We start from the raw sequence: 71,664 nt of genomic DNA, 5'->3' as shown, positions 1-71,664 counted from the left end.
GTACAGTGCAAATACAAGGTTTAGAAATACCATATATGATGCTTTGCACCACCGAAGATATTTGTATTTACACTCTTCCCAAACTGAGTCTAGATGTGTATATTAAGGTTGAGTTATTAAACAGAGAAAGAGGCAAGTAGAAGATTGCATCCTATTAAACATAATATAAATATTAATTAGGGTAAATTATTCATACCTCCCTTAGGGTTTCATTAATATGCTTACACCAGCCCTTAGGTTTACCTAATAGCATGCCCCCTTTCATCATGGAACTATAGGAGTTTGTTTATGAAGGAGATATAGTAAAGTAAAAAGTGGGTATTTTACAAAAATTTACCCATAACAATAAAAGTATATTACTTTTGTCTCCAATATATATATAAATATCATGAAATTGACAAAGTATCATTATTTATAAACACTAAATATAGTTTTACCTTCTCAAGTTCTTATTTCATTCACTCTAATTTTTTGGAACCCATTTTCAACTTTTCATTCTTACAATTTTAAGACTTGTTTTGTAATTTTCTAAATCATTATAGACCCCTACTTGACGACCCAAGCAGTAAAAAAACTCCTTGAATTCCACTTAGATCAATCTTTATGTACGAGAAGTGAGTCAATTTTGTATGATCCATACGAATTTTTTGTTCATTGATAAAATGAATTTTTCTTTTCCATTTCAAATCCATGACTATGAAATCAAATAAATGAGAAATGAATCATCAAAAAATGAAAAGAAAATAGAAAAACAGACAATTTCTAGTTACATGCCCGGATTGAGGATAGAATTAGATAGTTCCAATTGTTCTATTCCGAGAGAACTTAAACTACGTGAAAAGATCCTTTTTTGGCTCTCTCTTCAGCCCTATGTCTCTTATCCCTATGAGGTCTTCCTCCACGAGCAGGTTTTTTCGGAAACCTCCATCTATTATGGTGTGGATGGCAGGCATGCCTATATTTCTTGGTTTCAATAGGACTCCTTACAAGCGTTGTTTCTATTTACTATTATCTAAAAATAATCAAGTTATTAATGATTGGATGAAACCAAGAAATAACCCCTCACGTGCGAAATTATAGAAGATATCCTTTAAGATCAAATAATTCCATCGAATTGAGTATGATTGTATGTGTGATAGCATCTACTATACCAGGAATATTTTTGCAAATTTGTACTCAATTTCATATGTGGCAATTCTACTAAGGTCTCTTCATTAGTTGGGGGAAGAATCCACACGAATCAAGTTTTTTGAGGAATGTATCGAAAGAAAATTGGATTTGGTTAAACAATGTGTGATTGATAAACAAGGATCAGTTTTTTAGCAAGGTACGAAATGTATCGTCAAATATTCAATATGATTCCATAAGATCTGTTTTCGTTCTAAATAACGGTAACATTTTTTACTTTAATTGGTTAGATTCAGTAGTAGGTTCATTAATTGCACATAAGATCTCGAATGAGAAGAAAAAAAAAAAAAGTAAAATATCGTACGGTCGATCGAAGAAAAAAAAACTTTTATTTCGGTCCAACTCGATTCTAAGACTATTAGCTTTTTAAGTTCTACATTCTGTCTTTCTATATTGTGGAGTCCCACCCTTCTAGTTAGGTTAAGAAGGGACTTTGGATCTAATGCAACAATGGGTGCATCACGAATATTGATTGTTCCAATTGTTATATTATTTGTTCTGTTTCTTTCATTGAATACTATCTACTACTACTGTTACTTGTTACTGTACGACCAACCATTTCTTTGAAATGAAACTTTTATTTCGCTACTAATTCTTCCTCTGCTTCTGATGAATTAAAAGGCAATCTCACATTCTGTTAGGGAAGAAAATAGAAAAATGACTGCCGCCACAAATTCCAACCCCAAAAACCATATTTTGATTGTACCTCAACTATATCAACTATACTTAACTGTTAGATAATTATAGTCGGTGATAACATCACTGTTCTCATCACTATTACAGAACTGTACATGAGACTTCAGCCTCATACGACTACTCAAAGGCCACAAATAAATCTAGGGACCACTTCAATATTATCTCGATATATTTGAAGAGTAGAAAGAATAAAGATACATCGGAGAGTCCTGAATTAGACGAATGGAATTTTGTCTGCTATAATAACAAATAAAATAAAGTGATTCTGAATTGATCTCTTCCTTTATTATTTCAATTTTTCTTTTTTGTTCAGTAATAACTTAACCATTCAATAAAATACCTGTTGTATCTATTGACATTATGAAAGGAAAATTGTCTCTTCAAGAAGTATAAGTAGTGACATTTTTGTCCACATAAAATTGACAACATCTTAATTGAATATTGGAATAAGGTAAAATCTAAGGGAAGTTTTCTTAGGGTGGCAATTCATATTCTCGTGTCGTGTTTGTTTCGTGTCGAGACAAGAGTATTTGGATATATGGGTTAATATGAACATCATATCATTAATTAATTGTGTCAAATTTGCAAACACGAACACGACCTATTTATTACACATGTATACATGACATGATCCGCATAATACAAATTAATACGGTTAACCTATTAAATCCTTTAATGAATGACATGTACAATTCGGATTAATATGAAACCAACACGATTAAGCTATTTAAATTAAATAATAAAATAAAAATTTAATATTTCATTATTTAAATAAATTCATAAATAACACTGAGGTTCAGTTTGGAAAGAGTACAAATACAAATATATACAATGCAGATACATACAAAATAATATAAAAGACTATCTTGCGCTCTACATATCTGTATTTGTACCCTTTCAAACTAGGTCTAAATGTCATACTTACATACCATAATAATATGAGAGAATGGAGATTCAGCCCGGGGTCAGAATTTGTAGGCTCAAAGTGCATTTGGGGTAAGTGGCAGCTTGGAATTGATGCTAATTCACAGGCGGATATGAGTGCATAGAATGTGGATTTTTGACATTTTGAATGTTTATAATTCTATAGTAGAAATCAGAAATCTACATTAGGCCTGCCCATACTTCTTCTTAATAATATTTCATATTAGAAACTTCTATTCATATATATAAAGGCCATTTCTTGAGTTAAGTGAACCAACTAAAATTGACACATTTATTAATCATGTCAAACTGCACTAAAAATCAATCTGACCGTTGCACTAAAAGGCCTCGTGTTCCTGATTTTCACAATCTAACCGTTCGGTCCGGGCCAAGTCTTAAAACAATGCTATTAATTAATTAGAACTCAATCTCCTCAAAAAGTATATTTTAAAGGCTTTATAAAAGGAAAAATATGATTTTGAATTGCTAATTAACAAATTTTTTTAGGAAAATGTCTGAAAACATAAAATAAAACTATGGTGATTTATATTGCATACAATACATCAAAACAAAATCATGAATTTTAGCCAAAACCACTAAACTTTTCCAAAATAAATAGAGCGAATTTATTTATTTTTATATCTGAATTTCCAATGAGAGATGATCGCATCTTTATAAAATATTAACCAACATAGGTGCAAAACTGCAAATTATTTTAGGGCCCATTTCTTACTTTTGTTTCCGGGGCGTATCAATCTTCAACCAAACAGACCTCATATACTAGAGTAGAGAAGGCCTGTTGACATGGAAGGTTGAGAACTTGTACTCATGGTGGATCCAGTGACTAGTGAGGTTATACTTATGACTATATGGGCTTTAAATCTAAATAGCCAGGGTGATTTGGCTAACAAGCACTTCTAAAAAAACTTGCCACGTGTTCCATATCCAGAGGACTGGGACCCACCCCACCACTTTTAAAACTGTGTTTTCCTAATGGAAACATATATATCAGCAGATAGTCTGGACTCTATGTCGACTCTGCAGATTTCTGTTGTGAGCACTCTCTTACATGGACCCACCATTATTCCTACTTAGCTAGGGCTGCTACTGATAACATATGAGAACAGGGGGTAAAAACTAAAAACTAACCTGTAACTGTACATAAATTGTCTGTAACGATTGAGTTACAGAACATTCTCTATCAAAACCTCTCCTATCTTCCAGCCACTACCTTTGTAATTTCAGCCGACAGAAGAATAAGCTCTTATCGTAACAAATAACTGGCAGAGACTGATCCACGTCTCATCTTCTGCACTGCTGCTCACTCTCTCCCGCTGCTCTTTGAGTTCCCAAACTCAACAACCAAAGGGCAAGGGAGCCAAGTAGAGAGAAGAAAGATGTCTAAGTCGAACAATCCAATCCGTTTCGGAATTATAGGATGTGCAGTGATAGCAAGGAAGGTCTCTAGAGCCATAAATCTAGCTCCCAATGCAACCCTCTACGCTATTGGCAGCCGTTCTATTGAAAAGGCGAAGAAATTTGCAGCCGATAATGGCTTCTGTGAAACTGTCAAGATGTATGGGAGCTACAACGAAGTTCTTGATGACCCATGTGTGGATGCTGTGTATGTGCCACTCCCCACAAGTCTGCATGTGCAATGGGCAGTCATGGCTGCTGAGAAGAAGAAGCATGTGCTTCTGGAGAAGCCCACGGCACTCAATCTGGCCGACTTGGAGCATATATTGAAGGCCTGTGATTCGAATGGTGTGCAGTTCATGGATGGTACAATGTGGCTGCATCACCCCAGGACTGCCAAGATGAGGGAGATGCTATCGGATGCTCAGCTCTTTGGACAGCTCAAATCGGTAAACATCAAAGACCCTTGGTGGTATTTATGATCATAAAAAGCTGTGTCTGATTGTTACTGTGTCTAGATCATGAGGAATTCAAATTAGATTCCACTGCTATCCGATCAATCCCGTGAGCTTGTTTGGTAGCTTCAAGTCTGCCAAAAACACAGAATTGATGAGGGCTTAAAATCTGCTTGCTAATTTGCCTCAAAAACAAATCCAAACAATAGAATTCAGAGACATTGCAGACTTTATTCTCTATAATTATGTGCCCAGTTTTTCGCAAATGCAATTCCACCCTGATCTTGGTTTGATAGAAAAATAAGAGAAACAGAAAATTGGGGGGTAGTTCTTAACAAAATTTATAAAATTCCTTAAAGAGTTTTTGGTTTATCTCTTATTTTCTATCAAACCAAACACAGCCTAAATTAAAGTTTACAATTTTTTTTGTCATTAATTTCCTATTAAGCTTTTAGACCCACCATTCTTTATCTAGATGGGTGAGCTCCTGGGTCAATTATCAATCTATGCAGATTAATCCAGCCATATATATATATATATATATATCATGAATAGCCTCATTTTGGGATTATTGGATAAATTTCTAAAAAAGCCTTAACACAGCCTTTGATATAGACTAGTTAGGAGGATCAATTGTTATTTTGGCATCACAGCCTTCCTTGAGTTAGACCCATTTGATATTGAGACATAATCTGTCTGCACGTCACTTAATTTGGTCTAGTAAATGCTTGCAGTTGTGCTTCTATTACTATTGATTTATTCATATTTTTAACTTCATTATTCTTCTTGGTATAGATGTATAGCTCATCTACATTCTCTGAAACACTAGAGTTCTTTGAGAACAACATAAGAGTAAAGCCAGACTTGGACGCCCTCGGTGCACTAGGAGACACAGGTTGGTACTGCATTGGAGCCATCTTGTGGGCAGCCAACTACAAACTGCCCAATACAGTAATGGCTCTGCCAGCTGCAAATCTAAATGCTGCTGGAGTCATCTTGGCCTGTGGCTGTTCCTTCCACTGGGCAGGAGAAGATAGCAAGGTTGCAACTTTCCACTGTTCTTTCCTCTCTCATGAGTCCATGGATCTCGCACTGTATGGTTCTAATGGATCCCTCCATTTGAAAGACTTCATCATCCCTTACCAGGAGAGCTCTGCATCATTTGACTTTGTTTCTGGTGCAAAGTTTAAGGAGCTCCACATTGGGTGGAATTTGAAGCCAACCAAGGTTCAGGTGTTTCTGGAACTTCCTCAAGAAACCTTAATGGTCCAGGAGTTTGCAAGACTGGTAAATATTATTAAAAACTCTGCAGGTCACCCAGATAGTAAATGGCCTGAGATTAGCAGAAAGACTCAACTTGTCATGGATGCTGTCAAGAAATCCATTGAGCTTGGTTTTAAGCCCATCGATCTGTGACCATTGGCATCATGGAATAATACTTTGTACTGGAACTACAGCATTCTAATAATTAAAAGAAAGGATGATAAAATGCACGAGTCCCAGATACTCCATATATGTAGGGTGTATATGCGTCATAATTGAACTGTTTTGCTTTCTTTTCTTGTATCAAAACTACACTTCAGCTTTGGCTGTATGAGACTGAGCTGTTAAGTCAGAAATATATGAAGTTATAAACTCACATATCTATATATGAACCCACATATCTATATCTATGTATCTGCATCTGTACCATTTATAAAAATGAAAATGGTTATCCTCAAAAGACCCTGAATTTTCTATTTCCACTATTGCCCCTAGTCATTATATCCTGATTTTTATGACACAACAATTCAAGTGAGGAATACAGATAAGATATTTATATTTATTTCTATTAAAATGAGAATGGTAGATGGGTAATCGATTATCTATTTTCATTATTACCCCCTTTAGTCATTGTTATTCCAATTATATTTTATAATATTATATATAGTATTTTATATTTTCATTATTGTCCTTCCTTAGCCATTATACCCTAATTTCTCTATAACTATTATATATTTCTATAATTTTCTATTATAAAAATGAGTATGTGGTAACAATGTTTTGTCAAAAAGCCTGATTATACTTCCCTTTTTATAGGGATGCAAATGGATCGGTCGTATTCAAATAAGGGTAATCCGAATCTGATCCGATAAATTATAGGTCCAGTCCAACTCGATCGGATCTCACAAATATTGATTTAGATTCAAATTTGATAAGGATGTTGGATATTGGGATCTGATCCAATCAGATTTATTTATTTTTAAATAATAATTATTAAAAAAGAAAATATAACAATTTAAATAAAGAAAAACAAAAAAAAATGAAAGTATTTTTCAACTATTTTCATCGTATATACATGTTTTTTATAAAAATAAATAATATAAAAACTTATAAAAATATAATATAAATGACATATTGGATCCTTTTGAATTGGATAGGGGTGATCTGAATTTGATTCAGTTTTTAATCGGATCTAATTATCCAATCTGATCTGAAAATCCGTAATGAAGATATCCAAATCCGATTAAATAGGATCAGACTTTGGATCGTACCGAATCATGATCCCTTTTTACCCTCTATGTTTTTTGTTATTCCGATATTTATTTAACCTATCATTAAAAGGGATGTAACTATGAAACAAAGTTTTTTCCAATAAAAATGAATGCTAACGGTTAACATATTGACTATCAACCAAAGTTGCAACCTTTCATTTTTACCTTCATCATTTTTTGCTATTCCAATCAAGGTTCAAAGTATCGGAAACGCTAAATGTATCAGAAAAGCAATTTTAAGAGACGTATCGGGATGTGCCTTGGATACGCATGCACATCGGAGAAAAACTAAGATACACATAGATACGCTTGGAAACACTATAAATACTTTAATAAATCATAAAAATACATCAATAACACTAAATATAAGACCTCAATGAGGTGTATATACATTAAATTAATATATTTTAATGGTTTTATGAATAAATATATTGGTAATTATAATTTCATTACAAATCCTATGCTTAACTATAATTTATAAATTATAATTCTTAAGTTTTAATGTTTTATGGGATGGGAAAAACCCAACTATCCTATCCAACCATAAAACATGCATTGGCACAAATTCTAAGTGAAAATATAATTATTAATCATTTATTATTTATTTTCAAAAGTTATAAAAAATAAATAAACATTATATAATATATTCAAAAATAGTTATTAAAGAAGAAACTTCAATTTCTTTGTGGATATGATAGATCTTCCATAGAATTATAATATATTTAATCATTGTGATCAAATGATAAAATATAATAAATTAATTATTTATTTTTTAATTCTAAAAATATTAAAATAAAAAAATATTAAATAAGAAATTTCAATTGGTCTGTGGATATGAAAGATCACCCATAGAATTAAAATGTATTCAATTTTTGTGATCAAATGATAAAATATAATTAATTATTATTTATTTTTTAATTCTAAAAATACAAAAATAAAAAAAATACTAAAAGAAGAAATTTCAATTGCCTTGTGGATATGATAGATAAATCCATAGATCTAAAACATACAGAGAAAAATTACATTTTCAAATTTTTTATTAATCTATATTTTCTCCAAATATCTTCAAGAAATTTTCATAAATTTATTAATAACACAAAAAATTATGATTTTGAATGTAAGAAATGTAGATCAACATAAATTTAAACATTTAAGAAAAAATTAAATCACAAGATATTATAAAAAAATTGAAAAAAGTTACCTATTTTTGCCATATTTTTTCAAAATTCAAAAATTTTCCAAAAATAAATTAACGATTCACACTTGTTTCTTGCAATTTATTTTGCAAATCTAGCACTCTAGGAATGAGGTTTGGAGTTTTAGAGTCATTTGGGGGTGGAAGAAGGCTTATTTCAAGGAAAAAGAAGCTTGTTTTCCCCTTTATTTTTTTTTTCAATTTTTGGTCGTATCTTTTTCATCGATACGCTCCGATACACCCCTGATACGCCTCGATACGCCTTGATACGATCCGATACGGGTCTGATATGCATGAAAAAAAGATGAGACGTCTGATTTCCATGCGTATCATGTATCTGTTTTTAAAAAATACGATACGATACGCCCCATATCGAACGTATCGTATTGAAATTTTAAACCTTGATTCCAATGTTTTATCTCTCATAAATGTGAAACTATAAAGTTGGTTATGCCCAACATAGTCACTGTAGCAATTGGGCTAGCTCATACCTCTGAGTTGTGTTGGGCTTGGGTTTTGAGGCCCGTGCATCAACACGATATAGAACAAAAAAGTGGACCATGCTGGTATATTCAATTTTATTATACTATTTTATTCAAATTATATTATAATTTTTTTTATTTCATATATAAACAATTGTATACATCAAAATTCATATAGAATAAAATTTTAAGATTTTTTTTCAATTTCTTGTTTATTTTGTTAATTTATTTAACTTCTCATTATTTTTTTTTCAATTTTTAATAAAAAATCATGCCTCTCACACCTCGGCCTATGGCTAAGCCCGTCTAGGCTTGTGCTATAGGCCTAACTTTGAAGAATTTCAGGTAGGGCACGACCCACCCAGGACCACGTATCGGCATGGCACGGCCTGTCAAAGCATAGACAACCCACTTTATATTTTCTAATCAAGTACTGAAAAGTGCAAATTAGAGGCAATGCAAAAAAGGGCACGAAAGATAGTAGATAACACATATACAAACAGATGGATATTCGAATTTGATCTAATTATATTTAATTTTTTTAAATAATAAATTATTAAAAAAAGAAAATATAACAATTTAAATAAAGAAAAACAAAAATGAAAGTATTTTTCTACTATTTTTAACATATATACATGTTTTTCTATAAAAAATAAATAACATAAAAATTTATAAAGATATAATATAAATAACATATTGGATCCTTTTGAATCGGATAGAGGTGATCCGAATCCGATTCGGTTTTTTAACTGGATCTGATTATCCAATCCGATCCGAAAATCCATAATGAAGATATCCAAATCCGATAAAACCGTATCAGGCTTTGGATCGGATCGAATATTGATCATTTTTTACCCTCTATGCTTTTTGTTATTCCAATATTTATTTAACCTATCATTAAATGGGATGTACACTATGAAACAAAGTTTTTTCCAATAAAAATGAATGCTAACCGTTAACATACTGACTATCAACCAAAGTTGCATCCTTTCATTTTAACCTTCATCATTTTTTGTCATTCCAATGTTTGATCTCTCATAAATGTGAAACTATAAAGTGGGTTATACCCAACACAGCCCAATCACTGTAGCTATTGGGCCAGCCCATACCTCCGAGTTGTGTTGGGCTTGGGTTTTGAGGCTCGTGCATCAACACGATATAGAACAGATTCTATATCTATCTATCTATCTATCTATCTATCTATCTATATATATATATATATATATTCAATTTTATTATACTATTTTATTCAAATTATATCATAATTTTTTTTAATTTCGTATATAAACAATTGTATACATCAAAATTCATATAGAATAAAATTTTAAGATTTTTTTTTTCAATTTTTTGTCTATTTGGTTAACTTGTTTAACTTTTCATTATTTTTTCAAATTTTTAATAAAAAATCATGCCTCTCACACCCTGGCCTATGGATGAGCCTACCTGAGCTTGTGTTGCAGGCCTAACCTTTAAAGAGTTTCAAGTAGGGAACGACCCACCCAAGACCACGTGTCAGCATGGCCTATTATATTAAAGCATAGACAACCCGCAAAATTGTGTCATGTTGGCACGACACAACCCATTTTATATTTTATGATGAAGTAGTGAAAAGTGCAAATTTAAGACAATACAAAAAAAGGGCACGAAAAATAGTAGATAACACGTGTACAAATAGATGAGAAAGTAATAGCAAAGAAATAATCATAAATTATCAAACATCAATCGAACCACTTTATAATGGCCTATATCCAAGTTCTTCCAAACTTGGGGTCAAGTCGATATTTTCATCCCAAATTGTATTTTCTTTATCATACTTGATTTACACTAATGAATTTAGTTATAGTTTTATCTACTATTTTTTCATTCATTTTCACCGGTGCATGCACGGGCTTCTCCACTAGTATTCTCTAAAATTTAAGCTCATATTAACCTGAGAAGCAAAAAAAAGAGCAAATAATTGTATACCACCTAAGATGTGGTAAACAGTGTTGCATAGACTCCCATTGAATGCAGCGCTGTTGGCTTCGGTCACTTTTACATGACATTTCCTTTATAACTCAAGGCTTATTTGACATGATCAAGGTTTTAAAATTTGGACCAGACGTGGAACCGTTTTGTGAACCAGTTCTCAGATAGAATTGTTCGACCATTTGGTTCAAATGAATGACCTATTCTGATTTAAAAAATAAAAAATAATAATTAAAATAAAAAAATGGCCAAAAATCATTGGCTGGGTCGATGGTCCAACTGTCTGGGCTAGCAGTTCGTTGAGCAAGAGGGTGTTTGGAACCATGGTTATTTATTAAATAAACATTGTTACGTAGGTGTCACTTCAGCATTTCCCCCATTATGTGAATCCGTACACATAGGGACTTGCAAAAGTAGGATTCGGTTTATGTGTATGCCCACCATTGGCAAAGCTTCATTTTAGCACTTCCCCCAACTGATAGGCATTTATTCAATATTTTGATGATGTGATACCTAATGGTGCCCAAGTATCAATAAGTGAATTCATTATTGTTTTTTTAGTTGTCCAAACAAATCAAGTACAAAACGTTTAGTCAATAAATGTCCACGGCTCCAAATACATACCAAATCAACGGTTTTTGAACCCAGGAACAGTTGTAGGGTAAAACGGAACCGATTGCCTAACCCGTTCCCAGGTCAACCTGTCTGACCATCCGGTTCGGTCCAATTTTCAAAACAGTGGACATGATAAACAGCTAATGTTTGAGAAAAATGCCAGCCTTCATATGAAAACTACTAACAAAGGCATGCAACCCCCTTTTTGCAGGTGTACAATATTAAAATTTTAAAAAATGAACTGTTTTAATGGTATATACTTTTCCATAGACATGTGTCCACAAGTGTCCATGTTTTCTCAAATTGCTGAGTCAGACTCGTGAGCACAAGTCTATTTTCGACTCTTGTGTTCATGTCCATGTGGCACTGGTTGTAAATTAGTAAAAGAAATTTACAAAAGGAAAAGTCGGAATTACCTCCCATAGGGCTGGGGATTCAACCTTAATTGTCAACATTCTGAAGTGACTAAGAACCAGAGTTTCTCAATTAGGTAATCAACAATGTCAACGAGCTTAGTTAGACATTAAAAAAATATAGTGTAGAAGACATAAACACATCCTTGAGTTTTTATAAATTAACTTAAACGTACCTGAGATTTTCAAAAAATACTTAAATATACTTTGTGACCCTTTTGTCCTTCATTCTCTTTTAAATTTTCAAAATATACTTTGAATTTTTTAAACTCATCTAAACAATGGGCATATGGGTAATAAAGTAAAAAATGCTAATACATAACAGGTCTCCAACCCCCAATTATAGGATGAAAAAAAAGTATAAAAATAAACAAAGAAACATGGTGGTGCTCGCAAAAGGAGAAAACGCTTGAAATTTTGTTCATTTCTATCAATTACTCCATCTTTATATCAAAAACTCTGGCTTTTTTTTCTTGTTCTTCTAAATATTCATGTATCAAGGATTCCTAAAACCAGGGAAATGGTTTAGACCTCACTATTCCTATTTTTTCACCGGTATTCAGTATTCTTTTTCCATCTCACTTCTCATGTTTCCTCCTAAAGTGGCATAATAAGATTTAGAATTTTTTAAACGAATTCATATGTGATTTTTCATTGATGTAAGATGCAAGTCCAATGGGGTCACAAGTTATATTCAAATCTTTTTGAAAAACTTAGGGTGCGTTTAAGTCAACTTATGAAAACTTTGAGTCTTTTACCAAAAGTATATTTGCATGGCCAGAAAATCCTCGACCGCATAGAACTCTAAACCCTGAGGATTGATCAATCCAGATTCCAGAGGCATTGCTGTACAAGCTGCTAGAAGCCTTCAACTTACCCAAGCACGTCACTCTTCTCAACCCCGAGGGTTGAATAATCCAGACTCCAGGGGCATTGCTGTACAAGCCACAAGCCTTCAACTTATCCAACCACATCAGATAGTGTTTCCAGTTCTGCTTGTCAATTGTTTCTTTGGCCCTGTTTGGTTCGTGAGAATAGGGTTCTGAAATTGGAATCGGAATAGGCTATTTCAATTCTAACTGTTTGGTTGGATAGAATCGGAATCTCGTTTCCTTTCCTGCTGGAATGGCATTCCCCCCATTTGAGGGAATGGTCATTCCTTGCCCTTCCTTTGGGAATGAAATCCCATTTTTGCTTATTCTCATTCCTGTCTGAACCAAACAAACTATGGGAATGGACCATTCCAATTCCGATTCCAACTGCAAACCAAATGAACCCTAGATAGTTCAGTACTTGTCACCCCATTAATCGTATTGAACTTGTTTTAGGCTTTTAGCGAGTATCATTGACCTTCCCAGAAACTGTATTAAGAACAAACATGAATAGCATGAAGATAGATTGGGAAAATTCCCAATTAGTAACCTGTACTTTGGAATGCCACGTTGGTCCCCGAACTTTAGAACGCAACATTCAGTACCTGAACTTTCAAAATGTGCCAATTTATTATCTACCGTCAACCAGCCGTTAAGTGACATTTGAAAAAACACAAATGCCCTTTTGAGTGTCATACTTTTCTTTATCATCCAAATATTGACAAGAAATGAACAATCCCAAATCCTTGCCTCTTCTATTCAAAAAAGTTAGTCACCATAATGTCCACCGAGACTTCCTTGAATAGAAGAAAACAGGATTTGGGATTATTTATTTTTTGTCAACATTTGGATGGTTAATAAAGAAAATAAGATGACACCTGAAAGGGCATTTGTGTCTTTTCAAATACCACTTAACGGCTGGTTAACGACAGGTATTGGACTGATGTTTTGAAAATTCAGATGCTGAATTGTTACATTTTAAAGTTCAGGAATCAAAATAAATTAGGCCCAAAGTACAAGATACTAATTGAGAATTTTCCCTTAAAATTTATATCAAGAACTGGGTTGCACTTGGGACCTGAAAAAAAAAAATCAAAACGGTGATTATTGGTGGGTTAGACACAATTGCCAAGGATATAAGAAATATGATCTAACATCCAACCTGTGGCTAGTAAGAGGCGTCATTCCTGAAGAATTATCATTGGCATAGATTCCTTAAAGGGGAAATTCACCATTACTTTGCAAGCATCCAATCTCCATAAGCAAGTACGTGAATGTTAGCGAACTAATGGCATGGTCCGATGGTCGCAGACAACTGGATATTCAGTGTGCGAAGAACTGCCAAGTTCAACAGACTATTTAGGTCCTCTGAAGCCCAACCCAGTCGACTCCTGGTTTTGGGAGGAGAGTGGGTAGTTTTATGATGGGATTTGACTGAAACTCCTTTGTCCCAACCCTTTTGTTATGACAAAACAAAACAAAACAAAACAAAACAAAACTAAGAGTTGCTCAGGAAATGTGATAAACAAACAAGTAAGCAAAATATACAGTAGCATAGAAACAATATTCTTAATTTAAAATACCAGAAGTCATAAAATTTTACATATAAATACATCATCTCAAGTTTGAACTTTGTAAGTTCCTTCACATTAGAAAATTAGAAAGATTGATGATACTGCAGTTTAAATTTACATTTGATTAGTCGGTCAGTTTGGTCCTTGCTAGCAAGCTTGGCAGATATCAATTTGCTACGAAGTGGTACCTTAAATCCACATAGCTCTCAACATCCCAGAGGAAAGACCCAAAAGTCACTGCCTCCAAAACAAGCCTCTTCAATCCCCCAAAGCTTATTCTGATTTGTTCATCTTTGGAAGAATCAACAGTCCCCTGAGGTGTGATCACAATCTCAGGCCTTCCAAACAATGCCTCTGTGTGCTTCTCAATGATACTAACACCCTCCTTGGATCTTATTGTTGCATACCTCTGTAATGTATCTGCATCAAAGGACATCACATAGGTTCGAAGTCTTGATGACTTAACCCCATATCCAAACCCACCGGAGCTGAAGTTCCCAGGCGATGATGAAACTTCAGGGTGTGTTTGCTCTGCATGGGATGACGCTTCACTGCTCTTGTTGCCACTGGGATTCATCTGCCCTGCCACAGCTTGCTCAGTGTCACTCTCCTCATCTGATGCATATGGAAGAATCTTCATTGTCTTCTCAAGCTGGAACCTTTGGTCAACCCGCTTGAGGAAATATCCATACATCACCGATGCAGCATAGACCTGCCCAACCCTGAGCTTGCTTATCTGTGCAATGGTGCTAGAATCTGCTACTCTGTTTCCCAATATAAGAGCCAGGTGATTCTGGATCATCTCATAGGCTTCCGTGGAGTGGAGCTGCTCAAGCTTCTTCTCCTGATCTGGCCATGTGTCTACTGGGCCAGAAGGATCAGATGACAGTATTGTAGGTATCAACGAAACATTTGCATCCATGAATTTCTGAACTATTAATGCATATAAAATCTCTTCTAGAGCCTTTCTCCTCTCATTGGCCTTAACCTCAGCTATTCTCCTAATAATATATTAAAAAGTCAATTAGTTTCTCACTTGAAGCCTACGCAACATGTTCTAAATCGGTCTATAAAATTTTCTACCAAGCACTAACCTGTACAAGACAAGGTCGGTCCCTGAAGAAGCAGGCTCCTCCTTTTGTTTCTCAGCATCGCGAGAAGTTTGAAGCTGTTCGAGATGTTGGTCCACAGCAGCAGGCACTAGATGAGGATGGCTTCTCAGAATCTGAGCCAGGAATTGCCCAACAGGAGACTCCAACTGAAGAGGCGCAATCGGAGCAGCTGACTCAGTAGAGTCCTGAGATGCTGATGCCCTCACAATGGTGCTCTTCCTGCTTCTTGAAACTGATCTACTTTGTCGTTGCTTAGAGAGATAAGTTGACGGAGAATGCTGCCAAACATTAAATGAAAGAAGAAAGGTTAACATTAATTACTGGTAATAAATAAACAAGTTCAGAGAAACAGAAGAATTCTCCAATCAACTGTTTTATACCAAACAAATTACCTAATCCAGTAAAATATTTTTTTAATCAGTAGAGCAGAATTACAGAAAGAAATCCTCAGCGAAACTTCAGATTCTCTTGGTAGAAGGGAAAAATAAAAAAGAACCAAACTTTAATTAAATAGAAAATTTTAAGTTTTGGGAATCTAAACTTGAAAATTCCGAGTTTAATTCTACAACCATAATCTAATTCAGTTGATTGATGGATACAACTAATGATCAAATTCCTAAATTTTATCCAATACATGAAAACCACAAGCTTCAAAGAGCTGAAACATCTCAGATCAGAACCAACAAAGCCCTCGAAAGACCACACTGATCCATCATTCAAAAACCACGCATAAACCCTAAATTTAGAAAACCAAGAAGATCTCATAGGCAAACAGTAACAAACGTTTCCCTTACCTTAATCCACACGTTCGAAAAACGAAGCTTTGAGCTCAAACAAACAAAATGCGGCGCACTGGCCGTTAAAACACCCGATTTAGCAACAAAGTCTGGGTGTTTACCGATCCCAGAAGAAGATCGAAGAACCGCTACTGCTTCCATCTGCACAATTACAACACCAAATCCTCCATTAAATTTCAAGCAAAAGCAAGCCCACAGACTCCAACTTAAACCCCAGAAAGATTGAACCGGCCCAGATCGATTACCTGCAATACCCCGGTGGAGAAATCCCACTAGAGCGCGAAGACAAACAGATTACCAGAGAGAGAGAGAGAGAGATTCCTGGTTTAGGGTTTGATGCGAGGAGTTGAGACAGACGACAGTCGTCTCGTCTACGTTCAGGCTTTTGCGGGTTGCGGGTCAATCTTACTTATGGCAACGGTCGTTGGAGATGAGTACTGGAAATAAACCCCTGGAAATGTGGAGAAATTACGCTGATGGCATGGGTGTCAGCGGGGTAACGAGCAAGGTCAATTTAGTAATTCGCCGTGAGCCGCGAAGATCTTTTTGAGGAGAAGGATAATATCAGACGTCAACGTTTAGAACTCATCTTCGCGAAATCTCCCGATTAGGGGAAGTGGGACCCACAGTATTTCCGGTTAGAGGTCGACATGAATGACCCGTTTAATACGAATTTTACAAGCATACGCGTTTCATTCTGAGTGGAGTCTCTCTTTTGTGGCCTAATTTTTTTGCCTTAAAAAATACCATTTTAACGAATTAATTACTTGGGTTCAGCAGCGGAAATGACACGTGGTAAATATGAATATGGAAATGATGAACCCACTGCTTATGTATCTCGAATCTTGAGTCCGCGTTCTGTGCATTCGTGGGTGCACTTACGCGTGAACCCGCGAATGGGAGAAGAACAAGTCGACCATCCCAACGTTAATGTGCGTTTGAATGTTAACGTCGTCTGATCGGTTCAGTCGGACACGAACCGGTCACGACAAAAAGGGGTTTTAAACCTCATTTCTTTGATTTTCTTTTTTATTTCCCTTGGAGAGCTCCTTCCACCGAACCCTAACCCTTCCTCCATCGGTGGAGACAGAACTCCGGTGGTTCATCAACGGTGACAAGGAGTTTGATTAAACGCATGTTAATGCTTTTTATCATGACCAGGAAAAAAATCGAAAAATGGCCAGTTCATGTACGATTGAACAGACCAGATCACATTAACGTCCAAATGCACATTAACATTGCGATGATCGACGTGTCCCCACGGGCGCACAGAACGCGGACTCTGGAATCTTATCCTACACAGTGGCGTCAGAGTCAGGCTCAGACTGCACCAGGTATAGTTGAACCGGTGAACCTGTGTGATATATGTTGTGTGGTGACTCTATAAGCTTTTTGGGTCTAACCGTCTCGCTCTCAGCTTTCTTTTCCACGGTTGAACCAGTGGCTAAACTGAGAAACCGTGAAGCAATGAGATTTTCTTTCGGTTTTACATCCGGTTCAGTTCTGACAATATTGCTAGACACTACTAAGAAACTGAAATAATTGAGTTAGAATCTGTTCTATCTATCCATTAAAAAAATAATTAATGTATCTAAATGTGATTCACCCATTCTTTAACCTACAAATGTATAAAACATGAATTAATGAAAAATTAAATAGATCATGTGTTTGAGTGGGAACATTGGAGGGTCTGATTAAGGTTGAGGCAAACTATACCGAACTTGACCCGTTGACATCCATAAGTTGAATTGTTGATTTGGACAGCTAAACTACTAATATACCACCTAGGGGAAATGCAGTTCAATCTATTTTTAAAACATTAGTTTTTTATTATTGTTTTCAACCCATGGTCCAATTAATCAGTTGACATCCATAGGTTGAGTTGTTGATTTGGACAGTTAAATTACTAATATACTACCTAGGGGAAATGCAGTCCAATCTATTTTTAAAGCATTAATTTTTTTATTATTGTTTTCAACCCATGGTCCAATTAACTAGTTGTTCCACTTTACTTGTCACCCAATTGGGATTGTAAGTCCATTTCTCTACCAAACTTCTTGTTTGCAAAAAGATTGTTGATCTGGTAATGATCCAATAGTTGAATTGTTTAATCCACCTAATTCTTTGTATTACATTTCTATTATTAATAAATAATTTTTAATTATTACATTTATTTTTCTTTGATATGATGAATATATAATATTAGATAAACACCCAAATTTTCTAGAAATTTTTCATATTTTCCTATAATGTTTTGTATTTTATCTGATTTAAATTGTTATGCTTAATTATTATGTCACCAATTGACCCATTTGATCAGGATGGTTGAACTATTGACCCACCATGCAAAAAAATGATTTTTGACCTATATGGTTGAACCACTGTGACACACCATGCAAATGGGAAAAATGGTTTCATTTCTAAGTTGGTTTTAAAGACATGGGTTTTTATACTACTAAAATTATGGGTATAGAGTTAATTAGGGGAATTTAATGGTTGGAAACAAAATGCCTTAAATGTAGGATTTAATGGGAGATAATATTAATGAGAGAGAGAGACAGATAGACAGGTAGATAGAAAAAGGTTGAATTGAAAATTAGTTTTCTACTCTCACAAAAGGGAGAGACTACATTCACAAATAGGGGCATTACAATCAAGAAAAATTCCAGAAATACTAATTATCCATTCCTATAAATGTGATACAATATAATTTGTGACAGTGCCAACTGGCTCAATTGATAAGGTCTTTGGCTAGTTGTAGAAGAGACTTAGATCAAATGCTATTGTCACCTAAGTTGGGTGGTTATGGGAATGCATGAAGAAGGAGAAGAAGAAGAAGAAGAATTTGCGATAGATGTGTTACAAATGATTTGTTATCTATACAATAAAGTTCTTAAAGCATAGAGTGAATCCATATATAGGAATTCAAAATCAGCAATAATGAAACTTTGGTATTCAGATTCTATGCTTGATTCTAATACAATGGACTACTTTCAAGATTTCCATGATGGGTTGTTGCCAAGGAACCCCCACTGAGAGCAATGGTTGTTTAATCAACCAATTCAATCAATATCAAGAAAAAGGCATGAAGTTAAAAGGAAGGGCTTTACTTGAAGTGCAACTCAAGACCTAACATGTTCTTGAGATAATGCAAACTGTGCTTTGTGCAAAAGATGAAATTGTAGTTGGAGTTTGTATAAAAATTGGCACACCTTATTTGCAAAAAAAAACAAATGATTGATAAAATTGAGTGATAGTCATATGTTGAAAAGCTTCAACTAGTAGAGGATATCCAATTTGGTTAGATAATAAATGACTACTAAATTTTGAGAATGAGGATTAGAAGACATTATTGTGGAAGAGGACCCACACCATTTGTACTACATTTTTTTTTAGAAATCACTAGTATACTTGCAATGGGATGAAAGGGACCTCTTTGATCTGAATGACTTCAATTTCCATATAGAAAGATTTCCTATATCTTTGGTATTCACAATGGAAATAAGATGAAGAATAGATTTTTCATTAAAATTGATGATTACAGTATCATTTATGCAAATGACAACCAACAACTAATGGGGTTAATTATCTCAATGAAGAAGCAACCTACAAGCTAGAGCAAAAGGCTGATGGATTTGTAAATCATTTTAAAGCCCATCTTGTGGCCCAGGGCTTCTATTAAAGAGAAGGATTGGGTTACAAGGAAACATTCAGTCTTGTAGCTAAATCAATTACAACCCGACTTGTTCTCTCTATTGCAAACTGCAATGACTTGTCAACTAGATGTTTTAAACACCTTTCTGCATGACTTTTTACAAGAACAGTTCTATATGTGCCAACCACAAGGATGTGTGGACCCCTAAACATCTAGGTTATGTATGTCTATTGTGCAAGTCACTCTATGGGCTAAAACAAGCCCATGGGGCTTGGTTTCAACACCTTTTTACTCTTCTACTTGTATTGGACTTTCATGGATCCAAAATTGATATCTCTTTCTTGATCATCTACAACAACAAAGGTATTATATTGTATTTACTTTTATATGTTGATGACATCTTGGTGATAGGTAGCTACTCTAATGCAATGAAAAGTATTATTCAACTATTGGCCCAACATTTTACTCTTAAGGATCTAGGCCCTCTTCGTTTGGCATTGAAGCCAATTGTTTGCAATCGATGAGTTTCAAATCTATTTTAGCAAAAAGAAATCCGAGAAGAAGAAAGAAAAGGAACAGAGATAGAGAAGAGAAGAAGAGAATAGAAAAGAAAGAATAGAAGGAAAAATGGGTGCAAAAAATCTGATCTGCCACCCCATATGCTATTTATATCGGACACAAATTAAAATAAAGTACAACAAGCTAATCAATCATTTTCTCTACAAAGCCCATGACTCACCTTCAGGCTTACACTCAACCAATGAAAGTATATTCTTAGTTTACTCTCATGCACTCGTATGAATGGCACTAAACTAGTGTCTACCCCTTCCACCACTAAATCCACTTTGCAATACTTTCTTTACAAGGCTCAGTATCTCTTGTATGAACCAACTCTGTCAATGAATGTATACTCCTAAGGAAGATGACTAGATTGCTCGTTATATGAGTTTCACCATCTACTATGGAGATAACCTTATATTTTGGTGTTCCAAAAAAACAAAAAGTGGTTTTTTATTCTTTAATTGTACAAAAAAGTGGTTGCTCGTTCTTCACTATTATTTCTAAGGTGACTACATGCTTACAATCACTCTTGTGTGAACTTGGAATTTTTCTTCCATCAACCCCAATTATTGGTGTGACAACTTGAGTGTAACATATCTCACATTGAATCCAGTCTTCCATTAATGGACTAAGCATTTTAAAGTAGACTTCATTTTGTCCATGATAAAGTAGCTGCACTAAATTTCTTATTCAATACATTCCAAATGTAAATTAGATAGTTGATGATATTCTCTTAAAGATTTTTACTCGTCAACTCTTTGTCTATGTGACAAACTAAATGTCTACCTTGCTTCGTTCAATTTGTAAGGGGATGTTAACGTAACTTAGATCATGATCACATTTATCTCATGCATGTGGATGGCATAATGACCTGATAGCCATGCAATCTGATCTTTTGTTCTATTATATTTTTAAATTTTAGATGAGTTCTAGTTGTATATAAATTTGTACCGATATTGTAATTTCATGTATGAATTGAGTGAAAATTAATCTTCTTTAGCATCCCTATTCAAAGTGCCCAAGCCTTCATCTTCTAAGAAGCCTTTGGTTATTTGACATGCTTTCAACCATCGACTCACTGTCATCTAATGTTTATTAACATAGGTAATGTTTGGCAAGTCTTTTTGTATGGTCTTTTGGGCTTTAGTAAGCTTAGAAGATTGAAAGTTGGTGTTTTTTTTTTTTGTTTGGTAACCAAAAGCTAGTAAGGCCAGAAGATGCATGTGTAGAAAGACCCAGAAAACTGAATTTCAAGAAGCTTCAAATGAAGCTTTATTGGGTTTTTTTTTTTTTGCATGATAAATAGCCTCTAATATGTTTTTAAAAGCCAGGTAGACCGAGCCACTTGCCAAACGGTTTTTGTCTTTAAAGACAAGACCCTAAAAGCTCAATATGTCTTTTGGCCATCTGAACTATTGAAATATCTTTCTAAAAAGGCTTGTCAAATGATACCATGCATAGTAAACCCAACCACAATCGACTATATAAACATTAGGTGGTACCCAATTCTGATGTGATTTCATGGAAAAGCATCCTTGAAAGACTTTAGAGAATTGTCTATAGATGTAACAAAAAAATGTGTCAAAGGTAACACACAGACACACATCTTGAATTCTTGATGGTTGATGAAGACATCAATAACCCTTATGGGGTTTTATGGGTACCCAAGGAATATACTAGAGAGAGACTAGGCTGGAGTTTGTATATTTGTATTATGGTGTCATTTCTAGAAAATAGTTGCAACACTCGCAATAAGCAAGGAAAATTTTGACATAGTTTCTTTTGAAAGAGCTTCACCCAAGGAGATATATGGTTGAGCATTATTTGTTTAGAAAGATGTTTGAAAAGAAAAACCACCAATATTTCAAAAGCTTTAAACCAATAAGATGTTGGAGTAGTTGCTTAATCCAATCAAATTAATTCCATGCCAACAATGTCTATGCCATCATTTAGCAGTGTTGTTCTTCTACATGATAAAGGGGCATGGTAATCTATGAGAAATTAGCAACAAGAAACAATTTATTAGACTAAGAGTACTTGATATTAACATCAAACATAATTTCTACACATTTGTTTTGGATTTACTAAAAGCACATAGTGCATTAAAATTATTAAAGAACTAGGGGGTATAAATCCATATAAATCTATAAAACAATCAATAGAATAAATGTATCTATAACCCCAATTAGACTAGGGAAGGCTTTTAAAAGTATTAACATTTTTTTTTCTATAAAAAAGGAGAACTGGCCTATATACTAGGAGAATATGGAAGACAATTAACCTCCTTGCCAAGTTGACAAGGACAACAAAAGGCAAGTTTCTTATTATATGGCATTTGTTGGTAATAAAGTTGGCCCAACCTTTGGTGCCAATTAATGTCTACCAAATCCTTTTGTTGGCATTTGCCTAAGACTGAAGTTGAAGACAAGATAATTTGGGCTCATCATAGAGATGGAATCTACACAGTTAAATCGGTATATCAATAGAGCACGGGTGCTGGCTCAGGATGATCATCAGGACATGAATGTTATGGTGGCTAATAGGAATCTTTGGAAAGGCATTTGGAGTTTGAACACCATCCTAAAGGTTAAGAACTTTATTTGGAGGGTTTACTGTAATGCTATTGCAGTTAATGTTAAAATAAATTGTTAAGAACATCATCAAGACATATCCCTTCTAGAACCTCAAACCAAATTCCAACTATCTGGATTCCTCGATCCTAATCAAGGAACCATTAAAATAAACTATCTGGATTCCCTCCTGAAAGCTTGTAGGATTAGGAGTCGTAATCCGAGATGAAAACGGTTCCCTCTTAGGAGCTGTGGGACAAAAAACGAAATGTTTGTCGGTAGATGATGTAGAGTGCAGGGCACTGAGACTAGGAGTGTTGGAAGCTTTAAGATGGGGTGTTCCAAATTTTTAGGTGGAGTCTAATGCAATAGAGGTTGTTCACTGATTCAACAACTGGAATCCAAATATGAGGACGGCAAGTAGAGTGGTCATCGACGATACAATTCACCTCCTAGAGAAAAATACCAATTCCCATGGTGCAAATGTATGGTTTGAAGTTTCAACCTCCACTTTGTACTAGGTTTTGTAACATGCACGGTTGAAAACATCTTTGCAATCTCAAAGTGTGAAAAGTGAAACAGAGAGGATTAAAAAGAATACCCCTACGTCAACCTCTGGAGGTTGACAACATGCACGGTTGAAGACATCTTTGCAATCTGGAGGTTTCTTAGTAACCTCCAGTCTCTCTCTCCCCCACTCTCTCTCTCTCTCTATGAGAATTCGAAGAAACCCTTCTGGTAGCTTCGACGTCAACCTATGCGAAGCCATGGCTCGAATCCCATTCTTTCATGCCTTTTTTTTCCTGTTTCGTTTCCCTTGAGTTGAGTGAGCACTAGGGCTGTTCATAACAAGATTCAAACCGACCAAACCAACCAATCCGGTCCGACTTAACTTGAGTCAGCAGCTAGTTTTTCTTCAGCATCGGTCGATTTCGGGTTGCAAAAAAGCATAAATTGACGGTTTGGTTTGGTTTCGGTTTTCATGTGTGAAAACCGAAACGACCCCACCCGACCCGAATCGAGTTATATAACTACTTATTACTTATTACTTAACTAGGTTGTCTCTATCCTAGTTACAACCTAACTTTCTAGTCTTCTCTTTAGTAATGCCATTAATGGCAAGCATTGCAAGGCAAAGAATCCCTAGTCCTACTCCCTACACCTTTACTCCTTTAGAAATATTAGCTTGATAGCTTCTTGCATTCTTTTGGAAAAGTTTAAATAAATGATCCCTACTCTCTAAGGTTCTTTACACTAAATAGGCAATGACAAATAGGTGTCATTTTTTTCTTAGATTAGAAGTCTTCTTTCTCTAATACAATTTGACTCCTTTTCTTGGTAACTTGGTTCACCCTCAGCCCCTCAACTTAAGCACTCTCATTAAAAATTGAAATTTTCTGCTTATTTTCCTTGTCAGAGCTGCAGAATAGAGATCAGACACTTACGCAGTATGTAAAAAGAAAGTCTTACAAGATCAATGGGGGATGAGATAATCCTATAATCCCACCGATAGAATCATTCACAAAACCAACCCAAACCGACTCAAACCGACCAGGTTGGTTTTGTTTAGTACAGGGTCGGTTGGAAAAACACCAGTAAATCGACCCAACCCAACCCAATAACAGCCCTAGTGAGCACCCACAGTACGCATGTGGTTTTTGTGGACTTGTCCGCAAATCGTTTATATTCAAGTTTCTCTAATGCTGAGAAAAAATCGTTGATCTGTGCCTTTGTTGGCATGTTCTCCGCTGTCAATCTCTGGTGGAGATTCGACTTCGACAACCTTGCTGTGGACTCCAGATCATCCGATTCGGCTTCGAGTTCTCTCTCTCCTGAAGTAGCGAAGCCATGGTCTCTCTCCTTTGTCTTCCCGCCACCGCTGCTGCAACTCTCAACAACGGTTAACTCCCTCTCTCTCTCTCTCTTTCTCTCTCTCTCTCTCTCCATCTTGACCACTCTCGACCACTGTTGTCTCTGTCCCATTTGCTTCCTCTGCAAGATTGCAACTAATGTAAAACAAAATGCTGATGTAAAATTAATTATTAATTATTAAATATTTTAATAGTTTTTAAGATATTAGTTTTCTAATTATTAAATATTTTTTAATTGTTTCATAGACTTTATTACTATTTTATTATTATTTTAATTCTTAATAATTCATTTTTAATTTACAAATTTATACATATTTTCCAATTTTATTCTTATTTTAATAAATTATATTTTTATTTTTTATAATTTTTATTTGCATTAATTATTTTAATTTTATTAATTTTTAAATATTTTAATAGTTTTAAGATATTAATTTGCTAATTATTAAATATTTTCTCATTGCTTTATGGACTTTATTACTATTTTCATTATTATTTTAACTTTTAATTATTTATTTTTAATTTATAAGTTTATATGTATTTTTCAATTTTATTCTTATTTTAATAAATTATTATTTTTTATTTTTATAATTTATTCATATTTTTAATATTATTTTTTAATTTAATAATTTATTTGTTATGAAATAGTGCAAATTGAACCCAAAATTATCAAATGGTTTGTTTTAGGGATAAAATAGTAAAATCAGGAAATTTTAGCACCTTAGGCTCTTACCAATCCAGACCTATATATACCAATTTTTAGAGGCATGGTTCAGATTACAACACAAACGAGATCCAATCTTTGAAAAGCAAGTTTTTTAGATATCAAATTCTGTTTAAGTATTATCAATATGGTAGGTTTCAGTGAGCTTTGAGTGAAATAAATTTAGCCCATTACTTCCATGACCATTAATTCAAATGAGTTGAAAAGATTCGGTCAACTTTTACATTTATGAAATATTTTGCATTTATTATCATATTTAGTACAATGACTTAATTCTAGTAAGAAGATAAGGCTGGTTTTGAATGTTAAGCTTATCCCTATGGCCTATATAAACCCCATCAGTCCAGTAAGTTTTACAAAGGAAACAAAATGTTTTCAAACTCTTTCACATTGCAATGGTCGATTCGGGGTCACTGTTTATAGCATTTCATGACTGCTTCTTCTATGGGGGTAAAATCTCTCTCTTTCTCTCTCTCTCTCTCACACACACATGCATGCACGGTTTAATGCAAATTTGATCCACATTTTCTTTGTCTTATGCAAATTTATTTATTTTGAGGCAATTGGTGACATTTATTTGGAGATAATTATGGCTTTTTGTTTCCCCTTTGGTCCTTTCCCATTTCCTTTGCAAATTTTATCACACCCTTAGCCTGTGTTTGGTTTGAAGGAAAAAGTAGGGAAAGAAAAGGTAATCAAACTTATAGAAGGTTTGTAAAGGTTTCCCTACCTTTTTTTTTTTTTTTTTTCCTTTAAACCCAACATAGCCTTATTGCATATATAGTGAAGATTTTAGTATTTTATTATTTTATGTTTTTAAGACCTTTAACTGAAAAGGCCATCTCCCCATGTTGATCTTGCCTTTCTTGGGTATCTGGAGGATGGATTGGATGCGGATTTACCATTTGGTATTTTCTTTTGTATAAAGCGACAGATCTCAAATTCAAACCTGCATTCTCACACTTGTCAACTTAAAATTTTACCATTACACCAAATAATGGTCTTTTCGATAAGAGTCCCAACTAAAGCCCAAAAATCTGATGTTAGGGCATCCCCTAACCACAACACATTGCTGGCCACATTGACCCAATAACACTCTTGCAATTTATATCACCGGCCGGTATTTCCGGTGTGTGGTTGGTCAGCATATCCGAACTCGTCTTGATAAAGAGGATACAAATTTAACATTAATAATAAGGGAGCATGGATTCAAAGACAAAGTTATAGAGGGGAATACATTTTGTCTCTTTAAAAATAGATACATATGGGAGATTATGTTCCTGTGCAGTTGGTACTTGGTGCTTAGTATTATTGTCTTGATTATGTTAGTATTTTGACTTGGGTTCATGCTTTTTCTAATACATATTCAAAATATGGCTCTTTAGACAGGGGGCGTATATGTCCAATGGCCCAACCCAGTAAACATCATGGGCCACATTATGCTTAATTATTGGGTACACTAGATGGGCATATCCCAGCCCACTATTCTTTACTAAGCCCAGCCCAACCTATTAGAAGTTGTCAATGGACTCCAAAAGTCCGAAATATGATTCAACGATTTATTTCATATTATGCACTAATGGACAAAGATACCATACAGAGTAGGAATTGACCCACCGATTCGAATCCTCACCGTTTGATCAATCAAACAGAAGGCAGTAAAATAGCAATGTATACAACTTATCAGAACTCAGTGAGTTAGACGTGTGCAGTGCAGTGCAGATCGCCTGTATTTCACACGACCCCAGAAGTCCAGAACTTCCAACGTCAACGGCCGTCGCCAGCTCCTCAAATTATTATATTATCCATATTTCTCTTGGCGATTGTGACGTCAAAGCTAACGGAATCTCCGTAGACCTAACCGACTGACTGACGTTTTCCGTTAGTTTGACTTCTGTCCGTTACTCTGCAACTTGAACTACTGTAAACCCAACGACCACATTTCTTGATTTGTTCAGACCTTCTCTCTCTCTCTCTCTCTCTCTCTAATGGCGTCCAATCTCCTTTCGAGACACCTTTCCATGGATTCTCTTCCCTTTCGACGTCGATTCCTTTCACTTCCTTTCTAACCAAATAGTGAAATACTCCCTTTCTTTCTGGCTCTACAGAAACCCTAGCTTCCTAGTTTCCTCTTCAATGTGGAAGTGAAGCTCTTGCGTTGGACCCCTCAAAGCTCAGTTTCCCACGGTCATTGCTGAGAGAGATTCATTGTAGGACCACTCAGAGCGGCAATGGCAGCAGAGCCGGAGATGGAGAAGAAATGGGAGGAGGTGCTAAGGAAAATGCTTCCTGCCGGAGCGCCACTGCCGGACGAGGAGCATCTCGATTACTCGATTGCCGTGGAGTACCGGGGGCCTCCGGTGCTGTACGAGGTCCCCAAGGTTGAGCCACTAGACTTCGATTCTCTCTCGATTCGGAGCTCGTCCTTGGTTTCTGTATCGGAGTATGCGCCGGTGGTGAGAGTCGTCGCGCCGGTTATTCTGGCAGCTCCAAAGGCTTCAAGGTTTAATGGGATTCTTAATGGAGAGGGCAGTGGAGAATTGGGGAAGTCTCCTCAGGTGGAGAGCCCAAGGTCGTTGGGGTCCACGAGGGCGCAAACTGAATTTCGGGGAGATGGGTCAAGAGAATTGGATTGGGGGGGTGAAGGAGCAGAGGAAGGGTTGAGTCCTGCGTCATCTCCATCGCTTTGGGAAGGGAATTCAGTATCTGATTCCCCATTCGTTGGTTCGCCAAAGACGACAGTTGGGGGGAGGAGAACTGCAGTGGTGGCATTCAATACTGCAGACCAGTGGGTAGACGAGGAGGATGAGTTGGCTTCGACCAGGTCCAGTGTTGTTGATCAGGAAGTGGTACCAGTTGTGGTTCAAAGGAAGAGAGGTGTTTGTAGCAGGTGTGGGAAAGGGAACATATTGAAGGAGAGGGAGGCTTGTCTGGTATGTGATGCAAGGTATTGCAGTAATTGCGTGCTTAAGGCAATGGGTTCGATGCCAGAGGGTCGAAAGTGTGTGAGCTGCATTGGAAAGCCAATAAATGAGTTGAAAAGATCGAGCTTGGGGAAGTCTTCGAGGATGTTGTGCAGATTGTGTAGTCCTTTAGAGGTAAGGCAGATCATGAAAGCAGAGAAGGAATGTTCAGCAAATCAGCTCCGGCCCGAGCAGCTTATTGTGAATGGCAGACCACTTAGACAAGAAGAACTGGCTGAAGTTTTGGGTTGTGCATATCCTCCTCAGAAGCTGAAACCAGGGAGGTACTGGTATGATAAGGATTCTGGACTTTGGGGAAAGGTAAAAGTAATTCCTTATACAAATAAGGAATTGTTATTCCTTTGTTATGGTTTAAATCTAGTTTGTTGCAATTACATTTTAATAATTGAATTCCAGGAGGGAGAGAAGCCTGATAAGATCATAAGTTCAAAATTGAATGTTGGGGGGAAGCTACAGTCAGAGGCAAGCAATGGGAATACACAAGTATATATTAATGGGCGTGAAATCCCAAAAATAGAGCTCAGGATGCTGAAGGTAAGATTTCGATACAGAAACACTGAAAGACCCCAACATACACATTACGTTAAATAGAAAAGAAAAACTTGATTTGAACTTCTAGATTGCTTTTCTCACAGTGATAGTTAGCTACCTCCATAAGCCTTGGAAGAGGACTGTCATGCTTTCTCTTTTCTTTTATATTTGATATACATTCTTTCATGTACCTTTTTTTTTTATCATAAAACAAAATTTTATTAAAAATAAAAAAGAGAATACAATAGGAAGGTGATAAGACATCACCTGAAAGAAAGAACCCCCCCAAAAAAAAGACAACTACCAACAACCTCCGATGGATCAACACCAACTGAACTGAAGAACTCCATCTAAGAACCTCAGAACACAAAAGAAACCCAGGACCCACAAATCAAGAGCAAAACCATAGAAATCCCTTCTACTTTGGGCTAGCCAATCCCTGCCCACCCACCCTACTGATCTGCTGCCAAACTCAACAGCTCACTCTTCTACATCCTCCAAAACTTCATCATAAATGCTATCATCATCAACAGAAACACTGTCCATTCTTTGTTTTTATTCTCCCAAGCTAAAAAGACTTTCCTAGTGAACTCCTCCCCACCTAAGAAGAACAAACTCAACATCTTACCAACTTGAACCTCCCTGTCATCCATTTTTTCCAAATCAATCCTTTTTCTCCGCCAAATTGTCTTTAACAAACATTGCTAAGGCATCCTCTCTTATCTTCGTTGTGCCTCCTTCAACTTCCTTACCACCCCCACTGTCCCTAGACGAACCTGTCTCCACCACTTCATTCTCTTGAGTGCACATAGTCGACTTACTAGAAAACTTGCAACTCAACAGCTGTTGATCGTCCAAACTCCCCTTCTCCTCAGGTCCCAATTTAGACTTATGCACATCTTTTAAACCTTTTCTTCTGTAAATTCTTTTAAATCTATTAGTAGGACTCGACCCAACCAGGCCTTTAAGGCGTGAGAAAACCCATGTCACATGAACCAGATATGATCTACTCGAACATCTTTACTTCCTACACTGTTAAGTTACCTTCTATCATGAGACTTCTACAACTGCTAGTTGTTTTCCCATTTGAAGTTGCAAATGACAATCTCAGTTAATCTGCCTATTTCTGTAAAATTGAACATGTAGGATATTTGTGAAATCCATGCAAAAGGGTTTTCTGAAACCTACAGTGAGGTTGCGAAGTTTTTAATATCTGCAGAGGAGTAATTAACATATCATGTAGTGTGTGCTGTAAGTTTTATCTATCCTTAAGTTTAGCCTTGAAACATAATCTGTACTTGAACAATAAAAAGAAAAATAAAAAAACAATGACTACTAAGTAAACAGAAATATTGGAGTGCAATCAACAGAAGACCATATAAATGGATAGAAGGGGGAATAAGTGAATAACTCAATCTTAGGTGGGAATCACTCAATCATCAAGACAGGAATAGGGGTGATCATTTCAGGAACCCCTTTTTATTATATAATATATATAAAATTAAACTTTCTTTTTGAAGAGGAACTTAGTTTTTGAAAAAAAAAACTAAAAAAAGGCTTGGCACTTAAAATACCAATACACCTAGGTTCTGTGTCCAGGCCTGGATGGAATATGCATACATATTAAACTTAAACATATATTTCTGTATATTATATACTATATAAATATTATGATATTATACATATCATATACTATATATAGTATTTTATATTACAAGTATAACATATATTTTATATATACTATATAATTTATATAATACACAAAATACATGTAAGGTTGTAGGCCTGGCACAGCATGACCTATAATCAACCCTAGGAATCACTCAACTTTCAAATTAGGGAATGCTTTCATAGATTATCAATGTTGGGTATCTATAGACCTGGGATTCAAAATGTCCTTCATATATTAATTATTTAAATTTTCTCTATTCATGCCTTAGCATCTAGGGCACCCTAAAATTATGTATTGGATCTTTGGATGTTTGATTGTTGGGCTGCATTAGTTTTTTTTTTCAGCAAATGAAAAAAATATTCATTAATTAGGGAACAAGTTGAAAGAATGGTAGGATCCATCCAATGGACGCCATAAAGGTTGCGGAATGGGTGGGCGAATTTCAAAAATTTCCTACCTTCTCCCAACTGGGAATCACATTCCCTAAATTTAGAATATATTATTCAAGGATCCTACTTGAACCATAATCAAACCAGATCTGTACCAAAAGGTAAATGGGAGGAATATACCTGATCCGGAGAAGCACTATCTCCCAAAGTTGGTGTTCACGCCCAAAGAACGCTCCAAGATCCGTTCCTGCTGAAGATGACACAGCTGTGGATGGAACAGAACCAGCAGGGTGCGTCCTACACACAGGATCCTTCACAAGAATCCTCTGGAAGAACTAAACACTGTAACCTTTTCAGTCTTTCTTGCAAGACTGATGTCAAGAACAGATTTCTTGACTTTCTTTTCTTGCAAAGATCCAATCTTGCAATGGCAGATGGCGGCGGCAGGAGGAGAGAACCAAAACAAAAAAAAGCTGAACTGCTTTTTCTCTTTTTTGGAGAGTATGAGATCTTATCTCAAAATCGCAGAAGGTATCCCTTATGTATCCAAAGGATGGTTCGAAATCTGATGTATTTTCTTAGGGTTTCTCCTCTTTTCTTCTTGATTAAGAAACCTCCTAATCAGGAGTTATCCCAATCCAAATCAGTATCTGGATAGAGGATCATCTTAATCCTATCTGCAGATAAAGTTAGTTTACTCCTGATCTTATCAGGAGGTTACCAGATTCAAATCTGATTTGAATTTGGTCTCCCAGAGTGGATAAGGTTAAAAGCCCCATCCTTTTCACTAACATTAATCTCAGATTCGCCCCATCTTTTTGGGTGATCATATCAGCCCAGTTCGAAATGGGCTTTTGGCCCATTAAGTATTCAGTGTTTAATTAGTTTCCAATCTGCTGCCCAGTTGGGCTTCTTTGTATGGCGTGGGACCCAAGCATTGATCTACACACCAGCCACATGGGTTCGGCCCAGCCTTTAAAACAAGGCCCAGCCGAATTCACTGAAAAGCTCAATGAACCCCTTGAGTCCATCGTATGGACCCTATGGGCCCAACACTTACATTAAGTGGTCCCTGGGCCAAGCCATCTTATAAAAAACCCAGGGACTGTGGGCAGGTGCAAGATTAGCCCATCAGGTATTATCCTAAATGGTCTTACACTTAACCTCTCAGCCCTTAATGATCAAGCACTGCCCGACAAGAGAGGACCTCTCCCTCGGCTGCAAGGAACAGCGCCACACCTCCCTCTCATATGGATCCCGGGAATTAAAACCATTTGCAAACATTTTTGAAACCGTACATATAATATAAGTATATTAATTTTGCAAAACAAAATTCCAACGATTGAAATCAACTGTCGGCAGTTTGGTTTCCATCAGAGAGAGTGCATCCCCGATCATTACCCTTTGTCCGACAAAGTGGCTGATTCTGTCACTATGACCACCCACTCAGATGAATTCTCAAACTGCCCCAACATACCCAGGTTTTGATCCCCGCTAAGGATCTCACTGATTGGCATATCAAAGGCGGCCTGATCCAGCACCTAGTGAAGTGTCATAATCGAGTCTAGGGGTCAGGTGTAACTTTCCAGTTTTGCCCATCTATCTCCAAGGTCCAGGGCAAGACTGGAAATCTGGTCCGGTTCAAGGATTCAACTAATCCCATACTGCATGTGCCTCGGGTCTTACCCTGATGGCTGAGACAGGCCATCCCAACACTTGGTGGCACACCAGCATCAGCCTTGGCAGGATAAATCTCCCCAGACTTATCCAATGGCTGTGAACATTTAAAACTAACATGAATCTCTATAAATGTCCAGTTTTAGGGTTTTACACAGAATTAAACCAAACAACATGAATCAAAACATGCACTTTATTTATTTCCACTAAATAACAAGTACATCAAATCAGATTGAAGCTAAGGGCATACATAAACTGTCTAACACAAGTATCATTGGGCTGCATTAGTTAGTGACACACTCACTTCAATTATACTTGACATACCTTCCATCTTTCTGAGTAGCATTTGGATGCTAAAATTTTGTTGTATTTACTCACCTGATTATGTCTTCAATTAGCTTACACTCTGTAATCCATATACATTTGTGTTCATTTTCTTGGAGCAGTATGGTCTTTTTTTGGGTTTTCTATGCTGTTGGAATGCATGATCTCTCTGTTATTTAAAATTTTTGACTGAAGTACTATGTGTATGTATTCATTTACTATGCTTCCTTAAGTGGCACGGTTGTTTGTCAGATCATATATTCAGTTGTCTTGCCATTGATTTGGTCCTATTTTTTGTATGCAAACTTGATGCATGGTCTTGTTGACTTTAATTTCAGTTAGCTAAGGTGCAATGCCCCCGAGATACTCATTTTTGGGTGTACGCTGATGGGTCTTATGAGGAAGAAGGTCAGAATAACATAAAGGGTAAAATATGGGAAAAGGTATACTTCCATCTATTAATACAAGTAACTTTGACCTGGTTCAATTTTGAAATCTTAAATCCAGCTATGGGATTTTCTGGGCAGGCATCAACTCGCTTTCTTTGTTCACTATTCTCATTGCCTGTGCCCCCTAGAAATGCTACTGGACAAGGAGAAGATGCAGCTAATTTCTCAAGTAGGTCTGTGCCTGAATATTTGGAGCAGAGAAAAGTTCAGAAACTTTTGCTACATGGCTTGGAAGGTTCTGGAACCAGCACTATCTTCAAGCAGGTATGCTTATCATATTTTAAATATTTTTCAAGTTGTGGCATTCTACCAACAATATATTTGTAGTTTCCAATAAATGTCATGCATCCTCTTTTTCTTTTTCTTTTGCATTTTGAAATATAATCAAGCTGATCATGGTCTGGTCAGTATAAAAGTCAACAGTTATCTTGCGTTGCAAATTTATTTTTGTCACATAAATTTATTTTCATGAAAGGCATGTCATGATGAGGGAACATGCAGAAAACCTTCACATGAGCAATATCTATACTTGTCCTATTTGAAAACAATTAAGTTGCCATCTATTACTTGGATACACCAAGGACACATGGATACAGTATCGAATACGAAATTTACACTAAAAATTGCAGTATCTACATGATATGATACCATTGTATAGGTACCCTTGTATTATAGGTTGCTAGACAAAGGCTTTTTTGATTGAAATTAAATCAACTATTATTGTTGTGGAAAATCAACAAGGGTCAGCATTGTAGTAAATGCGTTTCTTTCATTACTTTGTAATTAATAGTGCACTTCTTGCATATTAATCCTATACATTTTATAAGTAATAAAATCTATCAGTTAAATATAGCGAAGAGCTAACTTATCTTTAGCTAGCTTAGAATAGGTTCATGAAAGACCCAATAATAGAAAGAACTATTGAATCTTACTATAGTCTGCCCCTTATAGAAGACCCCAGTATAAATCTGGTTCCTTCTCTTTGTAAGGAATCAGCTATGGAGTTTGCTGATCTAGGCATCCATCTGAACAAGGACTTCAAATTAGATGCCAAGGATTTGGCCCCTCTTAGTGCATGAGATCATATCCAACCATCTGTTCAGTATCCTCCTGTCCATCAAATAACAACCTGTGAATCTCCCTCTACAAAGTTGTCATGAATTATGGTGTCATTATCTGCACAAATAAGAAATTTCACTAAATTAAGCCCTTTATGAATGGAAAAAAGGAAATTGCTCTGAATTAAGCTCTTTACAAAAGCATGAGCAAAACAATGAAAGCCGCCTAATTTTCTCAATGATCACCTTCTGGAAAGTGGCAACAAACTTCTCAAAAGTTTAATGTTTTCTTTCTCTCGTACAAATAGTGGAGTTATTCAATTATAAGTAACTCCTGAATATAAGATATATCGTGTTGCCTTTTCCTGGAACAGGCCAAGTTTTTGCATGGGAACTTTACTTCAGAAGAGCAGCATGATATGAAACTTATGATACAGAGAAACATGTACAAATATCTCAGCGTATTGCTCGAAGGCCGAGAGCATTTTGAAGAGGAGGCTTTGATGAGAAGGGATGCTACTTTTGATGCTGAAGAGTCTGGCCAAGGTTTCAATGAGACATTTTCCCTTTGCTGTTTGCATTCCATCTTTATAATCTAGTTTTTTTAGTGAAATCACTTTGTTGAGCTCAGGTATCCATGGCAATTTTACATGAACCACTGCAATGAAAGTTGGGACTGGATCCTGCATCTGACTCACATATATATGTTTTTCTTAATCAGTAGCAAGATTGAAAAGACTCATTGATAATCATGAAGACAAAGAGATGACGCTGCATGGACTCTCCTAAATGGATTAAATATCTATGTCAGACATGTGTTGGATTCCAACACTCCATGCATTCTTAATGGATACTTCAAGTCTTCAATATAACATTGTCCTTTATTTACTTGCTTATCATAATAAATATTTTTTATAGAAACCATCATAAAGTTATAAAGATAAAGTTCCAGACTTTTTTTTTATAGGCATATAATGTTAGAATTCAAAAAATATGGACTACTTTAATAGTTTAAACTTTTATGTGGACATGTCTGAAAGTCCTCGTTTTATCCTCTTGCCAAGTCACACTCTTGGACACATTGGATTGCGATTCCTGAGCATGTGTCCATGCCAAGTTACTCTTGGACACACCACCACTCTAGCTAGGCTATTGGCTGGATTGTTGTCTGACCTTAAATCAATCCAAATGAGCTGCTCATACTGGTTATTAAAGATCTTGCCTCTCATATGTAGTGCTTTTAGATGTCATGGGTCATCATATTGTTGCCTCATCCAGTAAGAAGTGTTGCATGGACATGGATATGAGAACAAGAATTCGATGTGTGTCAGGAGTCTGACACATCTATTGACAAGTATAAACTATTAAAAGTACTCCATATACATGTACTTGCATTGCCTCATTTATGCATGGATACAACATTGAAGAAAAATAATGTGAAAGGGTTGGGCACCAGAAAATTTTACAGTGAAGGGTAGAAGTTAAATTTCTAGCAGAAGAGAGAATAGGAAAACCTGGCTCCTCATTTCACATTTATATACAATATTTGTTAGTTTCAGGTATGCGATACAGAATTCTGGGTATTTTTTTTTATCAGCATTCAGCAAAAACACAGAATTCTGTGTCCATCAAGAAGGTCTAAGATACATGAGAAAAAGGAAAAAATAAAAAAATAAAAAAATAAAAACTATTATATGTTCTTAAATATCTGATAAGATTGCTTTTTCTTATGTTTTAAAAGTTGGCCTGGACTAGATGGTTGGACTGCTTGGACCATCAACCACCTCCCTTTTCTGGTTCTGTACACTTAACCACCTATATCTTCCAAAAATCATTGAAGATTCAACAAATTGCTCATCTGTATGGTGGAATTGTCAATTATTAGATGCCTTGCATAACTGGCTGTTTTGTGGAACTCATCATTTTCTCTTAAAGAAATCCCCAGGATTTGCTCTTTAAACATTGATACTAATAGCCGTTTGAAATATTATACATGTATTCCAGAGTACTTGAACACAAATGCCTCAGAAACAAGAGGTTTTAAAATAAGTAGGACTAAAACAAAGTATATGACATGAAAATTTAGTATTGATAGGCGAATACCACTTAGATTGAAAGGAAAATTTTATAAAACAGTTGTAAAACCAGCTATTTTGTATGGAGCAAAGTGTTGGGCAGTTAAGAAACTTGTGCAGAAAATGAGTGTGGCATATATGTGAATGCTTAGATGGATGAACGGAAAAGCTAGAAAGGATAATAGGATCAGGAATGAAGTTATCTGTAGGAACCTAGGAGTAGCCCTGATAGGTGATAAAAATGGGAGAAAGTAGACTAAGATGGTTTGGTTCCGTGCATGGAAGACCATGAACATCACTAGTTAGAAAGTGGTTTGCTATGAGTTGAAGGGGCTAGAAGGGCTAGGGGTAGACCAAAAAGGATATGGGAAGTAGTAAGAAATGATTTAAGCACTAATAATCTTACAGTGGATATGGCTTTAAATAGAGTGTATTGGCAAAACGGGATTCATGTAGCCAACCCCATATGGTTGGGATAAGGCATGGACAATGATGATGATGATGATTCCAGAGTACTTCAATCTACATCTTAATTTTTCCAGTTCTTCAATGCCTATCCATAATAATAATCATTGTATATATGTCCGAATATATGACGATTCATGCAATGATTGTCTATGGTTATTTGGAATTAGAATAAAGTGCTCTTTGGAAAATCATTTATAAAAAAAAAGTGCTCTTTGGAAACATGATCGGGTTTTGCATTTTTATCATCCGACACAGATTTTGGTTCAACATTATCATTTTGTATAGGTATATTTCAATTAAAGTCCATGTTGAATAGAATGATTTGTGGCATTGGTCTCTTTATTCCTTATAAATGATTCAATAAAAGCATAATGTAATGAAATATAAAATATGCATCTGAGGGAAAAATAAAGAGTTCCCCCCCTGGGATTGGGGGTGGAGGTTCTAAGCAGATTGTTCTATAACATTTTTATACCCTTGCCCCAATAACTATCTTGATGGGATTAAAAACATACAACCATCCTAAGTGTGCATTGTTTGATGCTGGTCTTGGTTTACAATTTCATATCATTAATATTTCTGGTTTTCTTTGGAACTTCAACACCCTGCTCCCTTATGGACCTTTATGGAAAAGCTCAAGCCTTGAATTACTACTTCAACTTCAGTTTATGATGTCCTAGATGCTGGGAGGCATAGACTAATATAATGGTTGAATTATGAATGGATGCAGCAGAAAGTGGATGTGATGAAAGTAAGCAGTGCATCTATGCAATTAATCAACGGTTGAAGCATTTCTCTGACTGGCTACTGGAAATTATGGCCACGGGGGACTTGGATGCTTTCTTCCCTGCTGCAACCCGTGAGTATGCCCCTGTTGTAGATGAAGTTTGGAAGGACCCTGCAATTCAGGAAACATACAAGAGAAGAGATGAATTGCATTTTCTTCCTGATGTTGCTAATTATTTCTTAAATCGGGTATGGCTAAAGTGCTCTTATTTAACTTAGAATTTCCCACTTTTTTCCTTATTTATTCTTTCCCCCTTTTGTGCATTGCAATATGATTCCCTTTATGACATTTCTTTACTACATTTAATACTGTAATTGTTGACTTACATCTCATCTCAATTGACGTTCATTTAGAATATTGAATTTATTATATTTATGCTTTATGAATCATTGTCTATTTTTTTGGAGAAAAAAAGAAAATACTTATTTCTAATTGGGGATTATATGCTATTTTGGTGTCTAAACATATTTTACATAGTTGGCATATGATTTTCTTCATTTGCTTATTCTTTATCTGATTTTTTGGTGGGAAATTGGTTACTGGTTACTGGTTAGTATGCTAATGGATGTGATAGTTTCATCTCCTCTGTGATAGATGTAGGCATTACCAGCAAGCTGGCATATAATATTGGTTGGTAGATTAGTTTCTAGGATATTGTTATACTTCTAGTTGAGTTTCACCACCAGTAATGATTCCTTTTTCTAAGAGACACTTATTTGATTCTTCTAATTAGTTATTTATTTACTGCTGATGGTTTCATTATTTGATTCATTAATAGAAATAGATAATGACCTAGTACATTCATAGTACATTTGGCATGTTCTGTAGATTAAGGCTCCTTGTAGCTTCAATTAAAGTAATACAAGAAGTGATGTATTTTCTTATATCATCTATTTTTTTTTTCTAAAGAAAAAAAAAATCTTGAAAATCATTATTTGATGAAGAAACAAAGATTTGGCAAAGGAATTGCTTGCAAATCTTTGAAGGCTTCCTATTTTTACTAAAGAGAAAAGAAATTAGAGTGGGTCTCGGTTTTACCAGAATGAGGATAAGGCTTGGAACCGGGATAGGCTTGTGGCAGCTATTGGCTAATCTGTGTCAGAGTGAGTCTTGGTTTTACCAGAATTTGATCAAGTAAATAAAGAGGACCTAGGGGACAGTCTTGGGGTTACAAATATGTAACTTGGATGACCTGTTTTAATTTAGTTTCTCATTTTTTGTTATGTTTGTAGGTGTTGCCTTAACACCTGACTAGAATGTACTACTTTTTTTTTTTTATTTTTTAATGAAATATTTACATTTACTTATCAAAAAAAAAGATTTGGTAAGGGAATAGATTTAATTTCTGTTCTTCAGCATATAATATTCATGTGTACTTGTCTTGGAAATTGTCTTTTTCTTTGGTATATATAAGTGACACTGGTCTAGTTTATGCAGCTTTTCTTATTGAAGTGAACGGATATGAGTCAGGAGTGAGCCTTGGTTTTACGAGAATTTGATCAAGTAAATAAAGTGGATATAGGGGACAGTCTTGGGGAAGTTTTGGGGTTACAAATATGTAACTTGCTTGGATGACCTGTTTTGATTTGGTTTCTCATTTTTTGTTATGTTTGTACGTGTTGCCTTAACACCTGACTAGAATGTACTACTTTTTTCTTTTTTTAATGAAATCTTTACATTTACTTATCAAAAAAAATAGGAAAAGATTTGGCAAGGGAATGAATTTAATCTGTTCTTCACCATATAATATCCATGTGTACTTGTCTTGGAAATTGTCTTTTTCTTTGGTATATATAAGTGGCACTGGTCCAGTCTGTGCAGCTTTTCTTATTGAAGTGAACGGATATGATATCATCCCATAATTTTTTTTTTTTGCATATTTTGTCTGATTCTTTTTCTCATCTTATTTATGTCCAAAATTCTTGATATTATCATTAGGGAAAACCTATGATATTGGAAAGACATGGCATTGGAAGAGCTTTAACCAATCAAAACACCCCCGTGAATTGAGATGAACACCACCTAATTGATCACCTCTTTTATGGTACCAGTTGATTGGATGTATGTTTTTCCGATATCATGTCTTTCCGGTATCATAGTCAAACCCTTATCATTATTATGAAAAGACAGAATAAATGGGTTTGGAGTCTATATAAATAAGTTGACAAGCAAATTCTTATTCTTTTTTGTTTTGGAGAAGTTTATAATTCTTTAAAACCATAGACGTTGGAATAGTTCTGAAAATGGTTGGCCTTGTCCCAACCTTATGGGGTCAGCTATATGAATCCTGTTTTATTCCCTTCTGTCAGTGCAATTGTCCATTGTTAAATTATGGTGCACTCATGCTTGTAGGACAATTGTAACAATAACAAGCCCGGCTTTGGTGGGCTATCAAGCAAATGAGTGATTCTGGATCAATGAAAAATTGCTATGCTACTTTTAATTAAAGAGAAATTTGCTATTCAGACTTGGAATAGGGGAGCTGACTTTCGACAAGATTTTTGATCCAAAAAGTGATAGAAGTTCATCTCAAATATTTGTTTCGTCTGTACAAAAGATTAGAATGGAATCCTCATTAATTTCTAATTTGCAATGGGCTTCTGATGCTATATTCTCCTTGCCCATAGGTTAAGTGGCTCTGTTTGTTTGATATGATTGATTTCTACGAGAGGAGTTATGGAAGCATTGAAATATAAGCCACTTCTAGGAAGTTCCTTTGCCATTTCTTTGCAAGGATACGAGGGAACTGATAAATCTTATCATGTGATAAGGGGAATCTATTGAAGCAAAATTTCACTCACCTTTAAAATAAAGGATTCATGAGTGGTAAAGAAATAGGGGTTTGGAAAATATGTGAAGTAATCATGATGGTTTAAGAGTACTAGAAATTCATCATAATTAGTTCAGGGATACTGTGCAACTTCCCTTCTGATTGCAGGATTCTTTTTTTTCACCAGTTCAGAGATACTCTTTTCCTTGAATATCTCAAAGAAAGAAAATACAAAGCCAATGAAGAAGATGAAGATACCCTGGCAAATGTGTCTTAGCTGGTCTTGGTCTGAATTTTTAGAGACAGTAGGACTTTGAAAGTATTTTATGTCCAACCAAGTTGAAAAATGCTGATAAGATAAAGGTTTCCAAACTATTATAGTAAAAGAAAAATGACTTGCATGATTGTATCCCATGTCAAGACTTTGTAAAGCTTGGAATCTAACATTTTTGCCCTTTTAATACTTGCTTAGAATTATTATGCTTGAAATAATTTGCAATAGTCTGCTGCAGTCATTTTGTTTTATGCATCACCTTGTAAGGCAAGAATTATATTGGATGCTTGACTTTGTAGGCCCAGATACTTGTTTGGTTGATAGAAATCCAGGGCTTGTGTTGATGCTTTAGTAGTTATTTACTAAGTTGCCATTTCAGTCATCGTAAAATGATCATAGGGTTAAATTATCCAGGGCAGAGTTTTCCTTCCATTCTGTTCCCTGGTGTTTTTTGGCCACAACACAGAGTAGACTATCGTAAGGAACCACAGTTTTCTTGGTTTGCTTGTTTTTTTTTACTAGAATCCACCCCACAATCAAAATGGAATATGAACAACTGCCTTAATAAATATTGTAAGAAAAACAGAGATCACCTTCATAATTACAAGTCAAGGATGAACAATAGGGAATTGTAGATAGTGGACAATGCGTAGGCATTAGATCAATCAATTTGCTCATTCTACAATGTGGCAAGAATCTCATTGAGATTTCAGTATGCCTTTATCCTCCTTTTACATTTCTTCTTTTTGTTCTGTTCAGTGTCTTCATTAGTGTTGTTTTGATTATATGCTAGTTGAAGTACACATTACAGCTACCCATACTCTATGATTCCAACCTAAAATATTCTCTATAAACCGCAGTCACTTCCATCTATTCATTCCCCAATCTGCAGTGGCTATTTTCCAGTGCTAGTGATCTTTAGTCCTTGTTTCTTCACAATTGAAGACTATTTTGGCAACAATAGCATACTGTTTCTAAATTTGCCCCACTTGACCCCACCTTTATATTGACAATCTCTGTCTTCCTATATTTTCTCATTATTTAGGATTGGCTGATGTCCCTTTTCCCAATTGGCATCCCTGTTCATCTACATAGCTAGCATCTGTTCTATTCTCACACTAGGACTTACCTTATTAATTCTGTATAAAACTTGAAAGGTAAGGAGTCTCACTATTGGAAATTGTTTCTAGAAATTCATGTCCAATGTAAAGGAATACAACTTTTTCTACCTATGTAGGAACCATGGTTGGTGGTGATATTTATCAATATTCAAATGGAACATTTGTGTTCCAGAAATAGAAAGGCAACTATTTTCTGCTCCTAACAACAGCAGGAACAAGTTGTGTTGACCTGCTAGAGATCATCTCTTCAGCGATGGTTTCTTTGTGCTTCACTGTTATAATTGTATTACAAAATTTTGTAATTTTGTGTGTGATCTGAATGAATTGATCAGCAGCATTGATTTTTGATCCATTCTATGTCAATTGGTTGACCCCGGATCGCATTCAATGCCAATAGTGTTGACTTGGTCAAAACTCTTTTATGAAAAACAAAGAACATTTTAAAGTGCTTAAAAATTGTCAACAATTAATGTTTTGATAGTTAGTGTTGTATTAGCTAGGTGTCATAAGCATCCTAAAAAATGTTGAGCGAATTTATAGACCTTGAAGAATCAAAATTTTGATGTAGGTTGTGAGGTGTGTACGTTCAAGACCACCATGGATCTCCGGTGAAAGGATCTGGTAACGTTGGTGTACGTTCTAGTGAGGTGTGTACCTTCGTTTTTTCTTAGTTCCTATGGCGCGCTACTTCCCTTCAAGCAAATCTGCTGGAGGGAAGAGAAGATGGGAAGCTATCAACTGGTACCAAAAAGTGGAGAAAGAAGGGCGGACAAGGGTCAATCTCTCATACAGTGATGCGGCAGTAGCAGGTGCCTGGCTTTCTTTTGGGTCGTTGGAGGTGAAGAGGGTCGGCGGTAAACGGGTGGTAGTCATTGACTCTCAGGCGGTGAATGCAAGAAGGGAGTTTTTGCAGAACTGTTTGGTGGGAAGGTTCCAGTGGGGATAGGGGACTAGGGAAGTGGAGCTTTGGGCAAACAGGCAATGGAGAGAGGTGAGGGGAATGAAAGTGAAGAAAATGGCAGATGGCCTCTTCCTTTTCATCTGCCCTTTGAGAGCTGGTGCGGATTGGCTGTTAAGAAACGAGCCATGGCAGCTGGGAAGAAATCCACTCTTGTTGGACTGGTGGGGTGCGAGTGCGGGTTGCTGCTATCTAGATCCTTTTGCTGAAGGGGAGGACTTGGAGTCGGTTTGGATCAGGGTGTTTGGTCTTCCTCTCCTTCTCCGGTGTCCAAGCGTAATAAGAGCTATAGGGGATGCCTACGGGGGTTTCGCAGAGACGGATGATTTTCCTCTGGAGGTTGTGACTTGTGAGTGGGTAAGAATTAAGGTTCGTAGGGGGGATCTCATTCCGAGCAAGATTGAAGTGGTTGCGGGAGAAGTGTTGTTCACTGTCCAGATATGGCAAGAGCTTTTGCCGTCTGTTCGTAGATGGAGAGGGGGAGAAGAGATGCCTTGGTATGTTCAGAGAGAAGAGAATGGGTTTTCAGACTGCACCAAGACGTTGGTTTTGGAAGATTCTGGTGAATGTGTTCTTCCCCGCACGTCTGAAGAAGCATGTCATCAGAAGAATCGTGCTAGGTCAAGCTCCTCGATGGCTGGTGGTAGAGAAGATGGTGAAGATCTCAGCTTTCTCCCGAGCTGTTCGATCTCAGAGACAACGAAGGGTCTAGATGTGCTTGCAGAGGAAGTCGGTGGGAAGAAGAAGAAGCGTGTCATCAGAAGAATCGTGCTAGGTCAAGCTCCTCGACGGCCGGTGGTAGAGAAGATGGTGAAGATCTCAGCTTTCTCCCGAGCTGTTCGATCTCAGAGACAACGAAGGGTCTAGATGTGCTTGCAGAGGAAGTCGGTGGGAAGGGATTTCAAATTTCAAATTTGGGGGATAGAGGGCAGACCTTGGGAGTAGAGGATATTGAAGGCCTGATCAGAGAGTGCCTGGCCGAGCTACACCCAAGTCCCACGTGGCCAAAGACAACTTAGAAGAAGGATCTGGGCTTGGCTCATCCCCTCCAGCCCAGTCGGGTTTTCCCTCCTTTGATTCAGATGTTGGGCTTGGGCCCAAAGCAAATAGTGAGCCCAGGTCCCCTCCTAGTCGAAGGGCACACAGTAGCCCATCTCTCAGAATCCCTAGCTGGTTCAACCAACCTGCTAATGGGTTCAGGGGCCAACTGGGGTTCTAGGACCAGTGTTTGATCGCTTTGTGGAGGGAGAAGGGTTGGGGGGGGGGGGAGTTTTGGACCTCCGTTCGCCTACTTTGAAGCCTATGCCTCCTCCTACTACTTCTCCGGGTCTCAGTTGGAGACCAATCAGTTTTCTGTACTGCGAGTGGAAGACGAGCTGATTGAGTTGGATCCGATTGCGATGGTGGTTTCAGACTCTTAGGCCGAAGGTGGGGGAGATGATCAAGACAGTGTTGGATCCCAGGCGGAAGGAAGTAAGTTTTGTGCTACTACTGTGGGTGCTGAAATAGATGTTCAGACGCAGGAGATCAGTAGTTTGGTGTTGGCTCAGTCGAGTTTGGTAGGTAAACAACTAGTGAGTTCATGTGCCTCTTCTTGGGTCTCATCAAAGATGCTGGGTTTGGTTAAGTTTCTGGGGATTTCGTTAGAAGGGTTGGAAGAGGAGACAATCAAATATTTAGAGGGAGTGCTTTTGGCAAGGGGGAAAGTTGCAGCAAAGAAGGGAGGTAACAAATCTAAGAAAAGCAGAGAAATGATGCGACTGACATGGAGTTTAAACGACAAAGCTGGCAGTAGTGAGGGGAGTGTGAGGGGGGGAGGAGAAAGTCTTGAGTGCCAAGCTTTCTTTTGCTTCAGAGGTTTGTAATGGAGTTAAAATTGCTCTCTTGGAATGTTAGGGGTTTGGGGTCGGGTAGGAGGCTTGTAGTGTGAGTCTCTGAAGAAGTCAGGGTAAAGTTGTGTTGCTCCAAGAAACGAAGTTGGATAGTGTTGAGGCTGCAGTGGTTAGAAGCATCTGGGGGGAGGGAGAAGTTAGATGGAGATCAAAGTTAGTAGTCAGGAGTGCAGGGGGGTTGCTGAGTATGTGGGATCCGACGGTTTGTAGTTTAGCTTCCTATCAGATTGGAAATTTCTCAATTTCCCTAGTTTTGAAGTTTGCAGATGGTAATGTTTGTCAAATTACTAATGTGTATGGTCCTAATGATCGAAGTCTGTGGGAGGAGCTAGCCGTGGCGAGGGGAAGTTTATCTTACCCTTGGGTTATTGTTGGTGATTTTAATGTCACCTTGTCTGCTGATGAGAGAAGCTCTAGAGGGAGAAGATCCAGGGATATGGTTCAGTTTGCCGATTTCATCAACAGATGAGCTTCAAGACTTACCCCTTCATGGTAGCCAGTTTACTTGGACCAACAACCAAGACAATCCCACTGAGACTGGACAGGTTTCTGGTTTGAGGATGCCACTCTTGTTCCTTTGTTGAAGTCTGTGTGGGATGATCTGCAGGTATTGGGTACCAATTCTTTCATTCTGGAAAAAAAAATTGGGGGCCATCAAAGCAAGATTAAAGATTTGGAAATTGGAGAAAAATATGAGTTTAGACACTAAAAAGAAAGCTCTCCTGAGTTACCATAAAGGAAATTGATTCAGCAGAAGAGTTGGGTCCTATTTCTGAGGAGCATAGACTAAAAAGATCTCAGGCAAATCTGAAGTTTGATAAATTGGCAGTGTCAGAAGAAATTAAATGGAGGCAAAGAGATAAAGTGGCTTGGCTGAAAGAGGGGGACAGGAATACACACTTCTTTCACAAAATGGCAAATGCAAGAGCTAGAGCCTTTGTAATAACCAGGTTGGAGAGATGAATTTTGGGCAGAAATGGAGGAACTGGGTAAAAGTTTGTATCACCTCTCCAAAGTTCTCAGTTTTGGTTAATGGACAGTCCGCAGGTTTCTTTGATAGTTCCAGGGGTCTTAGACAGGGTGATCCCCTGTCTCCCCTACTCTTTATATGTGTAATGGAGATCCTCACTTTATTCTGTAAAAAGGCTACTGTTTCCGATGAGTGGGAAGGTTTTGCAATTTTGCTCCAGGGGGTGAGAAGGTGAATATTCTCCAATTTGCAGATGATATGTTATGCTTTGTGGATGCCTCCCCCTCATAGGTGGAGTTAATCCTTGGGATCTTATCTTGGTTTGAAGTGATTTCTGATCTTAGTCAATTGGAACAAGAGTCAAATTATCCCAGTGGGTCAGGTTTCCAATTTAGCAGATTGTGCTGGAATCTTGGCTTGTCAGATCGAGTCCCTTTCAGTCAAATATTTGGGGCTCCCTCTAGGAGTGAGTTGTGGTTCTTCTGCAATTTGGGACTCGGTAATTGAGAGAATGGAGAGAAAGCTGGCCAAGATTCCAGCACAATCTTGGTTTGAAGTGATTTCTGATCTTAGTCAATTGGAACAAGAGTCAAATTATCCCAGTGGGTCAGGTTTCCAATTTAGCAGATTGTGCTGGAATCTTGGCTTGTCAGATCGAGTCCCTTTCAGTCAAATATTTGGGGCTCCCTCTAGGAGTGAGTTGTGGTTCTTCTGCAATTTGGGACTCGGTAATTGAGAGAATGGAGAGAAAGCTGGCCTCTTGGAAGGCAAAATACCTTTCCTTTGGGGGTAGAGTGACTCTGATTAAGATTACTCTCTCCAATTTACCCACCTATTTCCTGTCTCTTTTTTCTATCCCAAACAATGTTGCAAATCAGCATTGATCAAAAAACAATGTTGCAAATCAGCTTGAAAAGCTTCAAAGGAGTTTTCTTTGGAGAGGTTGGGAGGAGGAGAAAAAAGTGCATTTGGTGAGTTGGGAGCAAGTCTGCCTCCCCAAAGATGAAGGAGGTTAGGCATAAGGAAATTGAAATCTTTTAATTCTGCTCTCCTCTGCAAGTGGATTTGGAGATTTGCTGCAGAAAATGATGCCTGGTGGAGATCTCTCATTGCTAGCAAATATGGTGTGGAATGGGGTAATTGGAGAACGAGGGACCCTCCTCCCAATTGGAGTAACTCTTTGTGGAAGGGGATAATGAAGAATTTTTCAGCTCTTGCTGCTGGGGTTTCAATTAAAGTTGGCAATGGTATTAGGACCAAATTCTGGAAGGACTCTTGGTGCTCGGATGAACCCCTTGCTGATTCCTTTCCTCTCCTCTTCCAGTGTGCTTTGAATCAAGAGGCTTCAGTTGCAGAGTGCTATAGCATATCTGGTGGTTCAGCTCTTTGGTCTCCTTCATTTAGAAGGAACTTTTTTGATTGGGAGGTGGATGAGGTTTTGAATCTGTTGACCTGTCCTCAGAATCATGAGCTGGATTACTGTTCAGAGGATAAGTGGCAGTGGAAGTGGAACTCAGATGGTGTGTTCTCTGTCAAGTCTCTGGCTTCTAACCTCTGTAGTAGGGGTGTTCCTGATTTCCCTTGCCGTCAAGTGTGGAATCCCACCAGCCCAACTAAATCTAACTTCCTAGTTTGGACTATGGCTCTTAATAAATGTCTTACTAGAGCTAACCTTGTGAGAAGGGGCATTCAGATTTTGGACCTGTCATGCAGCCTGTGTGGGAGTAGTGCTGAATCCACTGACCATTTGTGCATCCTGCCCGTTTTCTGCTCAGCTGTGGAGTCATTTCCTCAGCTCCATGAACTTGAGTTGGGTCATGCCGAGGTCGGTTACGGGGCTGTTGTGTTGCTGGAAGCTCATGGGTTTGAGCAAGAAAAAAGAAGATTGTTTGGAAGATGATTCCTATTGCTGTGTTTTGGTGCATCTGGTCTGAGAGGAATAGAAGGATTTTCTGTAACAAGGTTTTAAGTCTGGAAGAGCTAATTCAGAAAACAGTGGGCAAACTGATGTCTTGGGTGTCTGCATCTGAAGATTTCAGAAATTGTAATGTGTCAGCTGTTTTTCTTTCTAGTTCCTGGTGGAATGTGTAATTGCTGATTTGATCAGTCGGCCTTTTCTGGGACTGATCTCAGCCTCCATTGTGTATTTCTCATCTCAATAAATATTACTTTACCTTTTCCAAAAAAAAAATAATGTGGGTTTGAGTCTGAGAAAGCACTATGCAAAAAAATTTCAAAGATTAGGTTTATATCCAGTCTGAGAAACAGTTTAATGTTTTCATCAAATACTGAAGTTGTTACTTTTTGGTTTATTTTATTTTTATTCGTCCCTTTTGTAACCTTTTCCTTATTTTCATTAAATTTTTATTTTTTGAATGGTGAAACTGCTGAAGCAGAGAGTCATCCATTCCAGCATTTGGTATTGGTCAAGAAAAACCCAAATATTTTATGTCTAGTTTCCTTTTCATAAACAGTGCATTAAGTAGGAAGACTGATAAAAGAAAAAGTAGAGACAGAAATGAATTCCTGCATCAAGTAGTCTAGGACTGAAAGTAATATTAGATACTGGTTTGACTGTTAAAATCAATCTAAGGAAATCAGCCTAGATCTGAGAGAAAAGTGGTCTGGTGGACTGCAATCCAAGAAGTTCCTTTGGTTGCCACACCACCATAAGGGCAAGAGAGAATTTTCAGGTCCACTTAGGATCTGAATTCATATTTCCCCCCACATACATAGGAAATTCATATCTTTCACAGCTTGGTCTGCATTTATGGAACTGCATTGTTACTTCTTTCTTGATTATCCTATGCCTTCAGATAGCATAGCCATGCATGTATATGTGCCCCCACTCAAGCAGTGATCGATGTGTTGGTATGATCTTTATTAAAAGAAATTCTATTTTCTTTTTCTTTTTTTGAGTGGGAGGGGTTTAATTACCATGATGGCACAATCATATATGTTTTCTGATTTCCTATTTTGGTAAATTTGCAGGCTATTGAGATATCAAGCAATGAGTATGAACCATCTGAGAAAGACATTTTATATGCTGAAGGAGTTACGCAGAGCAATGGTGTAGCCTTTCTTGAATTCATGCTGGATGATCATAGTCCCATGTCAGAGATATACAATGAAAACTTTGAATGCCCTCAGACAAAGTAAAACCTCTCTTTCTCTCTGATATACCTTTTACTATATAATGCCTGAAACTTTAGCAAGTGGCTTAATGCTAGTGCCACTTTTTTACTAACATGATATAACCTCATGATCCTTTTGTTAGTGCTTTCTACTAGTGTTTGTCATTGACTGATCTTGTTTGTTTTCTTCTTTCCGACTTCCATTACAGCCAAAGGTACCAACTAATTCGAGTAAATTCAAAGGGACTAGGTGATGGCTGCAAATGGCTGGAAATGTTTGAAGATGTGAGGGCTGTTCTCTTCTGTGTTGCCCTAAGTGACTATGATCAGTTGCGGGCCCAGGGCATGGGTCCAGTGTGCAACAGGATGCTGGCAAGCAGGGACCTGTTTGAGAGTGTTGTGAGACACCCTTGTTTTAGGGATACCCCTTTTATTCTCCTCCTCAACAAGTATGATGCATTTGAAGAAAAGATCAATCGGGTTCCTTTAACAGTTTGTGAGTGGTTTGGGGACTTCAGTCCAGTGAAGCCCCATCACAACAATCAATCTCTAGCCAACCAGGCTTACTTCTATGTTGCAATGAAGTTTAAGAATCTCTATACCTCTATCACTAACGGGAAGCTGTTTGTGGCACAGACCAGGGCCCATGAGCGAAGTACTGTTGATGATGCATTCAAGTATACAAGGGAGATTCTTAAGTGGGAAGATGAGAAGGATGATAAATATGTTATTAATGGAGAAGATTCATTTTACAGTACAGAAATTAGCTCCTCACCATATATTAGGCAGGAATAGATCTCATTCTTTTATGCAGTAGTAGGTACTTTTTTGTGTTTTACACGGGAAGGGTTTGCTACAAACAAGACGTGTACAGCTGGCTACGTAACCCAATCAAGAGTTTATGTCAGTCATCCGTACAGGTGCCAGTTGTACAGCGCACTGGTGTGTTCATGCTTGATTGGGTTACATAGCCTGTTGCACACGCCTTGTTTGTAGCAGATCCAAAGTGGCTTACCACTGTACTCGGGGAAAAAATAACTGGACAGATTTCCTCTGGATAAATTTTTTGCATTTGCTGTGTGGGGCAACTGGCCCTATTTAGCTCAAAGTTGTGAGGATGATTTTCATTTTCAGGTAAGAAGTACGAGTAACTTGCTCAATTATGGATTCAAAGAAGCTAATCTGGGCTAAGGGTTTTATTGGAACGATCTGTTTCTGCTCTGTATATTCCAAGATCACATTCTTTACTTCAACTTTATTATATCAAATAAATTCAATTATTTTTTTAGAGTGATTTTCATTTAGGTCTTGTGGGAAGTCTCTAATCTCAGGTGCTGAATTTGTCAATCAAGCTCATCCAATGAATGGGCTAAGTTGTTGATTAACATTAAAACCACATGGTTCATGATCTGTAACTTTTTAGTACAATGTTATCAGACTCGAGCAGGCATAAACCCATTTTGGTCACTGGGTCATGGCTTGAATGGTTTAACTGTCTGATTCTTACATAAAAAAAAAATCTGGTTCCATTTGACTTGAATAAAAATGCAAATATATATATATATATATATATGAGCAGGTCTAGGTCTGAGCAGTGTTTTCAAACCGTCGTTGACCTGGGCAGTTGGACCCTTGGCCTGGGTGGTTGGGCCGTTTCACCCTCAACCTGATCCTTGGCCAAAAACTGTTGATATGGTCAGTGATCCATTGACCCAGGTGGTTGAACTGTTGACCTGGAAACTGGTTCCGGTTCCGAGTTGTTTTTAAAACCTTGGGTCTATTTTGTGCAAAAAACAAAGAAAAGAAAAAAAACAGGTTTGGACCGTATCCAGCCTTTGACATTTGTAAGAAATAGGCAACCCAAAAATTGGGTATTGTTTGATGTAATGGTAAAATTTCATGCTGACAAGAGTGAGAATATGGGTTTGAGTCAGAAGGTTTGTGCAAAAAAGCTGCCAAAAGGTATAGTTCCGCATTCACTCGACCCCTCCCAAAGACTTCCTAGATACCCAACATTGTGTAATTGCCCGCAACCTTAGGGGTGCAATTTGGAGGTTAGACTTTTGTTAAATTTGAATGGGCCCAGCCTGAAGGAGTGTAAAATGCTGACTCGGACTAACCCAAGTTGCACCCCTATGCAACCCAAACTGCCTTTGCTGTCTGTTCCTGGTCCAAATGGTCCGACCGTCTTGTCTACTCTGAGTCTCACAACATTGTTTTCTTAAACTCTTCTCCTTCCCCTCCTATTGGATGACCCCTTTGATAATTATTAATTTAATAGGGAAAATCTATGATATGGAAAGAGTTTTGACCAATCAAAACCCACTAATGAATTTTAATAAATAACACATGATTCGCTTCCATGTTTATAATTCTAGTTTATTGGTCAGTTGTTTTTCTGATATCATATCTTTTCCATGTCATAGTCGAATCCAATTTAATAACCCAGATGTACATAATCCTCAAATGACATATCTCTATTCATGTTTGTTTCAAGGATCACCTCCAAGATAGGCAGTTAGGCATAGATCAAGGATCAAAACAACTCCTTTTAGCTTAAATAATTGTCATCAAAAGTTTTAAGTCTGTTTAGATAGTTCAGTGATTCACCTCATAAAGGCTTTTTGTCGTAAGAACTCTTTTATCATCTGTCACTATTACCTTCTGCAGGTTTTCATCTATTCGTTTCTCTTCAACTCTTGCTATGGCCTGGTTGTGTACGAAAAGCCCGACTCATTTGGCAAATGGACAGAAATATGGGAATGATTCCAAAGCAAGGGATATAACAGCCTAGGAAGAATCCTTTCTAAACCATCTTTATCAGTCAGGGTCATCTCTCTTGATCTGAGCTATCTAATCCAAGGTCCATCTCTCAAACTGCTTGTCAACCATCAATAAAGCCATGGGAAGTGATCAAGCTCGGTGAATAAGTTAAACATCCAGATTTTGATTGTTCAATGAAGGGACAAATTGATGGTTTTGATGGATATGTCTGTACTTGGACAGGATGGTTAGCTAGGTAAGCCTATAAAGAAAAGAACTATTCTCTCAGGGCTCAGGAGTTTGGACAGTTGCTTTAGCCTTTGGTTCTGTAGATGCTGCTACTCATAGGATGCCTTGCTAAATTTCTCTTCCTTGTATGATACCAAACCGAAACAACCAAGCAACCTTCTTGAACCTTCACATATAATAACCCCCTCCCCCCTAAATGCAATGTTAAACAAACCCATTCACACATTCATTACAACATTCACTCCACCCCTGCTCCCTTCTCCTACCCTCCATGGACAACATAGAGGGATCCAGCCTTCGCCGGCGGCCTTCCCGTGCCACGGCAGTTGGACACTTTTTCGGCGTGTTGGCTGCAATTCTCTTGCTCACCTGGCTGTTGCATTTTCGTGGCGGTCTTGATCTAGATTCGGATAACAAGGATAAAGTTTTCAATGTACAAACACTCCTTAGAAATCTGTTTGTTTGATTTTCCACTGGCATTAGAAAAAAAAATTGTAATTTTTCTTGTGGAACAAAACACTGCAGGTACATCCATTTCTAATGTATGCCGGATTTGTTTTTCTCGCCGGAGAAGGTAAGAATCCGGTTTTGTGTCTGTGTAGTTGGTTAATTATAAGTCCATAAATTTGACAGTGTTGGTTGTGTGAGTAGCAATTATGGCCTATAAAACGTTCCCCATGGAGAAGAAGGTTCGGAAGTTTATTCACATGTTGCTTCACCTTGTTGCTATTGTTCTGGGAATTGTGGGAATCAATGCTGCCTTCAAGTTTCACAATGAGGTTGGGATACCAAACATGTTTAGTTTGCATTCATGGCTAGGCATGGGCACCTTCTGCTTGTTCTGTTTGCAGGTAACAACCTTTAAACTTCAGGGGTCCATAGTGAACATTGCTTGATTTTGGGTTGAAACTGATTGAATTAGAACTGTCTTGTTTTGTGGATTAGATTGAGTCTGGTTCCTGAACATTAATTACTGATGCACATGGGGTAGGCTGGCCAATGGGCACTTTCAGAATTCAGATGGGCTTAATCTAATGCTTGCTGAAGGTGGTGCTCTGAATTGAGATAGTCAGAGTGAAGCAAATGGGTTTATATCGGCCTTTAGCCAGTGAAATGAACATGACTTTGGGCTGGCTCTGAATGTGTTCAGTCCAAGGTTCAAAGTATCGACATGATACACTTCATATCGGGTGTATTGTATTGTATCGACTGCCTTTTTTTAAGGCTAATCCCAAAACTGACTTTTTTAAATGTGAAGTAATACTTAAATGGTTAAACCTACCCCTCTCCCTATTTTTTAGAAAAAAATAACTAAAAAAATGATGTGCGTGTGGTGAAAAGTACTGATACACCCCTTCTGCCGTATTGGAGTGTATCGATATTTTGAACCTTGGTTCTGTTTATAAAATGCATTTCATGTTCCTTTGCTTCATTGGAAGATCTTTTGAGAATACTAACAAGAGAAGGGCCAAGGGTGAGAATTTGGGTTTGACTCTGAGAGTAGCTGCTTAATGAATAACATGCCAAAGATTAGGTCTGTATTTAGTCCACATCTTCAAGACCCTGAATAGCTGGAACCAATATTGGGTAATGACCCTGAAGAGAATGGGACAATCAATGGATTGTAAGGTGGTTGGGCCAGCCAGTCAAAACCTACCTGCCCTTGTGTGGGGGTAGGTGACTAGGCGGTGGTTCAGCCCGACCAAGCCAAGTTTACGTCAAATTTCAAATTTGAACTCAAATTTTTGAATACCATTTACACTCTAACCCTCCTAACACAGTAGAACAGAGAGGAATCACAGAAAAAAAGTTCACTAGTTGGGGTAAGGCTTTTTGAGTTGAATTGAGTATTTATTTACCCTTATGGAGGACCTTTTACAATATATGGTAGGGGCTGTTGGGCAGAAATTTACCCATAGATATAGGGTAGAATGGAAAAACATGAGAATCTACTGGGCTGCCACCTCAGCTTTGTTTTTGAACGGTGGGCCACCACCTAAACTACCCTATGCTAAATTTTGTATCATTTTAAGGGGGATGCCTTGTGGCTACAAGTGAATCAGCCAAGAATCACTGTTTAAGAAAATATTTTCTATATATGGAGCTAATTTATTTAGCTCCATAAAGTAATTCTAAGAAGCCTGAGATGGAGCCCGGATCTGCCCCTTACATCAATCTCACAACACGTCCTAGCTGTACATAGAACATCTCCCACACTTAGTGTTTCTACTCATGGGAGATGTTCCCAATACATGGTGAGATTTTCTATTAGGCTGGTGTGAGGAGCAAATCCCGATTCCCTGAGATGGTCTCTTAACATTCCTTGGAGGCATGGGATCAAACCCGCATGACTGCAGGCTCTCCTTGGTAATGTCAATGAACCTCGCATGCACCTATCCATAACCAATTTTGTAGAAGCACGCCAAACGCAGCTTAAACTTTTGATCAATTGGATGATCTTGATTTTGATGTCTTACTTTTGCAGTGGTTGTATAGCTTTGTCACCTTCTTTTTCCCCGGAGCAGAAGTTTCAACGAGGGGGAGGATGCTTCCATGGCACAAGGTTGGAGGTAGGACTCTGTTATACATGGCGGTGTGCACAGCAGAGAGCGGGCTGATGGAGAAAGCAACAGTCATGAATTTGAGGCATGGCACTGAATCTCGCCTGATGAACTTCACTGGACTAGCCATCCTTTTCTTTGGCATTGCAGTGGATTTCACCATCAGCGTCAGAGTATCAACTATTTGATTTAATTTTTCTGTGTTTTTCTAATGTATGGATTTTCTTTCTTTCCTTTCCTTTATAATTGAAAGTTCCATTGATACAACTGAACAAGATTCCTTTTGATTTGGTTTATATACAAGAATTATTTGAAAAGGATACATAATAAAAGAGGGTGTTTGTTTCTGTGCATTTAAAGTTTCTAAAGAACTAGTTTTAATGTTTTGTTGGTTTTTGTCAATTGGAGTTGGGATGGATTCCAGTTGGTTCGACAGAAAAACATGAGGTTTGAGCTTGATGGTGAGTCAAACTTCATATAAAATATAAAAATTATACATATAAAATTCAATTTCGACCAAATCGAATCAAACTTTTCATGAGTTGAGCTCAAATGTCTCATGAGAAGTTTGGTTCGTATCCACCCTTAGAGTGATTTGGGCTAGAGATGTAAGTGGATTGGGTTAGGGTTGGATCAACCATAATCCTGTTTTGGGTCGGGTTAAGGTGGACCCGTTCTGAGCCCAACCGACACTGCAGCATTAGTTGGTTCAAAACAACCAAAACTTATCCCAACTCAATTATAATATGGAAAAATTGAAGACCCAGACCCTATAGTTTGGACCTATCGGGTCTGCCCATATTTCCAGTAGGGGTGTAAATTGGATATCCGATTTGAAGAATTTACACAGCATTGGGCCCGGTTCCCATTCAAATTCCCAGCCCACCTAAGTTTCATCCGTAGCTTCATTGGTTATTCTAGACATGGGATATTCAATGGTACTATGCACTATGGTTTTGATTCCTGCCTGATTATGAATCTATGATCAGTACAAGGGATACAACATGGGTTGGAAGAATCCGAACCCAACTCGGCCCAATCCACCCCCCCGCCAAAATAAAATAAAAAAGTTGGAAGACTGAAAAAAATGCTCCAATGGGTCATCATAAAACTTTTAAAACAAATTACAATTTTCCTTTTTCACAAATTAAAGAAATTATCCAAAATCTAGATACACCCAACACTGCAAGCATGAAACATACGCATTAGACATCACCATGGTTACCTACAAGGTTTACACCCACATCTGTTTTGTTTTCTCCATTCTCTCCAACAAGCCTGCAATCTCAGCTTGCATTCTGACCTTCAGCTTGTAGTAGTCACAGTGTGAGTTCTCCAAGAGCTTGAGCTCCTCAAGCTTCTTCCTCCGCCTCTCCTCTGTCTCCTTCAAGCACAGTTTCGAGAGCTTGTTTGTGTACTCTTCTTCCAACTTCTCAGTTTTTGCCTGGATTATTCGTCGATACTCTTCTGCTTCTCTCCGTGCTTCATCTGCTTTGCTCTGGAACATTCTGGCTTCCATTTCCTTGATCCGAACAATGCCTTCCAAGCTGTCAAAGCCATCCTTCAATGACATCCCAGACCGCAACTCATTTTCAACAGTGACATTGCTCTTAAGGCCGTTACAATGAACATCGCGTGGCTGCAAATCTCTTCCTATGATTGAGGAGCTACTATTGTAAGTTGTAGGCTTTGCGGAGAGTGAAGTTGGAGGTGGAAGAGAGACAACATCACTCTGACATAACTGAGATGCCATCAATTCTTGGGAAGAACCTTTCGACGCAGGAATCTCTGATATGCTGCCATCTGTAATGTATATATTACAGAGATTGTCAATGAAAGAAGATTTATGTAGCAGCAGAGTTAACATGTTCAAATATCTTATCCTTATCAGACAATTAAAGAGTGCTAACTGTCTGATTAGGATCCTAAGGTCAGATTTATCACCAATGGGTTACATGTGATCACTTAACAAAAAATATCAACATGGAAAGAGTAAATTCAGTCGCATGGTTTGGACCATAAGGTTAGATTTATCACCACCATGAAGGACCATATCAAATTAAGGCTAAGCAAAAATCAAGAACCCTCCTCATAGAAAGCTGTCTGACCGAAAATGAAGAAGACAATTAATTCAAAGGATTAAGGATGCAACCATGCCACTATCTGCAGGTAAAGATAGCATCTCAAAATACATTCCCCAACATACTACAGTTTGCTTATGTTACCAATCTACCGATAGAATATTTAACATAGTAAAAGCCTTCCCAAGGCTCAAGCAAAGACCTAAATTGCATAATGTACCATCAGACTGCACCAGAACAATTGTGGACATTGGTGGCATCATGCAATTATTAAACCACAAGAGGACATATATCCTAGCACATAGTCTTCTACAATCACTCCATTGGTCAGTGATCAATGCAGTAACCAGTGGCAAATGCATCACAACCAAGATGCAGCAACTCAATGTTCTTCAAAACAATTTATCTTAATTCCTTTTCAAAATTAAGGAACATTTTCAAGTATGTGTGATTTTATGTTTAATAACAAATTATCAAGTTACAACTAGGATTGGGAAAAAAGCACTGAAACAAAGTAATTACCTAATAAGAGAACCTTGATCATTTACTATTAAATTGGATAATGAATCTTTAGTTCCCAGTCAAAAATTTTCTACATCTTCAATATCACAAAATACAATCTTTGATTGTAACTGGTAAGGTAAGTTTGTCACCTAGAAGTTTTTAATTGCATATCAAAAGAAGTTGATTTTTTTTTTTTTAAATTAAGAAATGCAATTGTTCCTTGGAACCACCTGAATAAAGGCAATCTTGTAAAATTAATAAATCAAGGCTCAAGTCATATTTATTTGTTTTAACAATATAAAAGGCTCTTACTCCTGAATGGTAAACCATTTTGTATTCAAAGCATATCCATGAATCATAAATGATAGAACAGTAATAGGTGTTAGAATGCTATCTAAAATTTTATTCCATTACTCTTCAATATGATCAATCTTGACAACATTAACAAGGAAACTGCCATCATGCTTTGAAACCTATGATACCCCGATATAGATATTGATATGGACACAGATACAGGGAAATGGGATACAACTCTCCATTTCCTAAAATCTTGGACGCGGATACAAGCACTGGTAATTCCATGGACTATGCTTATATCATGGTGTTTTCTATCTAGTTTTTGAAGTTTAGTGTCATTTCTCAAAACTTATGTCTTGCCAAGTTTAATTAAATTTCTAACATGAGATAATTTTATAGTATAATTTGTTAAAACATACCACTTTACATAATTTAAAAGTGTTAACACTATAGAGTACATCTAGAAGTATCCATGCAGTATCTGGTATATCAAGGAAAACTAGGAATGCTTTTCAAGAATCAAAGCCTATGACTATATAAACCTACAATTTACATCATATTAAGAAACCATTCTCATCTATCCACAGGTACACTATGACCATGGAAAAAAAGCTAACCACAATGACACTGGGAATAGAGAACCCCTGAAAATTCATGCAACTGAGACCAAATTGACAGCTCATGTAACTGGTTCAGTAAGAATGATTAGTAAATAAAGAATCTTTCAGTTGACAGGAGAAAGATAATAACTACCAAATAGAAAAAAGATGGTAGGGAAAAAAAAAATTAAGGGATAGTACTTCCCGAGTTCTGAAACTTACATTGGAAGAACTGAAGCATCAAGTCACAGGCATCTGAAGGAACAATGATTTTATTCTCAAGCTTTGAGAGCATTTCCATGGCCATAGTTTGTAGTTCCTTTCCCTTGACATCTTCACTTCCTCTGAAGATATTCCTGACACACTCGAGCTCCTTTATCAGGGTATCTAGTCCCCAATCCTTTGCACAATGCATAAACACATCCTTAATGAATCCAAACATCTCAGAAGCATGACCACAAGCAACGCAATGGAATTGCATCTCGGTCGATCCCTTGGGCCCTTTCAAGCTGGGTCCAGGCTTAATGAGATTCTTCTGGAGGCCACAGATAGCATGGCACCAGTGAGAGCAGACATCACAGCCAACCCAACTACAAGTGTTGTTGGCACAATCGAATTTCAAACAGACAGGACACATGCAACTACTACAAAATCCCTTCTTTGTCGAACATATCTTGCAGTCACAGTCATCGACAGGCAACAAACTCTTGCAGTTCGGATTCCGGCATCTCATAAACAAGAAGATCTCCACCAGCTCAGCTGTTGGTAGCCGGTTCTTTCCCGATAAGTAGTTCACAAGACCTGTTTTTACTGTAACCAAGATGTCCAACTGCGCCTTGTTTGACTTCGAAAGTGTCTCAAAAGTAAGATCTGATCTCTTCTCGAGCTGAGTCTGTAAGATGGCCAACTCCTCTCTCTTTTCAGGCGCCTCAATTAGACCCTTCAGACACTCTTTGGTCGATTCAATTGTTTCATCAGGAAGCTCGTGAAGTATTTGAGCCATTATAGGAATAGACTCATAAACAATTTCTCGTAGAATCCTCTCGGGGCTTGTCAATTTACGTGCTCTCCCTCCGTCTGAGTTCTCCAAACCTATTTGTTGCTCAGAAGCTCTTCCTCTCGAGTTGGCTGATAAAGTATCCTTTCTTGGCCTCGCAGGTAGTTCAGACGGGAAGAACGAATGGTTATCGGAGCTTGTAGTTCTGTAAAGACTGTTGCAAGAGTCCTTATTGATCGGGCGGCCTCCCTGCATCAAGGGGTGGCTGAAACCACCACCATGGTTCGACAGACCAACTCCGTCGCCGACTGGCCTGAACCGACTGTGAACTGAGCCATTAGTCCCCTCCCCACAATTCCAAAACTGATCAGTCTCTCTTCGGTGGCTTCCCATCGAGTACTCATAATTCTCGGTCGAGTTTCGCGTGAGTGAGCAGCTGGGATTGTGAGAGAAGGGGAGGGAGTAAGAGTACGAACGTGATGCCGCCGTATAGTCATCGGAGCATGACGGCGCCAATGAATGAGTGCTCCTCACCGACTTCAGATGAACAGGAGGGTCAGCTTTCGGAGCTGGGTTCGAAGTGTTGAGGGATAGTGAGACATCCGGCAAAGCTAGAGAGAGATTAAGGGTCTCAATCTTTGGTTTCTTTTCCCTCTTGTCTCTGTCGATTTCCTCTTCCTCGAACTCTCGCCTCGACCCTGCTCCCCTAGCACCGGTCAACTGCAGAAAATCCCTCTCTACCCATCTCTCCTCTTCATTCTGGTTCTCCGGAACCACTTCCTTTCCCTTATATCTCCCTTTCTCCAAAGAACTCAACAAATTCTTCCCAGAAATATCTTTGTCCTGAAAATCCATTTTAGAATTATCGCACAGGTAGCTCAGAGTCAGCTCCTGAGCACCTAAATTTCCATTTCTCGACGGTTTTAACGGAAACCCATTACGACCAATCTCCGAACCTCGCAGAAAATCGGAACCCTTTTCAGAAAAACCGATTTTCCCATCTGGGGTCTCGAGGTTTTGCACGGAGACGTGTTGTTTCAGTCTGCTCAGAGAGTTCTCTGTTCCGTGAACAAAACCATTGGAGAGATCGGTCTCTGTAATCATGGCCTACAAGGAGCTCACAGTTAGAGAGATAAAGAGAAACGTACCCCGCCAAAAAGGTAGAAATTTCAGAAGTCGTCCAAGGATTTGAGAGGGAGTTCGAAGAAAATTCTCTTCCTCCCCGGTTCTACCCTCTTTCTGCTTCTTCAACCCTCCGTTTTCCTGTTCTGATCCCTACGACTCCATTGACGCTGTAACGGCTGTTTCAGGCGGGCGGACGAAGAAACAAAGGCGCTTCTTTGTTCGGTTTACGACATTACCCTCTATTTCTTCCAGGATTTACAGAAATTGTCCAGAACTCGCAATTTGACGACGACAGACTCGTTTGTGTTGGGTTTTTTACTTGCTGTTCGATTAAAATGACACTGTTTTATCAACAGAACGACGGAAAGGTCCTTAAATATTTGAGTTATTTCTCTGATGTCCTTCCTCTTCTGATTTAACTCGAAGGTTTAACAATTACCACTCAAACAGTAAGGCTGTGTTTGGTTTGAAGGAAAATGTAGGGAAACCAAACACAGCCTAAAGGAAAAGCTGCCCAGTTCTCAGTTTTCTTTGTTTACTGATGCAATCCGGTCTGATTTTTCAAATTCAAAACCAATTGATTCAAAGTGTGATAAAAGAATAAATCATAAAAGGGAAAAGTTGGTAAAGAGAGAGAAAAATAGTTGGGCAGTTTTGGTATCATGATTTATGGGGAAGCCTTTCAGAAGTCAGAAGACTTGAACCCTCCAATATGGTAACGAAGAAATGAAGAGAGAGAGAGAGATTTATTGCACAATAACATGGAAAGAACACAGAACACATTTATTGAGTGCTGATCTGTTAGAGCCATTCACTTTTAAAGAAGGAAAAGACAAAAACCTAAAACTGTGTTGTGCTTTACTGATTATGGGTCATGGCTGCGTTGCTTCCTCTCATTCTCATAGTCTCTTTGTCCCAAATTTCCATTTTTCTTTTTCTCTCACTCAGGACCCAGGTTCAAAAGACTGTTGAAAAGCATACATTTTTTCAACCTTTTAGTAATATATTATTAAAATGTAATAATTTTAATAGTGTTTTGATAAAAAAATAAATGCAATTAAAGCATGACTAATCTTTGTCAAAATTAACATGATGGTTAGGTGGTAAATAGTTCCAGTCCGGAGTCTGGACCAATCATTCATTTTACTTGGCTTTAGTCTTCTCTTTTATTCAATGTTGATTGAAGTCTGAGTCTCTGTTTGGGAGTACTTATTCAAATAAACACTTATTTTGAGCCACAACCACATCAATAATCATTTATGTGCATTTGGAAAATAAGCCCCTGATACGAGTGCTTTTTTCACCAAACATTCATCTAATAAATACTCCCAAACGGGGCCTAAGAGTGATCACTTTGTGCAAAATATGAAAATAATGTTATAATTTTCTTTTTATGGTTGGTTTATTGGACTACACAACTGGGGGGAGACCATACCCCAATACCCATAACCTCCCAACCCTGGTGGCAAGGATTTGATCCCTAGTCTTTACCTAGTTGGGATCAACATTGCCTAATGACCTTTAGTTTGCCCAAACAAAGCTAAAACAGTTCAGTCAATTGCAAGGAAAGAGACAAAGCCTTTCTTTAAGCAAAACCAAACTTGCCTGAAAGTGCTATTCTTTCATGTGAATTTGTTATTTGGTAAGGTGTGAAATCTTACTTTTAGAGGGTCATTTACACAACCAACAATTCAAGAGGGTTCACATATCTCATATCACCCTCTCTCCCCATGTGACAAAATAAGGTCACTTTCAGAGGGTCACTTTTCTATTATGTTTTGAATTATAAAAATGCATTTTTTTTTTGCTTAAAATCACAAAGTAATCACTGAGGCTTAAGGCTTACACCTATTTACACCTCAACCTTGAGGCTTGAGACTTATGCTTCATTTTGACAGATCAAAATTGTGAGGTTTAAGTCTTGAGACAAAATTTATGCGCCTCACCTCAAAGTCATCTTATGACGTACGTCTCACACCTCAAAGCTTAAGCATTTTAAAAGAATGCTATATACATCTACTGTGAATGTGTTCAATTTGTATTGCTATTCCATTTTGACACCTTCTTTTCTATGGACAAAGCACATGGTTGCAAATCTTGGGTTCTTTGTCTTTTCCTGATTTCTTTGAGGCTGCATATGTTACCCATTAAATTGATGGAATTTTTTTTTCAGGTAGAAATATTTCATCTATTATTTTGGAAGAAGTAGGAATGTAAATATGTAGAGTGTAAAATCTTATATTTTATATTATTTTGTATGTATTTGTATTGTACATATTTGCCTTCGTATTCTTTCCAAACTGAGCCTTGGTTTTTTTTGAAGCACAGCAAAATTGCCAATGGTCATATAATTCAAGAGTCCAAACCTGCTACCCACTAGAACGCTAACCATACTACCCACAAGGCACTACAGCCACAAACAGTGAATATCTCTCCATGAATGACAACAAAGTATAAGAAATGTTTTTGATGTATGACTGTAGTGTCGTGTGGATAGGGTGTGGGTAGAAGATCCGTGCTCATAGTTCACTTGGTCACCTGATGCCCTTCCCTTTGAAGAGGTGTAGGTTGAAGCCCATTGGAGGATAGGTTCTCTACATAGTTAAACAAATGGGCCTACACATGCATCTAGCATATTGCTAGCAGTGGCAATTGAGAGGGTTGGGTTGGATTTGGTTTGGGTTGAGTTTCAACCCAATCCATTTAATCTGCCAACCCATTAATGACACATTTATATAAAATTAAATAGGTTGGGTTCAACCCAAACCTGCTTTAATCCAATCCAATCTGCCCAAATCCATTAATTTTATATTTATGTACTTAACAAAAAACTAACTCTCTCTTGACAAATAAATTGCTCATAGCTTGATGGTAATAGTAGTTGCTATTTGCACAAGTGGTAAATGTTCAAATCACATTACATGTATGTTATCTTTACACAAGTGGCAAAACCATTTGACTATGTCTGGGTTTCAGGTTTGACCGAACCACTTAGGTTCAAACTGGTTAGACCAACTTGAACTATCTAATTGGATTGTCTTCGAGCTAATCACATCAAGGGTGGTTGAACCGTTTAGATTTGGATTATGCTAGTCAGACCTGATCAAACCAATTCAGTCAATGGCGGATTGACTTGGACCGATTGATCGACCCAAACGAACCAAAACGAGGTGATCATGTCTATTCATATTTAGATCAAGTTGATTTGGATTTATGTCGATTTGGGTGAAGTATATTTATTCGAGATAAAATTAATTTTAATCAATAATTAATAAAAAATTAATGCATTAATTATAAATTATTTCATTCAAATGAAGAAAATAAAAAAAAAGGCTAAGGAATTAATACTTATATCTATAATGGTTAACCCAATGATTATCCATAACCCAACCCAACCCAATCCATTTAAATTGACCCAATAGGTGATCAACCCATTTCCGACCCACCAAATAAATGAAAAGGTTAAGTGGCTTAGAGGGTTGGGTGGATTCAGCTGGTTAGGTGAAAAATTTACACCCCTACATATTGCACCCCGTCCCAACCGCCCATATACGTAAAAGGAAATGGATGGAATTGTTTTCAGCTATTGTTTATGTCCATTTTACAATAGAAATTTTGTTTTCCACTCATTTGAATTGAGGTCTTAGAAGGGGATATTAAAAGCCAAAAAGTCTAGGTCAAATATTTCAGCTTGGAAAAGATTTTTCCTATTTCAGACCAAAACAAATGAAGCCTTAACTAAGAATTCACAATTCCTTGCCAATGATACAGTAGTTAAGATGGTCATTCAGCACCCCTCTAAATATGGAGGCGCAAGATGCCCGTGTTATTGCGGGCTCTCCGCGGTATTATCAGTAAAATAAAAATAAAAAGCCCTAAACCAAAAGAGTTACACAATAAACTTTGACTATGCTATTAAAGGAAAATTAGCATTTGGCTCAAATAGGGTAAAACATAAAGATAAGACTTAAAAGTGATATTATTTCAACCCTAATGACAGATCAGATGATAGCATACCTATCCAAGACCAGGCAGGCCAATCAAAAGCAACCAGATCACTCATGTTTTTATACTCTTATGATGTGATTATGTGAAATTTAAGATTCTCCCAAACGTAAGCTGATGTGGGCGATTCTGATTTGCCCATCATACCCTAAGGCTACAATATGTCTGTTCCCGTAGTAATGTCCACTGAAGCCCATATAGGAATATAGGATTGTCAATGGATCGGGTTTAGCATGGATTTGGTTCAACCCAAACCCCGAAATGAGAAACCAAATCCAATCCATTTAGTATACCTGTACTCAAGTAAGGTTATATTGAAAATTGTTTCAATGCTATTATATCAACAACTTGGGTTTGACATAGGCCGATTTCAATCAAAATTTGGTCAAGGATGATCTGACCATGACCATAACCCGATAGGGTCGGGTCAATGTGGGTTTACTACTGTTGAAGCACAACTCAAATAAAAAAATTCAAAATTCTTTGATATTGAGGAGCTGAATTAATATGATGATAATCGAGCTTTGTTTTGCTCCTACAATTCTAAATCCTAAACCTCTAAATCCCAAAATTTTAAATTGCTGAACCCTAAATCTTATAATAAAATTTATTAAAAAATTGACTTAAAATAGAATAATTTTTGCCTCTGGGTTTTGGGTCAGTGGTTCTGATTCAACCATTTTGTTCGAATTGGTTGGCCTTTAACATCATAACCAATATAATAAAATATTTAAAATCTAAAATGGTATCAGCCAAACGGTTTGATGATTAGACCATCCGACAAACGATTTTGTTGACTAAATCAATGTTTCTTTTTTTTTTTTTTACAAAATAATGGGTCAGGTGAAAAACAGACCTGAAAAGATGATTAAATCCTGAGTCGAATGATTCAACCGCTTGGGTCAATGAAATTTTATAAGCATTGATAAAAAACATTTGATCAGACACATGCCAAACAAGTGGTTAGAGTGAAGAGCCATAGATTATTAAACCATGGACTAGACCGGGATGTTCTTCTCGTTTTAAAATTAAAGTGATTTTTTTAAAATAATATAATAGATTGTTATTGATCTGATACAGAATTTTTTTTTTGATTCCTCTTCAAAGAATCCAGCTTCTTCATTTTGATGGACAGAATCCTGGAAGTTGGCAACATCAATCCTTAATAACATGTTTCACTTTATTGGGCCTGCCTATAAAAATCTTCATGTGGAAAAATCCATCCAAGGGAAAGTGACTCCACCAGCCCATTCTCATGTGTGGACTGTGGACTCTCCTTTTGTTTTTGGATCTGTCCCATTTAAAGTGGATTCTAATCCGACCGTTTGGAGAAAGTAGGGCCACCTTTGATTGTTTGAAACTGCTTTTGACATTTATTCAATTCCAACAACGGCCTGCCCTTACCGTGGCGTGCATGGCAAAGTAAACGTTTCGTAGGTGTAGAAGACTAGAAGCTGAAGCTAGTATTGAACGCCACCGATACCCGAAACCGAAATACGTTTGGGGCTTTTGAATGTTTAAGTTGTTAGGGTTTGTTTGGTTTGTAGAAATAAAGGTTTGTAATCGGAATTGGAATGATTTTTATTTTGATTTCAATTGTTTCAGTGGAATTGGAATTCCATTTCCAATCTTGATAGAAGAATGGCCATTCCCTCCCCCTCCCCTAAGAATAAAAATCTATTCTAACCAATTTGGGTTTGAATTCCGATTTCAAATTGAACCAAACAGGCGAGGGGAATAAATGATTCGGGCTCCAATTCTAAGGGATTTTAACCCTTAGAAGTCATTTTTAGTGGTCTTTTCGATATTTCAAACCTTGCTTAGTAGCGATGCAAGGTTAAGGATAGAGCATGGTGCACGTGAAGCCCACAGGTTTGGAAACCCCACACCTCTGTTTTTGGAATGATGCCAAGTGACCATCTCAACACTCAACTGCTGGTAGGTCATCAACAGTTCAACCAATTCAGTTTTTATTAAACAGGTCCTCAAGTCTTTAAAGTTTTAGTCCTATAATATGTTTTGAGGGTTAACAAATAAAATGAACTATAATTGAGTAATTCTAACCCTATCATAATTTGATATTCAATCCCTAATCACAACCATTAGGCTATGTTTGGTTTGAAGAAAAAATAAAGGAAAGGTAGGAAAATTTAGACAAAGTTTGTAAAGGTTTCCTTCTCTTTCCTTTCTTCTTCCTTTGAACCAAACATAGCACTAATGAATTTTGATGAATGCCAGCTGATTGATTATCACATTCTTTATAGCACTGGTTGATTGATTATCAACTTTTCAGGTATATTGCCTTTCTGATCTCATAGTTGACAGTTGACACATATCAATCACAAGGAATATACAATTTGTATGTGTGATACATTGGTCTAATAGCACCAACCTTGAACCCTATCCAACTCTTTATCAGATTGATATTTTGGTTTGCAACCCTAACCCTAACCCTAACCCTAACCCTAGAACAAATCTAATCTCTTTGGGTTGGATGAATCGGTCGGTTTCAGGTTGGATCAACTTAAGTTGCACCCTCTTATAGCCCATTTTCGGAGAGCGTGAACGTTGATTGAGCCGTATTGACCGAACTACTTTTCTGAAACGTTATCGAAAATGGTTTTTATTGTAAAGTCAAATTTTTAACCAAACACAGCTTCCTGGCTTGGCTTTCTGTAGGGGGCCTACCTTGCAAAAGCTCTCCCAATAGGCCCTCAGTAAGTATTATACATTTAGGCACCTGATAGGCTTTTGCACTTTCTGGTACATGAATAACATGCATATTAATTAACTATTTGCACATTGGTGGTACGAAAGTGTGATGTGGCCAAGGGTTGTTTGTTAGAAGCTAATCCGTGGACGGGCATTAGAATGGGATTTGTCTGTAGTAAGCAGTACACACAAACACGTTAAAAGTAAGTCCAAAACCAAAAGATCAGAAAAGATCAACGTGCTGACAAATTTTTCACGAGCTGCTCGTAGGCTTGGCCTTTTCATCTACTTTGTCGACTTTCAAGTTTCAGCTCACAAGGAACGTTGAAATGCTTTACTTGTTTGCTATCCACTACTGACCTATATTTTTGCCCATCATTAGGGTTGTTTGCTATCCGACGGTTTTGGTTATGTGATTTTGTTTCGATTAATTATTGAATTGGGACCAATTTTTATCTTATAAACTCCATTCCCTTCCGTGAGTTATTTATTCAGGTTAATGCATTTTATTCATATTTTTTTTTAATAGCTATTTTAGTTATAAAAAAATCTATTATTGAAAAGGACATTTTTGTTCCATTCAAGTATTGGCAACTTTCCTGCCTTTTATGTAGAAAAATTATTTATCCACCTAGAAGATATCTAGAAAAATAAACTTTTCCTGATCCCCATATAAATCTAATAAAAGATCATACGTTTCTTGGTCATTGGGAATCAAAATCCTAATTCCCATTGATCAACTTTCCCCTCTCTCAAAATCTGAAAAGAAAATACTCATTTGAAATAAATTAAGATCCAAAATAATGTATAAAGGTTTTCTAATTTTTTTTTATAATTTTTATTATATTTTATGTCTAAAATGATAAATTTGATCGATGATATATAAAATAATTGGGAGAATTATGAATCTATCATATTGAACGATTTATAGTAAGTTAGGTTTGGGACTGCTACATCCTCTCCTGACCCATTTACAGACTTGTCATTATTAATCCCCCACTCTCCCACTCCCAAGTCCGAATTCAATTGAAGTGTGACCCGTTGCAAAGTCTTCAAGGCTGGGGTTGGACCGTTGGATCATGTTCGTATTTTCGAGGATCCATTGAGTGATGAATATGAGTCAATGGTTTGAATGGAGCCAAATGGTTTCAGATTGTTTGGATCAAATAGAGATCTACTCCTAGTTTAATTTATTTATACTATTCAATGTCTTTATATAAATGAATTAAATTTGGATACCTATACATGTTTGATTTGATTTGATCCATTTACAACCAACTACAAAAATGCCTCTAATAATTTATTTTGTCTTTTTCGTAATGTACTTGTAATATTATCATAATATTGTCCAAATGTGTCAACTTAAAAAAAAAAAAAAAACATTATAAACTCGATGTCCAAGTATAAGTTCAAAGCAGAGATGTGAATTATGGGTAATACAGACTCTTTTAATGCATCAGACCCGGGCCATTTTGGGTCTGTCGTTACAAATGTTGTAAGAGTTGGACTCATCAAGTTGGGGGCCAAGTCGGGCATATATCAACTTTGAAGATTTTACAATGTATCGGATCCATGTTATTGGACCAGGCCCATTCAAATATATAAACAGGAAATTTTCCAATTTAGACCCTGTACTTTGGGCCTAGTGCCATTTTAGTTCTCAAACTTTAAAATGCAATAATTCAGTATTCAAACTTTTAAAACATGACAATCCAATACCTACTGTTAATAGCTGTTAACCAATCATTAAGTGGCATTTGAAAAAGATACAAATGCCTTTCGAATGTCATCTGATTTTCTTTATCAATCATTCAAATATTGACAAAAAATTAACAGTCTCAAATCCTTGCCTCTTATATTCAAGAAAGTTGGAGTCACCAGAATGCCCACTCAAATGAAACCCCAACTTTCTTGAATAGAAAAAGCAATGATTTGGGACTGTTAATATTTTGTCAACGTTTAGATTGTTGATAAAAAAAATTAAATAACACTTGAAAGGCATTTGTGTTTTTTTCAAGTTCCACTGAAAAAACTGGATTGTCACGTTTTAAAAGTTTGGTATTGAATTGTCGTATTTTAAAGTTCAGAGACCAAAATAGCACTAGGCCCAAAGTACAGGATACTAATCAGGAATTTTCACTTTAATTAACAAAACCTCAACACAAACCTGCCCATATTACACTTCTATCATTGGGTCATTGTTGTACCAGTTAACACGTTCAAACTATGAAATAAATCGTTAACCAAGACCTAAAAGGGTTATTGGTTCAACCATTCTGGTCCAAAGTCTTACAACACTGTTTATACACACTCTACATAGGGTCTGGTCTGAACTGGTTGTGCACATTTATTTATTGGTTTGTACTGGGTCTACCTTGACTCGGACCAAATCCAATCCCTTGACAGCACTATCTTATTATCCTCCTAAGGTATCTGGTATGCCGATCAATATAATCCAAATTATTTAAAAAGAAAACTCAATTTAGTCTTCTATTAACGACTGTACATAGAGTAATTAATTTGAAGGGGATTGGATGTAAAACCGTTTTGGACAGTGGGTTATGGTTTGAATGATTCAACCAAAATATAGTTTAAAATATCTTTTAAAACTATTTTACTTCAAAATTAACATAAAACATCAACACCAAAGGGTATGGCACCTATTAACACATGCATCTGATGGAAACCGAGCTACCCAAAAACTATTTTGACTGCTGGATCCCAGTTCAAGTGGTCTAAGTGTTTGGCTTGGTCTGCTTTTGATACACTACATATCATTGCAACCATCCATTTTCTATCAAACCAAACACAAAATTAGTTTTTATTATCTTTTTTTCTTTTTCATATCCTCTTTAATTAAAAGTCAAAATATCGATATAATATGTCCCATATCGGATATATTATATGTATTAATACATTTATATACGCATGAATACATCAATATATAAAAATTTTAAAACATTTATAATTATAATGCATCCATATATAATATCGGGTGAATCAATATAATCCTTATCTTCAACGTCAAGAAGTGGGACAGTATGTGCATAGGGAGGTCCTGAATTATGCAAATTGAAGAAGTGGGGTATATGCTTTATATAATAACAGATAGATAATCTTGATATGATGAGTTAATCTTATTAGAACTTAGAAAAGAGATCCATTTATATGGCTATTTCACAACAATGTAGACAATAAATGAGAAGCTTGTGGGGCCACAAAGACACCTAATAGCAACAAGATTTTGATTTTCAGCTTGTTGTACCTGAGGGGGTTTACCAATATATGATTTTTTTGGTTGGCACTAAATAATATACAATAGTAAAACATAATTCAACTAGCCAACCACGTATGGATGGAATAAGGCTTTGATGATGATGACTATGATGATTTCCTTTATATGCTAGGGGCCAGCTTGGCATTTTCCTAGGAACTTTCCTCAAGATTATAGAGAAAAAGTCAAAAGGAAATACGAGTATTGAAATAGACATGTGATAACTCATGAAATCCACGAAATATGAGGATTGAATAGACAGGTGATAACCCATGAAAATCAGAGAGAAAAAGAGAGAGAATTTCAAGGAGAAATCAAAGGGAGAATGACCGTTAGGCTCAAAGTACAGTTGGGGAAGGTGCCAGTTCGGAATTGTTGCCAATTCACGGGTGGGTATCGGTGCATAGAATGTGGGTTTTGGATCTTTTGAATGTTTATAAATTTGCAGGATCATTCAGAAATCTGCATTAGGCCTGTTTGTACTTTTCCAGAAATCAAAATTGTTCTTCCTTGAACACTCCTCAAACCAACCTCACATCACATGTAGTTCTGCATTGGGAACATCTTTCCCATGAATGACAAAATCAAGTACATAAAATGTTCTTAATGAACAACCACGAGGAACATTATGCGAGAAGTTAGTAAATTTGGATTCTATCAAGGGAAGAAATAAAAGAAAAAATATAACAAAAAAAAAAAGGTGGAGGATGACAGGGGTGGATGTGATCCCTCATAAGATTTGAACACGTGGCTACTATCAAGGCTTTCACATCTCCGATTATGAGATCCCACCTTGGAGAGCTGACATCACCTCATAGCCGCGAGGTCCACCTCGCCTCACACAACTCGTTAGTTACGAGCTAAGCTTATCACAAGTGACTTGACATGCTACTCCAGTTAGATTGACGAGACACCAAGTAATAACTTTGTACTAATGCGGGAGCTCAACGTGCAACCCAAGCTCCCAGTACGAGGGAACACAACCTCTTCAACTGAGTTACTCCAACAGATGCATGGCCGAGCTCCACCTCGTGTACATTGGAAGGCCATCTAGCAACCCACGAGGCAGGACTACCATCGCTGCCCACATCTGGCAGCCCTGCCTGGTAGGGCTATCATTGCTATCAGAGCTTTCAGTCATGTTTGGCAGCACCATCATCACACGTGCCTATCATGTCTAATGAAGCGCAATTTGAAAGCTCCTAGCTAGAAGGTTGTCTGGACACTATTCGTGTGGTGAGCTAGCTCAAACTACAAAACAGAGATTAGAGAGACCGGGGTGGATGACCCAAGCTCCCAGTACAAGGGAACACAACCTCTTCAATTGAGTTACTCCAATAGATGC

At 37.1% G+C, this 71,664-nt stretch overlaps 5 protein-coding genes across 8 annotated transcripts; 3 read left to right on the top strand and 2 right to left on the bottom strand.

Moving 5' to 3' along the window:
- The first annotated feature begins 3,997 nt into the window (after positions 1-3,997).
- On the top strand, positions 3,998-6,402 carry LOC104607270 (putative oxidoreductase At4g09670). The gene is made up of 2 exons (XM_010272875.2): positions 3,998-4,673; positions 5,475-6,402. Exons 1-2 carry the CDS (start codon positions 4,206-4,208, stop codon positions 6,093-6,095), a joined length of 1,089 nt encoding a protein of 362 aa, XP_010271177.1. The 5' UTR covers positions 3,998-4,205; the 3' UTR covers positions 6,096-6,402.
- Positions 6,403-14,303: 7,901 nt separating this feature from the next.
- Positions 14,304-16,646, bottom strand: LOC104607271 (UV-B-induced protein At3g17800, chloroplastic-like). Of its 2 annotated transcripts, none has more exons than XM_010272876.3 (4): positions 16,487-16,646; positions 16,239-16,382; positions 15,427-15,722; positions 14,304-15,333 (listed from the first exon to the last, which is right to left on the bottom strand). In XM_010272876.3, exons 2-4 carry the CDS (start codon positions 16,380-16,382, stop codon positions 14,499-14,501), a joined length of 1,275 nt encoding a protein of 424 aa, XP_010271178.1. In that variant the 5' UTR covers positions 16,487-16,646; the 3' UTR covers positions 14,304-14,498. The 2 variants fall into 2 exon arrangements, with proteins under 2 accessions (XP_010271178.1, XP_088742674.1); XM_088886548.1 differs by having other exon boundaries at positions 16,239-16,390; positions 16,487-16,639.
- A 10,922-nt stretch (positions 16,647-27,568) lies between these two features.
- On the top strand, positions 27,569-50,440 carry LOC104607272 (extra-large guanine nucleotide-binding protein 3-like). 3 transcript variants are annotated; one of them, XM_010272880.3, is made up of 8 exons: positions 27,569-28,903; positions 29,000-29,137; positions 33,535-33,639; positions 33,724-33,909; positions 35,078-35,249; positions 37,980-38,221; positions 49,010-49,173; positions 49,362-50,440. In XM_010272880.3, exons 1-8 carry the CDS (start codon positions 27,851-27,853, stop codon positions 49,945-49,947), a joined length of 2,646 nt encoding a protein of 881 aa, XP_010271182.1. In that variant the 5' UTR covers positions 27,569-27,850; the 3' UTR covers positions 49,948-50,440. The 3 variants fall into 3 exon arrangements, with proteins under 3 accessions (XP_010271182.1, XP_010271181.1, XP_010271180.1); XM_010272879.3 differs by having other exon boundaries at positions 27,701-28,903; positions 37,977-38,221; positions 49,362-50,373; XM_010272878.3 differs by having other exon boundaries at positions 27,701-28,903; positions 33,535-33,909; positions 49,362-50,373.
- Positions 50,441-52,192: 1,752 nt separating this feature from the next.
- Positions 52,193-55,078, top strand: LOC104607274 (Cytochrome b561/ferric reductase transmembrane protein family). The gene is made up of 4 exons (XM_010272881.3): positions 52,193-52,597; positions 52,690-52,738; positions 52,816-53,015; positions 54,650-55,078. The coding sequence occupies exons 1-4, from the start codon at positions 52,436-52,438 to the stop codon at positions 54,911-54,913; spliced, it is 675 nt and encodes a 224-aa protein (XP_010271183.1). The 5' UTR covers positions 52,193-52,435; the 3' UTR covers positions 54,914-55,078.
- Positions 55,079-55,804: 726 nt separating this feature from the next.
- On the bottom strand, positions 55,805-61,082 carry LOC104607275 (protein OBERON 3). Its single transcript, XM_010272883.3, has 2 exons — positions 58,429-61,082; positions 55,805-56,528 (listed from the first exon to the last, which is right to left on the bottom strand). Exons 1-2 carry the CDS (start codon positions 60,305-60,307, stop codon positions 55,960-55,962), a joined length of 2,448 nt encoding a protein of 815 aa, XP_010271185.2. The 5' UTR covers positions 60,308-61,082; the 3' UTR covers positions 55,805-55,959.
- Between the last annotated feature and the right edge of the window lie 10,582 nt (positions 61,083-71,664).

This window comes from Nelumbo nucifera, chromosome 4, assembly GCF_055504915.1.
Source record: "Nelumbo nucifera cultivar China Antique chromosome 4, China Antique-T2T, whole genome shotgun sequence".
Taxonomy (NCBI): domain Eukaryota; kingdom Viridiplantae; phylum Streptophyta; class Magnoliopsida; order Proteales; family Nelumbonaceae; genus Nelumbo; species Nelumbo nucifera.
The sequence above is the reverse complement of the archived record's forward strand: the minus strand, read 5'-3'. Positions and strand labels throughout refer to the sequence as shown.

Bases quoted from the DNA above. Each gene is read 5' to 3' on its own strand.
- LOC104607270 (XM_010272875.2), top strand. From the start codon at position 4,206: ATGTCTAAGTCGAACAATCCAATCCGTTTCGGAATTATAGGATGTGCA. The intron at 4,674-5,474 runs GTAAACATCAAA...TTCTTGGTATAG, and splicing joins TCTTTGGACAGCTCAAATCG to ATGTATAGCTCATCTACATT.
- LOC104607271 (XM_010272876.3), bottom strand. From the start codon at position 16,382: ATGGAAGCAGTAGCGGTTCTTCGATCTTCTTCTGGGATCGGTAAACAC. The intron at 15,723-16,238 runs GTAAGGGAAACG...AATGTTTGGCAG, and splicing joins TTTCGAACGTGTGGATTAAG to CATTCTCCGTCAACTTATCT. The intron at 15,334-15,426 runs GTTAGTGCTTGG...ATATATTATTAG, and splicing joins ACCGACCTTGTCTTGTACAG to GAGAATAGCTGAGGTTAAGG.
- LOC104607272 (XM_010272878.3), top strand. From the start codon at position 27,851: ATGGCAGCAGAGCCGGAGATGGAGAAGAAATGGGAGGAGGTGCTAAGG. The intron at 35,250-37,979 runs GTTTCAATGAGA...TGGATGCAGCAG, and splicing joins TGCTGAAGAGTCTGGCCAAG to AAAGTGGATGTGATGAAAGT. The intron at 49,174-49,361 runs GTAAAACCTCTC...CTTCCATTACAG, and splicing joins TTTGAATGCCCTCAGACAAA to CCAAAGGTACCAACTAATTC.
- LOC104607274 (XM_010272881.3), top strand. From the start codon at position 52,436: ATGGACAACATAGAGGGATCCAGCCTTCGCCGGCGGCCTTCCCGTGCC. The intron at 52,739-52,815 runs GTAAGAATCCGG...TTGTGTGAGTAG, and splicing joins TGTTTTTCTCGCCGGAGAAG to CAATTATGGCCTATAAAACG. The intron at 53,016-54,649 runs GTAACAACCTTT...TTACTTTTGCAG, and splicing joins TCTGCTTGTTCTGTTTGCAG to TGGTTGTATAGCTTTGTCAC.
- LOC104607275 (XM_010272883.3), bottom strand. From the start codon at position 60,307: ATGATTACAGAGACCGATCTCTCCAATGGTTTTGTTCACGGAACAGAG. The intron at 56,529-58,428 runs GTAAGTTTCAGA...TATACATTACAG, and splicing joins GATGCTTCAGTTCTTCCAAT to ATGGCAGCATATCAGAGATT.